The sequence below is a fragment of the Bubalus kerabau genome, chromosome 14, assembly GCF_029407905.1.
Source record: "Bubalus kerabau isolate K-KA32 ecotype Philippines breed swamp buffalo chromosome 14, PCC_UOA_SB_1v2, whole genome shotgun sequence".
Lineage (NCBI taxonomy): Eukaryota > Metazoa > Chordata > Mammalia > Artiodactyla > Bovidae > Bubalus > Bubalus kerabau.
In genome coordinates, this window is record NC_073637.1 from 15887600 (window position 1) to 15959688 (window position 72089).

Sequence of the window (72089 nt, forward strand, 5' to 3'; positions counted from 1 at the left end):
TTGCAGTTAGAGTCTTCTCCAACAGTACAGTTCAAAAGCATCAATTCTTCCGTGCTCAGCTTTCTTTAAAGTGCAACTCTCATATCTGTACATGACTACTGGAAAAATGTGGTGTAGGTGATGCTATTTCAGAGGTTAGATCATAAAAACTATATATCCTATGGCCCTCCACCCCTATTGTTCTGACTGGGGGATGACAGCCACCATACCAATAGGCTTTTCAAGCAGCCTTGCAAAGACACCCACGTGGAGAGGGAGTGATGCTCCCCATCAGTAGCCAGCACCTAGGTAAGAGGCCCATGTGAGACAACCACCTTCAAAGTGGATTATCTTGCCATAGTCAAGCCTTTACATGACTGCAGTTCCAGCCAGCATCATATTGCAACCTCATGAGAACAGCCAAGAACAGCCAAGCCAAAACAGCCCAGCCAAGCTGTCCCTGCATTCCTAAGAAATGGAAACGGTGAAGGATGATAATTATTGCTGCTCTAAGCCATGAAGTTACACAGCATTAGATAGCTAATACAAAGCCTATATGTGTCAGGCATCACATACATTATCTTATTTAATTCTCACAAAGTAGAACATCTCATTTTACAGATGAGGAACCTGCTGCCACGAATTATTGAAGAATTTATCGCATGGAGCTGGTTCACAGTCCAGCTGAGGTTGACACTCAGGACAAGTTATAATATGCTGCTGTAGGTCATAAGACTGGGTGTCAGGACCTGAGAACCCAGTCACGGAAACCGGGGAGTGGTGTGTGGATCAGAAGGTGAGGCTCTTGAACAGAAGGGGAAATATCATCAAATTCAGTTGGAAGAATGGAAGGAGCTAAAGTAGCAACTTCAGTAGAAAGTCTGAAGTTCAGGTCAAACTTCAGGGGAAGCCATGAGACCTTTGGCAAAGAGAAAAGCAAAGTGAGGTAAGGAAAAGGCAGAAATGAGGTGAGAAAAATGGCTGTATCTTTTTAACAGCAAATGAGAGGGTACCCTGGGACACAGTAGGAATCAGTCAATGTGGAGTAAGAGTCTCTATCAAAATGACACCGCTGCTTTTTATGTTACAGTTGCCCTGGCAATAGGATCCCCACCTTAGTGTAATGATATTTAAATGAGAAAAGTGCATGCAAATGAAGTAACTGGTGAATCTATGGGTGCTGATGTTCACATGTGTCTAGTTACCTTCACCTTATCAGGATAGCTGAGTAAAATGTGGGAGGGGTTTTGTCCCAGAAAAAGGATGATATATATTGTCTGGAGCTGCCAAGAAGATCTTTCAGATACCATTGATCTGTTTCTTTCCCTCATAACCCTGGATGGAGTCAGCGTTAAGTCATAAAGCTTGCAATTTCCCATCCCTGGTCCATTCTGGTTTTAATCTAAAGGAAACCCTTTAAATCAGGGCTCCAACCTGACCAGCTGCTTACTCCCTGGTTGATGTAAGGGATTAGAATACTGTAGGTTCTCTGCTGTTTTGACAGCTCTGTCAGCTTTGACCATTTCTGAGAGTTGGGCTGGCCATAAAGAGTACATTTGTTTCCCTAGGCTGCCATGACAAAGCACCAGACACTGGGTAACTTACAACAGCAGAAATATATTATCTCCTAGTTCTGGAGTCCAGAGTCTGAAATCAAGATGGTGGGAGGGCCGTGCTGTCTCTGAAGTCTCGTGTAGGGGGGAACCTTCCTCGACTCTTGCAAGCTTCTGGTGGTTTTCTGGCAACTTTGGGTGGTTCATGACTGCCTGCTGTAGCAATTCAACCCCTGCCTCCATTGTCACATGACCGTCTTCTCTATATGTGTTTGTGTGTCTTCTTATAAGGACACCTGTCATATTGGAGTACAGCCCACTTGGCACCTGCAATCTCACATCAAAAGTCAGAGGATTGGGTGATTCCTGTCCCCAGATGGTGACTGATGGGAGCTGCCACAGCTCAATGACCACAAGGCTCACACAGCACCATGCTCAGGCCTCAGTGGCAAAAGCCTTGGCTCAGAACAATACACCATCAGTCTCTCGGGATTTGCAGCAGTGACCAGTTTTGCTGTTAAATTGGCATACTGTCCCAGAGATAAAGTAGAAAGCGGGGGAAAAAAAAATTTCTAAAGGAAAAAGAAAACCCACCCCGAAGTATTATTTTGCTAACAGCCTCAACTTTGCAATAAATAAACACTGCAAATGGGAAGAAAATGCATAAAATGAAAATAAGCTGAGTGAATCATGGCACACGCTCTGCACAGTATATAAATATTCATGTTAAATTACTTTTTACTCCAACTCCATGGTTCTCCTGTGTACACTTAGGGCTGAGTGGTTTCAGGAGGCCTTGGTTACCGACACAAACGCCTGTGACTTTGAGGAGAGCGTTGAGTAACTAAGAATGATTAGCACAAGGCTGAGTAATGTCGAATCCCAGTGTAAGCGCCCCCAGAGCTCAAGTACCCTCTCCGCATTTGGCAAGGGAACAGTAATCCATCTCTTGGTCCTTCTCAGTCAACGGAAACTGAGCTGAGGGAGAAAACGAGGAGAAAATCCTTTATCTTAGCAACAGCAGGATCTGGTATTTTAGCTGTGGAGCTTAAAGGAAAAAAAAAAAAAACAAAAAAAAAACCACTAAATCAAAACAAAAAGCCTTGTTGAAAAGTTCAAATCTAGGTAACCGGTTGCTGAAAGAGTCTTTTGTGTGAGCGGGGAGATGGGCCTGTGTGGGCAAGAAGGAAGGAGGGCCAGCCAAGGAGGTGCCCTTCTTTCCTGCCTGGGGTTGTGTGGGGGGGTCCCCTTCCTGTGGGGAGAACGCGGCTGCTGAGCTGCTAAGGGCTGGTACAGACGGTCACAGCACTGACGGGCAGGCCTGCAGAGGGAGGCCAGTGTGCCCGGAGGCTCGGCTGGCTCAGGGGCCAACATTCTTGCCAGTCGTTCGGCTCTGGCCTCCCAGTGACCTTGGGGTTAAACTACAGTCAATCCCAAAGGCCTTGATAACATTCGTCTTTCTGTGCAGCCATGAGCTGCTTCCCACCAAAAGCAACATTCTGAAATGTGAGCTGTTGGAATTTTCTTACAAAGACACAAAGAAATCTGTTGGCATCTTATTCTCTTAAGTTATCCCAGCTTGTCACTATCTGGGAAAGGTATGGTGTGGGTAGTTTGTGTGTGAGTCTTTTTATACCATGTTAGGTAATAGCCCGTGAGCAAAAATGGACCCTATATAAACTAGATTATATATAAGAACAGTTTGACTTTAAACTGAAGGGAGAGTTAGGAAGTTTGGGGCGGACATGTACATACATACCACTACATAGCACAGGGAACGCTGATCAGTGTTATGTGGCAAGCTGGATGGGAGGGGAGTTTGGGGGAGGATGGACACATGCCTGAGTCCCTTTCCTGTCCACCTGAAACTATCACAGTGTTGTTAATCAGCTGTACTCCAATATAAAAGTTGTTTGTTTTTTTTAATGTGTTAAATCTGGCTTTTTCTGTGCCTCATGGATATAAATTCATTATGCTGGCCCTTCTTTCAAATAAGGGGCTATATAGTTCAAGGAGTTAAAACTTTTAAAGTATAGTTCAGTGTGTTTACTCCAATTAATTCAGTAAGCACTTCCTGAACGCATATTATGGAGCAGATGTTACACTCAGAGCTAGGAATGCCAACACAGCCAGGGTAGAGAAGAACAGAGACTCTGCAGTCAGACTGGATTCAAATTCTGGCTATGCCGTTTCGAACTTTGAGAACTATAGGTTAAAAAGTTGAAACTTTTGGTGCCTCAGTTTCTTCATCTGTAAAGTGGAGCTAACAAGGCCTCATAAGGCGGTTATGAGGATTTATTAAGATGCAAGTAGGATGCATAAAAAACAATATCTGGAATCTAGGAATTCTTTGCAAATGTTTGCTGGTATTAAATCTCGGATGCTACCTGCAGAGAAGATAGCCTAACTGGCAAATGGAGGCCCAATTTCCTGCCCCTCCAATAACCCAAAAAACTCTTTATTCTTTCAAGAACCATTATTAAAGTGACTAGTAGTTTAAATCACACTGTCTTCAAAATAGCATGTTCACATGCTACCAAAAATGTCAGAGAAAAGCTGATAGGGACAGGTTGCAAGAAGTATCTGAACATTCTTCAGGAAAGGAGAAACAAAACTTAATTCGCCTTTTATACCAAAGACTCATCATTCCCTAACCCCCCATTGCCTCTGACAGGCCCTACTTCATGGGCTCAGCCTGAAATCACTGACAACTCTCTCACTTTTGACCTAGAACAGAGAAATACTAATAATCTTAGCTAACTTTCATTAAAAACTTGGTGCCAGGAACTGTGTTAGCCCTTAATGCCATTTCATCATTCGATCAGCTCAGCCATACCGTGAATGTGTTCCTGCGGGATGTTTGCACCACACAGCCATCCCCACCCTCCTCCACTTTGCGCCCCGCCCTGGGAGGTTGGTCTGTACAGATTATGTTGCCTTCTCTCATGGCCTCCAACTTCTAGTTGGGTTGGGACAATGGGGAGCCTCAGAAGAGCAGGAATCTGGAGGCAGGAGGGAAAGTCAATTTGCCCCCTGCCTTCCGTAAAGTCATTTCTGGTGGACTAAGGTCATGACTTTTCTCAGAGACCTTTTTCAACAACCTCTTCCCCATTTTGGTTCCTGTTCCTTCTTTCTACTAACTTTCTTACTGGCTTAGGCGTGGCCTCAGCTCTGTACTTCTAACCTGGGTTCCCTTATGAGCCAGGGTGGTTTCCAAAACCTTTCACACACCTGTAATTTCTCCTTTTGTGAACACCGCCTGTTTGAATGATCCTCATCTGAATACAGCAGCACCTACTTCCTGTTGGGATCCTGAGGCACAGCTATTATTATACTCATTTTACAGAATGGTCGAGAGCGGTAAAGCAACTCATCCAAGCCTCACAGCTAGTCAGTGGCAGAACTGGATTTCATAACCAAAGCTGTCTAAATCCAGAGCCCACTTTCATAACTGCTGCACTGCAGCAGGGACAAATAGTTCTGGACAAGGCAGGTAAGCTGGGAAGCCTGGGCGGTGCAGCCTGGAGTAACTCCTGATAGAAACACGCAGTGGCTGGAATTACACAGTACAGGCAGTTTGCTTATCAGCCAACCTCTTTATCACGCAGGGAGCTAAGGCACGTGAATTTGGGGTGAAAGATGAAAATCCTCCTCGGGACTCCTCGACCTAGAATCACCCATTGATACTGGGCCGAAAACATCTCCTGGTGCAGAGAGGCTGGGAAGGGCTGTCAGATCTTACTTACATTCAAATTCTGGCTGGGAGTCCCACTCCAGGGCTCCTTTGGCCTTTCTTTAACCATCCCAGCTGAACCATGAAAGGCTTTCCGAGGGGCAGAAGCTTACTTAAAACAGCCAACCAGACCAGGATAGGCAATAATTGAGTCTTTATCCTAAAGGAAAAACAGGGCCCCTTTTGCCCCCTGAGCATCTGATTCATTCACTAGACCCCAGGAGAATGTGTGGGGGACTCACTGAGCATGACACTTGTATCTAAGCAGACAGCCCTCCGGGTGCTGGCTTCTGTCTTCCACCTAGGGAAGCGCAAAGGCCTTTATTCAGGGCTGCATCACCGAGACTTCTTCTGCAGGGGGAGTGATTCATCATCGCAGACTTCAGATTAAATGGAGAGAATTTTTAAACTTAGATAGTTATGTATACACATTTCCACAAATTGTTTTATGATAAAATAAGATGTCTAGTTCCTCTGCCTAAAGCAAAACAAACAAACAAAAAAGTTTAAGCGAAGACTCTCAAGTATGTTTTCTTCCAAGGGGTTCTGTACAATTACCTCTTGTCTGCATCTCAGCCCTCGCTGCACTGAGTTGTGTTTACAGGTCACCCCTGCACCAGAAAGTGAGGTCCCTGTAGGCAGACCATGTGCCTCTTTTATCTCTGTGTTCCTAGCCCACCACAACACCTGGAACACAGCAGGCACTCAATAAATATTGTGAGATGAAGAGACACATGGATGCCCCCCAAGCATCCTGCAAGGACTGTCATCAGAGTATTAGCCAATTACATATTGACTCATCAGCATCATACACAAAGGCAGACACCATATTTCATTCAATTTGTACCTCCTATGTTTGGAGCATCATGACTGCTCAAAACATGTTTTGCAGGGAAAAAATGATAATAGAGATGTAGCAAATAAGAAATAAAGCTTCATTAACTCTTGCCCTCCTGCACTATGAAAAATTTCTATTGTTCTAAGCAGTCATTTGAAGACTATCTCCTGTTTTTCCTACTGCCCCCAGCTCTCACTCTCACTCCTGGCACCATGAATGTGCACTGGACAGTTTAAACTAGCTCCTGGCTCTGCAGCCCAGCCTTGAAGTTGGAGTCTTCTTGCAGTTTCTCATGGACCTCTGCAGTTTCCCAGATTGAAGCTTTTCTCTTAATGGCTTGTCCACTACCTTCAGTGAGAAATCGCTGTTAGGGCCCAAGTATCTTTCATAAATTCCCATTCAGGACCAGTAGGGGAGATCAGACTAAGGAATGCAGAGAGAAAGGAGCATGAATTCTGAACTGGGTATACCTGATACCAGACTGTTTTCATATTCAAAGTCACAGCCCAGAGACTCCTTAGCAATCCTGCTGATAAACACACCCTCATTGCCAACAAAGAATCCAAAGAACTGAACACCCCCTTGAAGGCAAACCAGAGCGTGTTAATTACAAGTGCTGACACCACAATTACAGGCAAAGGTTTGCTGGGCAGAAGGGGGGCCTGTGAAACGCCGCAGGGCATCGACACGGTGAGGAGCAAGTTCCACCAATTAATGAAGTGCTTCTGAGCAGGAGTTCTGTCTAGAAGGTTTCTGAAAAAAGCCACAGCTGCACCAGCTAAGGCCCCTGGGAACTGGGAACAAACTCACTCTTTGGCAGCAGGGACACGAGAAACTCAGCATCACCATGGCTACCAGCAGATACTCTCTCAAAGCCTTTCAGGAATCTCTACTATTTGTGGGAGCACTCCCCCAAAGGCCAGCATCTGTCTGCTCTCCAACACTTCCAGTGGTCGCCTCTCTTAACTGTCCCTCACTCCGGTTAAAAAGCAAGAGGGCGCCCTTACACTCCACTCATGCTTGGGATCCTTGGTGACACTCATCAGGAATGCCTCCATCAGACACAGCCTGCTGGAGAGGTGATCCCAGCATTTTCACTTTGCCAGAAATGCCGTATATTCACAAATCCAGATATGGAACTTTGTCAGCATGCTCTAAATTCCTAACAGGATTGGAGGGAAAAAATAGACCCTCACTGATGTGACCGATACACCAATTAAGGGCGCAAGTCTTTCTTCTTTCACTTTTTGTGTTGTTTTCCCAACATAATCCCAGGGGGAGGTGAATGACAAGTAATGCAATCTCTGTTGTATGTTTGCCACAAAGAACACTCATAAATCTTCCCATGGGGGCGAGTGGTGGATGTTGATCTGCATTTTTTTTTTCAAAGAAAATAAAGAAAATATGTAGATTGGTTTAATAAGGTAATGTTTTGGAAAACAACAGAAATTAAGTTTTAAATTAGCTTAAGTTTTTACTAAATCCAGACTCTCTGAACCAACTAACAAAACAAATAAATATTAAAAAAAAAAAATCCTAAAAGAGAGTCTGTGAGGTTTTCTGTTCAATGGTTCCCAACACTGCACATCTATTTGTCTTTTCTGGTCAGTATATCTCCATTATTCCAGAAGGGATCTCAATTCACTTTTAGAATCATGTCTGTTACAATTGCCCCTTCTGCAACCTCTGGCCAAATATGAGTCTCCGTTGGGAATCACCAGTGATCATATCTCAATTGCTTAACCCTGGGGTTTGCATCTGACCCACAGCAGGCCAATCAAAGTTCTTTCCAGTGATTTTCAGAATACAGTTAAAGAGGAAACATCTGTTCCCTTTGGGTGGGAAGCTGAAGAAGGGATCCCTGGATTCCAGATATGGGCAAGTGTTTTGTGTAAAGGAATGAAGGTGACCTGCAGAGAAAGGCAAAGACATGATAAGAAGACATTCTGGTCCTTGGTCTCAGGTGGTTGGTGGATTGATACATAATGGGCCCCAATAAGCCATGCCTCCTGGGACACACAGCCTTGCACAGTCCCCGTCCACATGAACTTGGTCAGGTCTTGGCCAAGTGACTTCCTTTGGCCGTAGGACATCAGCAAACGCAATGCAAGCACAGGCTTGGAAAGCACTTGCACACTGGGACCTACACTTTCTCTTGCTGCTTTCAGAACTTGGTCCTCCGGCCTGCTGGAGATAGATGACCCAGCCAAAAGTCAGCAACAGTTGCCAGACATGAAAAAGGTCATCATAAACCATTTGGTCCCAGTCACGCCATGATGGAAGGTAAAAGAAAAGCCCAGGTGTCCCAAACATCCCAGCCATCTAGCTAAGGTCACAGCAGTAATACTATGCTCAGGTGACACCACATGGAGCAGAGATGAGTTTCCCAGATGAACCCAGCCCAAGTCATCAATCCACAGATTCATCATCAAGTAAAGATTTGTCTGAATTTAAACTAAAAGTCACTCGATTTTGAAGTGGCTTGTTATGAAGACGAAGCTGACTCATACAGCCTTCTTGAAGGCACTCTATCCTTGCTTTTCTCATAAAGGCAATATATTCCCCATTTTGTCCAATTTGCTGTGTAGGATTAAGTGCCTTCCTAATAGCCAATCACTCCTTTTCCTTTGACTATAAAATCCTCATTTTGTGTAGGGATGCAATGTATGCAACTAACTACTCACTCTGTCCATTTCTCTTGCAGCTATATATGGTCATGTGACACAGTTGAAACCTTAAAGAAAGATATGAATGATGAATAAGATGGACCATACCTCTTCTACTTTCTACCTTCTTTCTTACTAGAACACAGATGTAATGACTGGAGCCATAGCAGCCACTTTGAGTGAATAAGTAAAAAAAAAAAAAAAAAGTGTGAATGAGCCATGAGTAAAAACTAAAATAAAAAGAGATGTCAGGCCTTATACTATTGAGCTTCTAAAGCAATGCCAGTGACCATCTAACTCCAGAAGGGTTATTGTACAACAAAATCAGAAACTTGGTTCCAAGACACCTGTGTAAAGTGAGCTTCTATTACACACAGCCAAATAAAATCTTAAATGATTTAAGTTAGATTTTTGTCATTTGTGACCAGAAGAGTCCTGACTAGTGACTGGGCCTTTTCTCTGGGGAGTCCTCTGGCTACTTCTGAACTGTACACCTTAAGGTGCCTGATCCCCCTTACTCTCTGATTTGCCTGTAAACACAAAGTCATTTCTGTTTTCTCCCTGAAAATAAATGAGATAGTGGATGTTTCCAAAAAGTATTTTATCAAAATCTAAAAAACTAAAAATAAACATACTGGAAATAAATAGCTTGTAATTGCCTTGTTCCCATATTGGACCCTAAAAACACCAAATAAGATTTAAGAGCCCCTATTCTAATCTCTTTACTTTATTAGTTCTCAAAGTGGAGCCCACAGACCAGAGCATCAGCATCTTCTGAGAACTTGTTAGAAATGAAAATTCCCAGGTCCTAGCCCAAACCTACTGAATCCAAACCATGGGGGTAGGGTATTTTAACAAGCTTTGTAGGAGATTCTGATGTAGCTAGGGTCTGACAGCCACTACCTTAGGATAATTATTTGCCAGTTTCTTGTGGATAATTAAGCCCTGGCTCCTTTTCTTCCAGTCAGTGTTGGGAAGAGCCAAGGGTTTGGAGTCAGAGTCCTTAATGTCATACTGTGACCCTGCCATATTATCTGTGACATCTTGGGCCAGTTGATCAACTCCTAACTCTTTGGGGTCCTAATTTATGAACAGGTAAAATGGGATATTACTCGATATGATTCTTTAAAGGTTAAATGTGATGAGACCAGCAAAATGACTACTCCCTGTTCTACTACATGCAGGTACTGAACAAAGTCAGCTAGTCCTTTTAAAGTCTGCATCTCAGTTATGTGGCCATGGAAACAAATGTCTGGTGTACACAGTCATCTTATCTTTAAAAAAAAAATTCCCTAAATTCAGTTCAAATCTCCCAATACTCCTAGATATTCCAATTCAGCCAGGTGTCAAGATGGAGAGTCTAGCTTATTTCTTACCTGATTTACTGGAATTTACTGACACTCATCACTCCCTAGTGGTTAATCTGGCCTTTCCCGGCTGAGGCTAGAGAAATTTACCTCCCTTAGAGAATTTCCATCCTCCTCACCTCCAAGGGTCTTCCATCAATCTGCTTCTCTACATTGAACCATAAACAGCCTCCAGCCTATCATAAATGCTCTCAGAGTTAATCACATTCAGAAACAACCATTTACTCACAGAACTCAATTCAGAAACATCGGAGTGTAATATAGACATGGGAACGTAGTCTGTTTTTCTGTTTGTTTGTTTTTTTTTTGTTTTGAATAAAGAACCCACATCCATAATTAAAAAGTTTAAATATTAAAAAAAGAAGGTAATGCAAAGTGATTCTCTTTTCACCTCTAGCCCTTAGGTTCCCACTCAGAGCCAATCATGCTCATAAGCTTTTTAGGTACATTTACATAGTCTAAATGTGGAAAAATCAAAGGAAAAAACTGTGTGTGTGTGTGTGTGTGTATGTATCTCATCTTTTGTTTTCCACAAGAGGTAGTATACTATACACAGCTTGTACCAGGAATATGGAAAGCATGACTAATAAGACTAACAAGAAATCGTGATAATCTGCAAAGTTTGACTCAGGGAAGCCTGATAATCTGCGTGATGTTTTCTGCAATATAAAGGAACCCTGCCCTGTCCGTGCGTCTCTGACTGCACGCAGTTGCTCTCCTGATGGCTGTGTCTGTGTGTGTGCTCATGTACATGCATATATGTCTCCTTTACTCTGCACACAACTGTGGCTATACACGTCTTTGGGGATCAACTTGGCCTCTATCACACTAGCCTGGGCACTCACCAGTCCTGACTTCTGGTCCCTGGGTTGAACTGCCCCTGGAAGGCCTTGAGATGGTAACTGGCTCTCTGTTAATTTTTCTAATGCCCAAGTCTTGTGGCAACAACACAATTTCCTGGGGACTCACACTTGACACTGCTCAAGTTTTAAAGCCCAGTCTCCCTGCTGTCCACCTTCTTCTGCACTTCTCACACCCACTGGACAAGCGTCCTGTGGGGTCTTATTTCCATTCCTCCTGCAGTTTAACAAATGTGAAGAAACCAACAAAATTCTGTAAAGCAATTATCTTTCAATTTAAAAAATTAATATTTGTTTTAAAAAAGACTGATTTCTGCCCTCCCCCCCCCCCCCCCCCGCAAAAAAGACAAACCAAAAAAAGAAAAAAAAAAAGGCGGGGGGAGCGGAACATGGGGCCCAGGCCTAGGCTCGGGGAAATTCCCAAAGGAACACATCCCAGAGGACCTGGGATGGTGTCTCTAGAATCAGCTTGGACAAAGCAGGGTTGGATGTCTACATTAGTGGATTTGAATCCTGGCTTCATTACATGAGAGCTGTGTTTTCTTGGTTCTGGAGGCTGTTTCAATATCTGTAAAGTAGGATAATAATAATTACATATAGATTGATTAGAATTATTTTTTAAAAGACAGAACACCAAATATTAAATATTATATGCTGTTGTTGTTTAGTCGCTCAGTCGTGTCCAACTCTTTGTGACCCCATGGACTGTAGCCCGCCAGTCTCCTCTGTCCATGGGATTTCCCCAGGCAAGAATACTGGAGAGGGTAGCCATTTCCTTCTTCAGCAGCTCTTCCCCATCCAGGAATCAAACCCAAGTCTCCTGCATTCGCAAGCAGATTCTTTACCACTGAGCCACCTGGGAAGCCCAAATATTATAGGAGAATGATAAGTTTTCCAAAATTTTAAGTTACATTCCTGTATTTCTAAAAGAGATTCACCCTCAGCGCTCTGGCTTTCTTTCTTTTTCTGTAAACTTTACCAGCACATGTAGAAAGCTTACACATAAGGGATACAGAGATGATCAAGACACTGCCTTTGTCCTCTAGAGGCAGAAGATGTGGTGGAGACAGCCAGCCAGTTCCTACGGGTCAGTGTAGGCTTCCTTCTCTGGAGGTGAGATGAAAAACTGGAAACTTGAGAGCATTTATCTACCTGCTGTTGACAAAATAAAAGGCAGAGGTGGGTCTAGGGTGGGTATGACTGCTGGACCAAGGTCAAGAGTGGAAATACAGGTTTCCTGGCATATTTCCTCAATCAGGCCCAGGTTCACAGGGTCACTTGATTCCCCACCCAGTTCCTCTCCAGGATTTTTCAAATACTCTAGCCTCTGCCGCAGGTGCTTCCATTTCTGAGCTTCTAGCTGAGCAGGGACAGAGGATTCGCCCTCCTCTGCACCCAGGCATGTCCTTCCACCTTTCACTTGCGGGGCCCGATGTGACCTCCAGATGAAGTGTCCTAAAACAAGCCTCTGAGGATAACCTGTCAGGCACACAATTCAGCAACAGGGCAGGGAATCTTTCCTGGCTTCCACAGATAGGGACTTATATCACAGCATGAGATTTGTTTACCCTTATCTTAGCACACAAGAACAAGTGATGCCACCCCTATTATAAATCCAGCATTCCTGCATCTGTGGGTAGGTTTCTGTGTAAATCTTCAGGAAACACTGAGTGTTCACTTTTGTTTGCTGCCTTTTCCTAGCTCCAGGCTCACAGAGCATCCATCTCACTAGAGGACACACTGGCTTTCATCTGTAGAAGGAACAAAAGACGAAAGATGGGAGCAACCAGCATCCCTGCTGTCACAGAAACCCCACCACCCAGGGCATGCCTCCTCTCTCAGCTGAACTGCCCCTCCCCTCTCGACCAGGGCCTGAAATATCCACCAGGCCCTAGTGAGCTCTGTCCTCAACAGCCTGGAATATCAGAACTCATTGGCTTTCACCCCGTGACTCCTGTAGACTCACCTTGTTCAGGACGGTTAGTACCAATAGATGATGCTGAGCAGGGTGAGGAAACTGTCCAAGTGGGCCTAAGTAGCATCAGCAGGCCCAAGCCAAAAGACCCGGATGAGGAAGTGGGCGGGGAAACCCTCCATAAGGGCCTACAACTAACTAAACATCAAACATCCAAGTAAATGTCTTTAGCCTGAGTGCATCTGTCTCAAAGACAACAGGATGGCCTAAAAAAAAAAAAAAAAAAAGTTTTTAAAAAAATCATTAGCAATAACAACAGTAGCTTTGGCATCCTTACCTTATAGAGTGCTAGGCTCCACTGGGCACTCTTTCATTTGCCCTTTACCTGCCAGGCCCATTACCTTGCAGAGTTTACAATAGCCCAGAGAGGGGTGTACTGTTAAAACTAGAGAATGGAAGCACAGAGCTGTTAAGTAATTTGCCCGAGGTCACATAGATATGAGAGATAAAGATCTCAATTAGAACACTTCTAATTCTAGTGGTCAGACTTCTGAGTCTTTGTTCTAAATCACTACTTCCCAAGACTTAACACTCACCAGCATCATCTGTTGTTGTTGTTTAGGCACCAAGTTGTGTCTGACTCTTTGCCGCCCCATGGACTGTAATCTGCCAAGTTCCTCTGTCCACGGAATTTCCCCTGAAAAAATACTGGAGTGGTGATCTTGTTGAAATGCAGATCCTGGTTCAGCCAATCAGGGCAGGGTTGGGGAGGGCTTGAGATCCCACATTTCCCAGCATGCTCAGCTCCCAGGTGAGGCCCATACTGCCTATTGGTAACCACAATTGGAGAAGCAAAGGTCGGTCTGACCTAGCCCTGCAAAGTGAAAATGTGAGTACCTCTGTAGATCCACCAACTGCTGTCCACAGAGAAAGGAAAACAGAAATCGAGACTGAGCTGGTAGAAATTTTATAACTATTTGACTTTTATTTTATGTATGCTAAAGGTAATAATTATTTTACAAATTGGTCTTGAAGGTCATTTTATTATATTCTTACTTCATTCTTCTAATGATTTATATCTATGTTATTTTGCAAGGGTGTCAGTTCACAAAAAGCTGTAAGTTATAAAACAAACAACCTGGCCCATTTTTTTTTTTTTTTTGGCAGATTATTTAAAAATTGCATCTCTAAACTACTACACTGTCCTTGGGAGTCTAGGACCAGGGTGCTTGTGGGTCTGTGTGTGTGTATGTCTGTGGGTGTGGGTAGAGGTACCTGTGCATATCTGTCTGACCCACCTCAATTCTCATTTCATGTAGTTTCCATTTCCTTATGGTTTTAAGGTCATTTCTTTCTATATAGCTTCATATGCAGATGGAGACTACCATCCATAAAGCTCCTCAAGTAACGTGGATTCTAGTTTGCACTTTCCTAGTTTTGGAACCTTGGCCATGTCACTCAACTGCTCTGTGGCTTATCTGTAGGGTAAATAGCAACCCACTCCAGTATTCTTTCCTGGAAAATACCATGGACAGAGGAGCCTAGGGGGCTACCATTCATGGGGCCACCAGAGTTGGACACAACTGAATACCCACAGCACAAAGCCCACTCACTGTGTGGCAGGGATACAATGATATAAAGTGCTTAGCATAACACCTGGAACCATCTCTAGCGATTAATCGAGCAGATACAATTATTATTGGGGAAAAAAAACAAACAGCAATAAATAAATTCGTATCAGACATTCATCGACTTATCAGCATTTTTGAGGAAATGCCTTGATACTCTGCTAAGCACAGGGAAAGCAAGATGCTTCTCTCAACAAAATTAAATTAAAATTTCTTCTTCAACTTAGAACAGTTAAGGGCCCCATTTCTCACAAAAGTCGACAACTACAGTGAAATTTTAATCCAAACTGTTATGCAGAATAGTGCCCCAAGGCACTGCAAGATGTCTGATCATCAAGCAAAAATGTAATTATTTTCTTTCTGCTCCAGAAACTTAGGCAGGTGAGTGAACTAACACAGTTTAGAAAGATTTTCACTAACAAGGCCTGAAACAAGGAGGTTTTATTTAACCTTCAGTTAAGTAGAAATCCGGTTAACTAGAGATTGTCAAGGTGGGAGGGTTCCTGGTCGATGATTTTAGATTCTGCCTGTAAGTCATTTACATAATAACTCAGGAGGCAGAAGTCCGTGGGGCTTGAGGATGAGGAAGGAAAAGGACTGAGGGACTGAGGTCGGTATTGACAAGGGTTGATCTAGTCCTTCACCATGGGAACAGAAATTTGTAAATTGCTAGGTGAGGGAAAAATTCCCCTGGTGGGAAAGAAATCTTTTTGACCTTGCCAAAATGGCAGACATCATGCTCAGGTTAATGTCGTGTATAAGCGCCTGCAGGGATGTAGTGATTCAGTACAGCACGCTGAAATCCAATTTATTTATCTTAGTTGGCACATCCCCAAAGCTCTAATGACTCAGACCCTCCCATGGTAGTACATTCATTTGTCAAATTAGTCAGGGTCCCGAGGTTGTTTTTTTCCCCTCTCCCTGGGCCATCTTTATATGGAAAGTTCAGGCTCCTTTTCCTAGTGGGGCCATCTTCCATCAGTTTATTTCTACAATCAGTATGCATGTGCTAAATTCTCAGAAACCTGTCTGAAACCCTTGGACTTAACTGCTCTGGGGGAATCATGGCCCAGTTAAAGGAGGAGGAAGAGGAAAAGGAAACACTGAGTGAATGCTGCATTTTGCTTCAAATTGTGTGTGTTGATGGGACACGCAGTGGTTGGAGTACAAAGAGGACATGTCTAGTGGGGCTTGGATACAGACATGCCTGGGTCCATATTTGTAACCAAGTAGGACCTTACAGGGCCTTCCCAAGACAGGGCTTCCCCCATAGCCTCCATTAACTCCTCTCTTGAGTACCTTGATGATAATAGTGTGTATGTGTGTGTGCTCAATTATCTGTCTTTAACTCTTTGCGACTCTGTGGACTACAATAGTCCACCAGGCTCCTCTGTCTAGGGGATTTTCCAGGCATGAATACTGGAGTGGGTTGCCATTTCCTACCCCAGGGGATCTTCCTGACCCAGGGATCAAAACTGGATTCTTTACCACTGCACCACCTGGGAAACCCTGATAATAATAGTATTTGATGCAAATTTCCTGAGTTGTTTTGCACATTTTAAAACCCCCCACCAAATGGAAGATGTTAACTACTTGATAGCTCCGGGCCTCCTGTAGCCTAAGGACTGATAAAGTTCACCTTTGTGACACCACCCCATTTCCTTATTGGCCAATCAGAGAATTGTGTACAATCTTTTCTGGTACCCTGTGACCATCCACCCCTCACGTAGCTTTTGAAGATGTTTTGCCAAAACCCTTTGGGGGAGCTGGAGGCTTCTTAGGACATGAGCCATCTCCTTGCCTGGCCCTGCAATAAAACTTTCTCTGCTCCAATTTTGGTCATTTTGGTTTGTTTGAGCTCTTTGTGCATCAGACATATGAATTTGCATTAACATATCCAGTTGAATGACTTGCCAGCTCTGTGATAGGCACACGTCACCTGTGACATTTCACCTTCCCCAGCTCTAAAATGGGAGTTAGGGTGATAATAGAACCCACCCTCTGAAGTTGTGAGGAATGTTGACCAGGTAATGATTACAAGTAGTTAGCACAGTATCTGGCACGGAATAAATCCCCCTGCCATCTCAGAGAATAGGACCTCATCTTTTTGCTAGTTAATAATGAAGAGTGACAGAATATACTACCCTCAAAGAGGCCACTTTGGTACAAGGATTATTTTGAATTGAAGGCAGTCAAATAACTCCTTTAGTCAACTGGAATCAACCCCTCATGGAATGAACTTTAGCAGATTCTTTTCTTTGTTCTCTTTAATTGGCCCTTATTGCTTTCCTCTTCCTCTTCTTTTTTTTTTTAATTTATCTTCCTTGACCCACTTTACTCCATCAAGCTTCCTCCTGGTTCTACTTAACACCTTAGTTTTGCAAACCTGAGCACATCCCTGAAACTCAAAATCACTTTTTGAAGAAATATTTCTCATGACACATACAGGATGAGAGTATCAGGCAAATCAAAGAAGGATTCATTTATTCAGTACATATTTGTTAAGCCTCTACTGTGTGCAGGACATGACATTGGACACTGAGGGTGTGACAGTGACATGTCAAAGTCTGGGTTCCTGGAGAAACAGGGAATGACGAGCAAATAAGCAAATAGCATCACTACTGTGATGGGCTTCCTAGGTGGCACAAAGCGCTGAGGAACCCGCCTGCCAATGCAGGAGACACAAGAGACAGGGGTTTGATCCCTGGGTCGGAGGATCCTCTGGAGGAGGAAATGGCAACCCACTCCAGTATTCTTGCCTGGGAAATCCCACGGACAGAGGAGGCTGAAGGGCTACAGTCCACAGGGTCACACAGAGTTGGACACGACTGGGTGACTAAGCACTCGCTATTGGTACCGTAATAGGCATTTTAGGAAACAAGAAGAGGCTGAAGACGAGTGAGGTGGGTAGCAGGCTGGTTAGCAAAGCTCTCTCTAAAGGAAGGGTTCCCAAGCTCTAGGATCTAATGTCTGATGATCTGAGATGGAGCTGATGCGATAGTAATAATAAAGTGCACAATACATGTTATGTGCTTGAATCATTCTGAAACCATTCCCACCCCGAACTCTGGTCCGTGGAAAAATTTTTTTTCACAAAAGTGGTCCCCAGTGCTAAAAAGGCTGGGTACCACTGCTCTAAAGACTTGACTTAATTGGAAGCAGAAAGAAAGAGAGAAATTTAGCTTTGTGAAGAGTGAGATAAACCAAGGACTGGAGTGGCTGAGACATAGAGGGTGATTGGGAAACTGGCAGAAAATAAGGCCAGATGGATGATGAAAAGTCAGACTTGTGAGTGAATGCAAAGGCAATGGCTTCACCACCCACAGATGGGACCAAGAGAAGTGTGGAGTATGAAGAGAGGGGAGCTCAGCCATATGGGTTGCTATCTTGGGCAAGGTGGGTAGTGGGAGGTTACCCTCCACTCCAAGGCACTGTCCTGTACCTGAATCTTGGCTCTGCAAATCACTAGCGGTGTTGCCATCAACAAGATGCTTAAATAGACTATTCCTCTGCTTTTGATTCTGTAAAATGTTGCTCTTACAACCATTGAACTTCATCTTCTTCAGCATTAGCGGTTGGGGCATAGACTTGGATTACTGTGATGTTCAATGGTTTTCCTTGGAAACAAACTGAGATCATTCTGCTGTTTTTGAGGCTGCACCTAAGTACTGCATTTTGGACTCTCTTGTTGACTCTGAGGGCTACTCCATTTCTTCAAAGGGATTCTTGCCCAGAGTAGTAGATATAATGTCATCTGAATTAAATTTGCCCATTCTTGTCCATTTTAGTTCAGTGATTCTTAAAATACCAATGATTCCTAAAATGCCTACCTCATAGGTGAGGATAAGTGAATGCATATAAAGCTATTAGGGTGGTGCTAGATACAGTAACGGAGAAGGCAATGGCACCCCACTCCAGTACTCTTGCCTGGAAAGTCCCATGGACAGAGGAGCCTGGTAGGCTGCAGTCCCTGGGGTTGCTAAGAGTCAGACACGACTGAGCGACTTCACTTTCACTTTTCACTTTCATGCATTGGAGAAGGAAATGGCAACCCACTCCAGTGTTCTTGCCTGGAGAATCCCAGGGACGGGGGAGCCTGGTGGGCTGCCATCTATGGGGTCGCACAGAGTCAGACACGACTGAAGTGACATAGCAGCAGCAGCAGTAGCAGATATAGTAAGCACTCTAAATATTAGCTAGTTCTATCCTGTTTGTTTATAACACTCCCGTGAATTCTCTGACCTTGAGGCTAGATCCTCCAGCATGAAGGTTCAGAAACCCCAAAATATATAAAATACTAAAAGGTGATAAGTGAGTTGAATAAGTGAGAAAGAGAGAGAGCAGGAAAGGGGGAAAAGGGTATTGTGGATGAAAATATCTCCTGCCATATCAGTAAACAAACGATGCTGCAGAGATCAAGCCATCAGCCACTGCAGCTGCTCTGCTCAGCACCCTCAGGGGATTCAGGAAGGAAAACAAAAAACAAACAAACAAACAAAAAAGGGATATTGTCCCTACATAGTTAAGGTGCATATTAAAGGAAGGATCTCAATGGGCCCAGGCTTTTGCATCTTCCCATAAATAGAAAAATGTGAAATTCATTAACTTGAGATATTCCGTTTTTCTTTAATTAACAGTAATCTTTTGGTTTTTGACTACCTAGGTTGGCTTTTGTTGCTTTTGTTGCTTGGCTCCACTTCTATCATTTTTGTAACCGTCCTCAGAGCTACATGAGAGGTCACCTCCCGGGCTTAAGTCCTCAGCAAGTCTGTGGAATAAAACCTAATTCTCAACTTTTAGGTTGTACCTTATTTTTTTTTTTTCCCCCAAGGGACAGTATATATATATAAAAGGACATTTGAAATTTGAAATAGGGCTGTCAGGTAAAGCTCACCAAGAAGCTAACATCCAAGTCAAGACTGAAAAGCATGCCATGAAGTTTTCTGAGGGAAGACTGTTCCAGGCAGAAGGAACAGCGTATGCTGAGGACATGGGGGAAAGCATGCCAGCCACGGGGGAGGAACAGCAAGGGGACAGTGTGTCTGCAGGTGTGAGCGAGGGGGCATCAGAGAGGTAATGGGGGAGGCAGGCAGGGCTGTGGGGCTATTTTAGGGACTCAAACCAAGCAAGACCCTGTGGGGATCCTGGGCACAAAAACCTTTCTGTGTCCCCCATTTCTTTGATTACAGGAAATAGGCTTCATTCAGCCTCCATGCTCTTCACTGAGTTCCAATGGGAAGATTCAAGCAGAAGTTAATTAAGGAAGAGAGGAGATGCAGAAGTAAGGGAAGAACCACTGGTCAAGAGAAACAACGGTGCAGGGTCCTCATTCTCCATCAAGGGACACACACATCTTTGAGCTGTTTTGGAGACACTGAAGTGACAGTGTGCTGTCCGCAAGCACACAGAACCCAGGCTGGTTGGAACTAGAAGGTTGATGATGTTGACTCTCACTTACCTCCACCCCACCAATCAGAAGACTGCCCACCAGCTGATCATGTGCTCTCTGAACCATTGCTATAAATCTCCTTGCGACCCTGGGCATTAGTCTGCCATGGTCCCCTTTGCTTGGCAAAGCAATAAAGCCATTCTTTTCTCAGTTCAGTTCAGTTCAGTCACTCAGTCGTGTCCAACTCTTTGCAACCCCATGAATCGCAGCACGCCAGGCCTCCCTGTCCATCACCAACTCCTGGAGTTCACTCAGATTCACATCCATCAAGTCAGTGATGCCATCCAGCCATCTCATCCTCTGTCGTCCCCTTCTCCTCCTGCCCCCAATCCCTCCCAGCATCAGAGTTTTTCCAATGAGTCAACTCTTCTCATGAGGTGGCCAAAGTACTGGAGTTTCAGCTTTAGCTTCATTCCTTCCAAAGAAATCCAAGGGCTGATCTCCTTCAGAATGGACTGGTTGGATCTCCTTGCAGTCCAAGGGACTCTCAAGAGTCTTCTCCAACACCACAGTTCAAAAGCATCAATTATTTGGCACTCAGCTTTCTTCACAGTCCAACTCTCACATCCATACATGATCACAGGAAAAACCATAGCCTTGACTAGATGGACCTTTGTTGGCAAAGTAATGTCTCTGCTTTTGAATATGCTATCTAGGTTGGTCATAACTTTTCTTCCAAGGAGTAAGCGTCTTTTAATTTCATGGCTGCAGTCACCATCTGCAGTGATTTTGGAGCCCAAAAAAATAAAGTCTGACACTGTTTCCACTGTTTCCCCATCTATTTCCCACGAAGTGATGGGACCAGATGCCATGATCTTCGTTTTCTGAATGTTGAGCTTTAAGCCAACTGTTTTGCTCTCCACTTTCACTTTCATCAAGAGGCTTTTTAGTTCCTCTTCACTTTCTGCCATAAGGGTGGTGTCATTTGCATATCTGAGGTTATTGATATTTCTCCCGGCAATCTTGATTCCAGCTTGTGCTTCTTCCAGCCCAGCATTTCTCATGATGTACTCTGCATATAAGTTAAATAAACAGGGTGACAATATACAGCCTTGACGTACTCCTTTTCCTATTTGGAACCAGTCTGTTGTTCCATGTCTTTTCTGTTGTTCCATTCTTTTCTACTTCACCCCAAATCTGTCTCTGAGATTTAACTGGGTATTAAGAGTACAGAGGCCAGGTTCAGGTTGAGGACTTTGGCTTTCCTCCAAGGGAAATGGGGAGCCATGAGAGAGTTTTGAGCAGAAGAGTGACATGGCTAAGTTCCCAGTCTCACAGGATTGCTGGCGGCTGCTGTGTTGTGCACAGAGTATGGGGAGGTCAGTCCTCAATGGGAATCCCTTGGCCCCAGGCCTAGAAGTGATTTGAAGAAAGTAGACAGAAACAGACCAACCAGATTCGGTGAGCCCAACATCCCAGTTACTGGGTGGGGTGGTCTCTTTAGACGGTCCTGCAGAAAACTGTGCTGAACAAACACTGTCTTCCTCTCTCGTTGAGCCTCTTCTTCCCTGGACGCATGTGCTGTGCTAAGTTGCTCATTCTCAGTCGTGCCTGACTCTTTGTGACCCCACGGACTGTAGTCTGCCAGGCACCTCTGTCCATGGGGGTTTTCCAGGCAAAAATACTGGAGTGGGTTGCCATGCCCTCCTCCAGGGGATCTTCCTAACCCAGGGATTGAACCCAGGTCTCCCGCATTGCAGGCAGATTCTTTACTATCTGAGCCACCTGAAAAATGGCCGAAGAGAGAAAAGAAGGTGGGGTTTACTCTGCTGAAGCTTCTCTTGTTATTGACAGCCTTGTCTCTTCTCTGAATAGCTCATCCTTTCCTTCTTGCACAGGAAGTGCAAAATAAGATTCTTAGAATTTAGATTTTTTTTTTAATTCCCTACATTTGGATTTGCAGATATGCCAATATTTAGATTTGTAGAGCTGTAATTTAAGCTGTTCTCTCCCCTGGAACTGCCTGGTTGAAATGCATCTTTCATGAGGCTTCTGCAGGAGCCCAGCTACAAGCTCAGACTCCTGAGCACAAATCAAACTCCGGTTCATCATCAACCGGATGATATCAGGGGCATCCTAAAACAGCCAGCTTCCAGGAGGGACAAGCCTTGGTATTTTTCCAACTGGTGAACCCTCTTCCAGGAAAGGGTTAAAAGCTTTCTCACCATTTAGGCACAGGATTAATGCAGGGAGAGCTGATGGTTTGGGGTGGGTGACAGTCCCTGACCCCTTCTCAAGGCATCTCCTCCACACCCTAACCCACAGGGCAGACTAGCTCTGACCCAGCCTGCTAGAGACAGCCTGTCCTAGGGATACAAAGGGGGAAAGGCAATAAAATGCAGAAGTCAAGATAAAGGATGACACTCAGCAGCCTCTGTGCTCCCTTCTTTAAAGATGGAGGAATCATGCAGCCAATGCGCAAAACTCTTTCTGCAGGTTTTAAAGTCTAAGTCAGGCAGGCTGGGGGACGGGGGTGAAGAAAGAGGGAGCGGCTGCAGGCCAGTCCTCTTAAAGGGAAGACAGGCCCTGCCCTCACTCTTGGAAAGAATCCAAGTAAAAAAAAAAACAAGAAAAATAATGAATGCCCAAAGCAGATTGTCACATTTATCGTCTCTTTTATAGGATGCCCCAGTTTGCATAGCTGCTATATGTATAACCTTGTTGGGGATGGCGGCCCTTAGAGTGAGGTCTGGACTAAAACACCTGACTCTCCGTTCCCCCCTCTTCCTTCCTTGGTCCCCCTCAGCAACATTTCTGCCTCCCGTCTGGGGCAGAGAAAGCAATGACTAGGATAGGGAGCACTAAGGTAGAGCAGCCAAGCGGCCCAGTTTGCTGAGAATGTGGGGCTTTCAGTGCTAAACCAGGACAAACTAGGAAAGTTGGTCACTCTACACCTGGAAGATACATCAGCCCCCCTGGTCCTCAGACTGGCCAGCATCTGGATGAACAACACATACGCTCGTCGTCCTCCTTAGGCAACTTGGTGTGGTGTGAAAACTATGGGCTTGAAGCCAGCCAGATTTGGATTTGTATCCAGCTTCTCCCACTTACAATCCATAGTATTCCTAGCCCTGGCCTTTGTATTTCTATCTTCTGTGCTGTGTGTGCTCAGTCGTGTACGACTCCGCGACCCCATGGACAGTAGCCCACCAGGCTCATCTGTCCACAGGATTTTCCAGGCACGAATACTGGAGTGGGTTGCCATTTCCTTCTTCAGGGGGTCTTCCCAACCCAAGGATCCAATTTGTGTCTCTTGGTCTCCTGCATTGGCAGGTGGATTCTTTACCACTAGTGCCACCTGGGAAGCCCCTTCATTGACTTGCTATCTGTAGAAGGACAGGATTGGTAAAGGGCAGCATTGGTTTGGAGATTTAGTACTGGTATTGGAGATGTGGGCTTCCCTGGTGGCTCTGCCTTCTATGAGGGAGACCTGGGTTTGCTCCCTGGGTTGGGAAGATCCCCTGGAGGAAGGCATGGCAACCTACTCCAGTATTCTTGGCTGGAGAATCCCCATGGACAGAGGAGCCTGGTGGGCTACAATCCATGGGGTCACAAAGAGTCAGACACAATTGAGCAACTAAGCACACACTGGAGATTTAGTAAGTTGATACCCATAACAAATGGTTATCTATCCTTTGGCTCCCCATATTTAAATCATCTGGCCCTAACATGCCTCTAATCTAGGGCTTGGTGGCTTTAAATAACATGTGGCATCTACATGGCCTTTAGGATTTTCCAGACGCTTCCACATACACTGTCTCACATAAGGATTCCCAACTGAGGTAAAACAGTAACACGAGTCCCATTTTAGAGACCGGTAGAGGAGGCCGAGAGCAGGTGTGAGAACCTAGCAAACAGCACGTCAACCCAGGTCATATGTTTTTACTCTGCTACCACTCACCTCCTATGTCTCAACAAAACCCCAGCAGAGGGTCAGAGGCACAGGGAAGTCTGGATGTTTTCCAACTCAAGGAAGGTGTGGAGGAACCTGTTTTCCAGCAAACTCAGCTATCTGTGGCTGCCAGGAACCTGGGGCTCAGCCTTTGCAACAGAGTTCCAGACAGCCTCGTCAGATAACTGCCCTCCTGCTCTTGTTTTGTGTGTTCTTGGACCGGGCCATTTAAATCGATACCAACCACCACACTTGCAGCATCAGGGAGGCTGATGCCTTGTCAGGCTGTCGTTGTTTAGTTGCTTAGTCGTGTCTGACTCTTTGCGACCCCATGGACTGTTACCCACTCGGCTCCTCTGTCTATGGGATTTTCCAGGAAGGAATACTGGAGTAGGTTGCCATTTCCTACTCCAGGGAAACTTGTCAAGTAGAAACAATTCTCGATTGTTCCCCTTGGCTCAGGACAGGAATACTGTGAGAATGACTAACTGGCATTTGACACAGCTTGCTTTTATTGAGTGCCTCCTCCTCCTCCTCGGAAGTGTGTGGAATGTGATACTTGGGTCACTGGTGAGGGAAGATGAAGCCACAGGATGGCTGAGAATTGAAATCTAGCTCAAGTTACTTTATGGCTGCTCTTGAGGAAGGTGCCGTGGGGGCTTCACCCTTTGTTCACTAGGCTCCATCTGCTGGAAGGCCTTTCCTCCCCATATAGGACCTGCTTCCTCTCTCATTGCTGTACGGTCCACTTCCCATAGGGCAGCCAGTGACAACCCTAAACCCCCAAAGCTTTCCCACAGCTCTAACTGCACCCATCACAGACCTTCTCACTGACGGTGCTCTATTACTGTTGTTCAGGCTCCTCTGTCCATGGGATTTCCCAGGCAAGAATACTAGAGCGTGTTGCCATTTCCTTCTCTGGGGGATCCTCCTGACCCAGGGATTGAACCCAAGTCTCCTACACTGGCAGGTGACTACCACTGAGCCACATGGGAAGCCAACCATGCTCTAGCTGCAACCTTTTTTCCTCAACGCTCCAATTCCTCTGCTCTTGGTGCTCCTCATGGAGGAATGCCAAGGCCACCTCCTTCTCATCCTTTAGGTCCCAGCTCAAGTTTCACTTCTTCAGGAGTGTACCTCTGACCATTTTATCCAAAGGCCCTCCCACCTCCCCATCCCAACACCCACCCTCTCTGTAGCCACAGTTACTCAAACCCATCACCCTAGTCTATTTTTTGATGGCCTTTATCTCTCTCAGAAATGAATACATATTTACTTGAACTTGTCAATTGTCTCCTCCCATCAACATGGAAAAGCCATTAAGAGAAAGGACTTTGTCTACTGTGTCCATGGCTTTATCTCTGGAGCCCAGTAAAGCCAGGCACTCAGATATTTTTAAATATTGAATAATGTATTTGTCCCTATTTAAAACAAAGAGGTTATGAGCATGGGGCTTGAAATCAAGCAGGCTTGTGAGATGGTCCTACTTACCAGCTGGAAGAAGTCACTTAGCTTCTTTAAATTGAATTGTCCTTTATAACAGAATGAATAGGTCACTCAGTGGTAGATGCCATTGTTGATTTTAGGGCTGGTCACCCTCGCTAGCGCAAGCTCCTGATGGCAGGCACTAACATTCACCTTTGTATCTGCATGCCTTGAAACCTCCCCTGAGCATCCTCGACTTTCCTGTCCTGTAGTACATTTTATAATGTCCTAAGGAGTCTGTGTATCTCATGGGGACATGAATACCTGCAAAACCTAACGCAGTGCCTATTATACTTGTAGAATAAATGAATGGTGTTTAAGACTAACAGGTACCTAACAGATTTTCCAAAAATATAGTTTGAATTAAGCTCTTTTTAGAAAAGACATTTTAAATACATGAATTAAAGGATAACACCAGATGCTATGTGTTCAAGTGCTGAATTACATACAATCAAGTGACACAATGTACAGCATAAAACTGGACGGCAGTGCTGGCCAACAGAGGTTCCCAGGGCCAGTCAAGGCACCAGGAAGCGAGATGAACAGGACAGAGACTGGGGCCACCTGGAGGCTACATCTCCTCTCAAAGGCAATTTCTGCTCAGCTCTAGCTTTTTGTTGCTGTCCTGGAATGCGGGCCCAATGGTCTCATATCACTGACACTTTCCAGTGAATCTAGAACTCTGAATTTTTAGGTGAGATTTCACAAGTCTCCAAACTATCGATTAATTAAGTTTATTAAACAAGCATTTGAGATGAGCAAAGCAAGTCTGGGAGCCATTCTGCAACCTCTGACCAAGAGCCCTTGGGGATCAGATAGAGGTCCTAACCAGGCATTTATGGAAGAAGCTAAACAGGAAACAGGCTATTGATATGTCCAAGAATTCCCCTCAAGCATCCGTCAAGCATTTACCGAGCGCTTACTGAGTGCCAGGTATCGGGATATAAAGATAACTCAGAACCTGTTCCCTCTGAGACTTTATAGCTGATCAATTCAAGAACTGTTGTTGAGGGGTGGGATGGGAGGGGTGGGAGAGAGGAAGGAGTATATGTATCTATCTAATTCACTTTGTTTTACAGCAGAAACTAGCACAACATTTTAAAGCAATTATACTCAAATAAAAAATAAACTAGAAATGCATGGTTGAAATACAGTAATATCAGTTCATTACTTTGGGATGGTTCTATGTACTTTGGAATTTATTGAATATCTATTTTGATGATAAAACCATCTATCAGTACTTTTTAAAAAATCGATTGAAGTTTTCAAGTTTTTATTCAAGATGATTGTATCTTAAAACGCAAATAATGTTTTATACTCAGGTTATGTCAAGAATATTGTTTTGCTTCCCTTAAGGTTTAAACAATGCTTTATGTAAAGTCCAGTAATTGGACCCCTTATTATTTAAAAAAACAAAACAGAAGAACTGTTGTTGAGTCACTGTTGTGAACAGAGCTCATCAAGGTAATAGGCTAGACACCTGGACAACTAGGTGTTGCTTAGTGACTCATTAGATCTGTGCCCTGGGGTGCTGGTAGCAAACCACCATACTACTGTGTCCTTCTGTGGATTCTCCCACCATCAGGGAGCCTACCTAGTACCAGGGACAAAGTGGCCTACCATAGCTGATGGCAGCAGAGGTTTCACGGTCTAACAGACATGAGACGACTGGCCATTGGTTCTCATTGTCTAACACTCCCTCTCCCTCCTCCCTTGTAAAATAGGTATTTACATGAGCTCTTATGGTGGTGGCAAATACTATTCAGGTAAAACAGCACCTCCCAGAGCATGTGTTATCAAAAAGTCCAGGGAGGGGACTCACCTGGTCACACATGCCTGAGGCTGGTCAGAAAAAACTTAATCTACACAGCAGACGCACAGAAGTCTGGTTTTGGTCTAACTTATACTGTGATCTCAGACTTGCTGAAGGACTAACTCCCATCACCGCCCTGCCAATACTGATTGTTGGTGTTCAAAAAAGTACATAAGTCGACTGATTTCTCCTCCTCCACACTCCAAACTAAAAAAGATCGCAGCAGTGTTAGTATACTCCTGTTTCCACTGGTCGGAATACACACTGAATAAATAATTGTGTTACCTGGAAAAACTGAGTCAAAATAAACAGTGATGGAAAGCAAAGAGGAGGTCTTGAGTTGCATTCTTAATTCCACCAAGAATTACTCTGGGTGTTTCAGTGAAAGTCTGTTTAGTGTCAACCCTCCACCACCCAATCTGATCCATTATTAAAAAAACAAAACACTCTGGTAACTTTCATCTTAGATATAAGAAACAAAACCAACCTGGAGGGGAGAGAGAGGAAGTATCCTCCTAATTTAGGTTAATAGGCAGTACTGGCCTCCTGTCACTTCCTTCTGTAAGTTAGCAGGAAGGAAATACATTCACTGAGGGCCTCTGCTAATATGTCCTTAAAGACAATTAGGCAATTCCTACATCCTCTACCCCCAAGATAAACCACCAGAGCTGAATGCCCTCTTTCACTATCCGCTGGATGAACCGGTAATTCTCAAAACAACAATGGAGGTTATGAAAAATCTACTTTGTACTAACTTAGAAGGACATTAGTAACAGCCTAGGTCTTGGAATTAAGTCCCTAGCCAAGTCTTCTTTCTGCTTTGTTTCCTTTCTGAGATTTTTTTTTTTTCCTACCTGCAAGTTTCATAGGACTTATTCTGGAAATATCTCTAAACAGAAATACTTCTCCAGTTGTCCTAGTAAAAATTATTTTGTGACCTTTGGCAAGAAATTGATTCTAGGGAATAAAAGAAAGAAGCAAAAGTCTGTGTTTGCTTTCTAGTGGCTTGACTGTTCCTCCCTCTTCAGGTACTCTGGGGATGAAGAGGCAGAACAAACACCAAACTCTTCTCTCTAAACTGGCAGGTGGCCATTGCTTTCCAACTTCATTTTAAAGCTCACAGATCCGAAAAACATGACCGGAGTAAGCAGCGCGGACTCCACTACAGGTCTTACTCTAAGAAGGTAAGAAAGGTCCCCATTACTTAGGTGCACACAAGCGCGCGAAGACCGCCAGCCCACTCAAGCCTTTCGGTTAGTTACCAGCGGGATTTAAACCCGCTCGGACGCGGGGGCGTGGCCTGGGCGGAGCCCCGCGGCCTGGGTGGGCGGGGCGGAGGCGGGGATGCCGGAGGCTTAGCGCCGTGCGAGAAAGACCCGAGCTCTGGGAGCGAGCGCCTGTCTCTTTAAATGCTAGGGGCTGCGCTCCCGCTCTGGGAGCCCGGAGCCGGATCTACAATCCCGTCCCTCCCGCTCCGGCGCTTGTTGCTCGCCCGGCCCGAGCGGGAGCTGCCGCCGCCGGGCACCGAGGCTGCTTCCTTCTCCTTCTTCTAGAGAACCCCACCTCCTCCCCCCCCGCGAGATCCGGTTGAGAGGGTGAAGCAGCCCCAGCAGGAGGGAAGGGGTGCGGCGTGAAGAGGCGTCGCTCCCCGCCTTCAAGTCTTGAGGCTCTACGTAGCCGCGGGGGGCAAGACATGCTCTGCTCCCTCCCGCCCAGCCTCGCAGTCGCCGGCGCCGGGAGAGGAGAGACTGCGGAGCCCACACCTGCAAACTCGCCCTAGAAGTCTCAGGGTGCGGCGGGGTAGGGGGCGGGGGGCTCCCAATTCCCCACGGCCTCCACTTCTAGGCGGGTGAGTTTGCGCAAGTAACCCGAGCCGGAGGGCGGGTGCGCGGGGGAGGGGCGGGCAAGACGGTAGCAGGAAGCGCCGCAGGTGAGCCAGGTAGGGCGGCTCACCTGTCCGGGCTGCGCTGCGGGATCCTCGCCGGTTTCCTTAGCGATGGAGGGGGGGCGGGGACGTCTCTGGAACCGACTTAGGACCCTGAGATGAAGGGGTGGGGGGCGGGGGGAGGATAGGAAAGGGGATTTGGAGTAAAGTTTCTTTTCCCCCTTCCTGCTTGATATTGGCAGGCAGGGCCTTGGCGGAAACAGTAGGAGTCGCTGATGCAATGGGCTTCTGCCCGGGCGAGGTCAAGGGCTGGGGGCAGGGGCGAGCTGGAGTTGCCCGGCCTCCTGTGACTGTCGCCCTGAAGGCAGAAAAGTGAGAGAGAAAGCTCGCTGCATCTGACATTTCCCCGTAAAATGACTCCAGGTGCCCGGCCCCCAGTTTTTCTTTCTCGTCTTTAAGAACAGATCGCCCATATCACGGAGGAGCGCCTCCTACACGGCTTCCTTGCCTTCCTCTCCCAACAGGTGGTCTCAACCCCTGTCCGGGGACCGGTGCCAATGACCCTAGTGGTGGTTTCACTTTCTCCTCTGCCGGCGGCGTGAACGTGTGCCCGCAGCGTGATGGGCAACCAGGTGGAGAAACTGACCCACCTAAGTTACAAGGAAGTGCCCACCGCCGACCCGACGGGCGTGGATCGGGACGATGGGCCCCGCATCGGGGTCTCCTACATCTTCTCCAATGACGACGAGGACATGGAGCCGCAGCCGCCGCCCCAGGGGCCGGACGGCGGGGACGGGCCGTCGCTGCCCCCGCCGCAACCCTATGACCCGCGGCTGCACGAAGTGGAGTGCTCCGTGTTCTACCGCGATGAATGCATCTACCAGAAAAGCTTCTCGCCGGGTTCTGCGGCCCTGAGCACCTACACGCCCGAGAACCTGCTCAACAAGTGCAGGCCTGGCGATCTGGTGGAGTTCGTGTCGCAGGCGCAGTACCCACACTGGGCAGTCTACGTGGGCAACTTCCAGGTAGTGCATTTGCACCGACTAGAGGTGAGCAACAGCTTCCTGACGGACGCGAGCCAGGGTCGGCGCGGCCGCGTGGTGAACGATTTGTACCGCTACAAACCGCTGAGCCCCAGCGCTGTGGTGCGCAACGCGCTAGCCCACGTGGGCGCCAAGGAACGCGAGCTGAGCTGGCGCAACTCGGAGAGCTTCGCCGCCTGGTGCCGCTACGGCAAGCGCGAGTTCAAGATCGGCGGCGAGCTGCGCATCGGCAAGCAGCCCTATCGGCTGCAAATCCAGCTCTCTGCGCAGCGCAGCCACACGCTCGAGTTCCAGAGCCTGGAGGACCTGATCATGGAGAAGCGGCGCAACGACCAGATCGGGCGCACCGCGGTCCTGCAGGAGCTGGCCACGCACCTGCACCCCGTCGAGCCGGACGAGGGCGACAGCGACGCTGCGCGGACTACGCCGCCTCCCGGGCGCCTCCCCGCGCCCGGCCGGGAGGAGGAGGAGGACCGAGAAACGGTGGTGCACTGAGGGGGGAGCTGAGGAGCTGTTTGCAGCAGCCGCCGCCCGTGCCCGCTCCCGCCTCTCCCTCCTTCCTCCACCACCTTCTGGGCCCCATCTGGGCTCCTGGGCCATTTGGAAAACGGAGAGTTGGCGCAAAGCGCAGCCAGCTGTGGCTTGAGTTTGTTATCTTGGACGGAGGAGGAAGAGGGAGCAGGTAGGAGCACTTTGGCCGGGGGCGCTTCTCGGCCTTTTGCCCACTGGCTCAATCCGCCTTCTTTTCCCGAGGTGAGGCAAACTGTGGACTTGCCAGACACTTGAATCCCTGCTGGACTTGGGTCTAAAAATCAGCTCTTCTGAATTTGGGGATAGAGACAAGTTCGGAATGCCAATGCCTGCCGCTGCCTTCTGCCCGCTTCCCCTCCTACCCTGAGTTTGGAGGATGCCCTGTATAGTAAGGCCAGAGCAGGTTTGTGGTGTGCTTCCACCCCCGCCACTCCCCGAGGAGCAATTTTATGGTTTTCCTGGGGTGCAAGGCTGGTGAAACCTGGACCAGGTCTGGGATCTGCAGACTGAAACCAAACAACCCCCTGTGAAGTGTAACAAATAGTTGAGTAATCTTGGGCTGCAAAACAAAGACTTGGCTACCTCAGCCCGCCCCATCCCCCAGCGATTTGTCTTTTGGAGCTGGCTTCTGGCTGAATCTCCTGAGCGGCCCACCGGTTCCCAGGTTTCAAGTAAATCGTTGTCACAGGCCAGCTAAGGGAAGGATTCTAGTCTGGTTCTGTTTTGCCGCCTTTGTTTATAGCCTGCTATTGTAGGCACTTAAGAGCTGCTGTGTTTGTCATCAAAGGAGGGAAAAGCCCTTTGTGTCTCTGATCTAATTAAACCTGCGTGGCCATGTTCATCCTCAGGTCAATTTCGTGTCAATCCCCACGCCGACCCCCTTCTGGTATAGTGAAGGTAACTTGTTTTCTTAATTTAAGGCTTTGGTGGTGGTCCTGTGAATTTTTTTTACCCTTTATCTTTTGTCTCACCCCCTTTATTCCTGTTTTGCCTGAGGTCAAATTTTTGGCTTGAGGCATATTTCAATGATAAGGTATTGCTAGCCACACTTGATACAATATGTAAGTGAAAGTCGCTCAGTCATGTCACTGAGCTCAGTTGCTCAGTCACTTTGTGATCCCGTGGACTATACAGTTATTTTGTGACTCAGTTTTTACCGTTAGCGTAGGGTCATATTTGAATGATCCATATTTAAGTGATACAGCCATGGCCATCCTCAGGCATCCTGCCTGGAGATCTTTAAATCAAGGCAGCAAAACTTGAAGGATTTCCTTGTACTCTTACATTTTTTTTCAAACTTAGGAAGTCGAGGCCATAAGTTTTAAAAGCCTAGACCTTCATAGCACCACAACATGAATTCATTTAATTACAAGGGCGTAGGCTATGTTGCCTGTTTTCACAGGAATCCCCAGACATGTCCTATCACTTTGACTGTTAAAGATGAACCACACTCAGCTCTGGTCCAGGACTTGGGAGAAACATCCGTGTCCTGTTGAAAATGTTAATCCAGTTTCCTTCTTTAATAATCTCACAGCTTTGTGTTTGTTTTCTTTTGCTTGTGGAAAAGCGGAGCAAGGTAAAATGGGTAAAGACATTTAGGAGAGCCTATTAGATTTGAACTGTCTTTTGTGTTGAACACAGTCAAGGGAAAGTTGAACGTAATGACCATTGTGTAGGCAGCAGGAGGGAAGAACAGAACAGCACTGGTCTAGCAGCTCTGGGCCAGCTCGCATCCACTCTCGGATCTCTGTCTCCCTCTTTCAACCCTCAGTGGAAAGTGAATGTCATCAGGCACAGGGATCGCAATGACTCTTTGTTGCAGCTTTGTGAGAAATCTCAACTTGAAGGAAGAACTCCTATATAATCCACATCTGTAGTAGCAATTCTGCCTCTCAGGAAGAGGTTTTTGATAACAGGACTTGAAAATGAGCTAGAAGAGTTAAGAGATCTTCGGATGCGGCTTTTTCATGTGTTTTTACAGAGCAACAGAGATGTGAAGTACGTACATAATGCTTTTGGAACTGTGATTCTGTTGGAAGTTTAATTAGGGTTGTCATAGTTAAAGTAAAGCATCAACCAGCCAGTGGAAGTTGCAAAGAAAGGGGATCGAATCAACTGTTGGCATCTTTCTTGAAGATGTGGATAAGAGTTTTGAATGTCCAGACAATGGCTACATCTGGCACTTTAAAATATATATATATATATTTAATTTTTGTTTCTCCTTAGGACTAAGACTCTAGAACTGTTCTGTACTGTGAATTACAGATGCTCTTTGAAGGCAAGGAATATTGATTCTCATGTTCTTCAGAAGCTCTGGCAGGGATAAGCAAGACACTCAACTGGAACGGATGCTAAATGTAATCAGACAAATTCTATTTTCTTACTTAAGCAAATATTTTATTGAGACTGCTTATGTATAGCAAAGGAGCCCACAACTTCAGCTACACAACTTTTTATATTGAAAGAACTCATACTTTTTGTAGCTTTTATTCCACATTTAATTTAAAATGACTTTATAGCACTAACACACGTAGCAGAAGACTTTACTCCAGACCTTTATGGAAATTTTTAATTTTTATGAAAAAATAATACTTCAGTGGTTACATTTCTCATGTCTTTGGTGCTTCTGTCCCTAATAGCACCAGTCAACAACACGGAAACATATTTTTGGAAGCAAAACTTTAATTTTCTACAACATATAATATGGATAATGAAAAAAATTTAAGGACTACTTGTTTCCTCTATTTTTTTTTCCCCTTAGAATGGAATCCACTGTGTTGAAGACTTGATATTATGTGATTATCTAACTTTTTTTTTTTTTTTTGAAATTAGAATAAAATCTGTTGTGTCATGATCATTGAAAGGGTTTGTTTGGGAAGTTATGTTTTATTTGTGAGTTTTTTTTTTTTTAATCAAGGTATCTAAACAATTGGTTTATTCGACTTTTCATTATATTGTCTTGTTCTTACTGATAATACCTGTAACCCATGGAGAATTATATCAGTTAACTTGATAAATTCCACATGCATTTTATTTCCTAGAGAATTGTGTAAACTTCATTTTTGTTGACAATTATATGTTAAATCAATGTTATGTTCTCAAACCACTTCTTGAGAAGGAGGTTCCGATTTGAAACTGTATCATTTCCTTCAAAATGAAGGGCAAGTGCTTAGTTAAATAAAAGATTGATGACATCTTTTAAACCATTTCTTCCTCACTATGTCTCATTACAATAAAATCTGTCAAATCCTTTTGAAAAATGCTCTGAGGGTTTCCAATAAACCACCTATTAGTATTAACTACATTTATTTCTATTTTTTTCTTTTTGTGTACTTTTTTCCTGCCCCCCCCCCCTTTTTTTTTTGGTCCAAAGCCAAGCTCCTCAGCTTAACTGCAATTTTTGCATTGCTCAGTAAATATTTTGATGAATTCATTTAATGACTGAAAACCCTCCCTGCATTTACCATGTGAGAATTAATCACCCATTGCTTCTAGGCTCCTTGTTCATGAGCCTCCTCGTAAACGTAAATTTTCAATACACATTGATTTTTCAGAATCAGTGCAAACTTTGCTGGAAACCACACTCACATTTTGGAATCTATGTTGGGGAAGGTTCAGTAATAAAATCAGTGACCATGTTGTGTCTTAGGTGGTTTCAGAATCCCAGAGAATGGGTTCGCTGAGTGATTTTAATTACAGAAAACAGGCAGATGTGCCCTGTTGACATGATAAAGGATGCAGGTGTCAGCAGTAGATAGGGAGCAGATGTGGCCTCTGGGACTGGCGTGCAGGAGACCAGAAGTGATCTTTAGGCCAGCACCTGAAGCCCCTACCACAGTCCTGTGAGGCTCAAAAATCTGGGCTCTATCAATGAGCTTCCATGAGGGTTTTAGATAGGAAGATTATTGAGTGGTGAAAGTTATCGAAAGCTCAAGCAGTAGTGGGACCGTTTTTCCTTGGAGCAGTAGTCCTTAATTGATCAAAGTTCTTATTGCACGAGAAAGTGAAGGGAGGGGAGCCTGATGTGGAGTGTGCATCAGTTTTGGGGTATTTTTGGTGGAGGCTGCTGTTCATGTTTCCCTTAAGTGGATTTAGTTTGCTTAATGTAGGAAAATGACATGTTTGAAAGTGTTTTAAAGGACCTCCGAAATGAACAGGCCCTTAAAGTGTGCAAAAGGGCTTTTATTTCCTTTTATTGAATTTCCTGGAAAAACTACTTATTAAACATATATAGCACTTTTATCTGCAGAGTAGATGCAAAAAAGATTAGTGTCTGTATTTGCAATCACAGCAAGGCACTGAGTATGCAGGTCTCCGTGATGCTGAGCCTTAGATGAGATACTGGAACATAAAAAGTTTACAGACAAAACCTTAGATAATCCCCTGATCTTGTTTCTAGTAATTTTGTATGCTGAGTCGTGTCTGACTCTTTTTGACCTCATAGACTAGCTCGCCAGGCTTCTCTTTCCTGGAACTTCCCAGGCAAGAATACTGGAGTGGGTTGCCATTTCCTCCTTCCCCATTCGGGGATTGAACCTGTCTCTCCTGCATCTCCTGTCGACAGGCAGATTCTTTACCGCTGTGCCATCTAGCTTGTTTCTAAGGGGAAATAAAATTTCATACATACAGAGCAAATATAATGAAATGTGGCCCTGTGATCACGGACAGTTGGTCAGTATTCAAGTAAAGCAGATGTGTGTAGGTGTTAACTCGAGTGCTCAAAGAAATTGGAGAAGTCAGATTAAAGCCCTGAAAGTACAATGATGATAGAGGAAAGGATGTAACTAATACAACTAATATTCATGAAGCACTTAACTGGCAACAGAGGATGAGATGGTTGGATGGCATCCCTGACTCAATGGACATGAGTTTGAGCAAACTGGGAGATTGTGGAGGACAGGGAGGCCTGGTGTGCTATACAGCATGGGGTCACAAAGAATGGGACGTGACTTAGCAACTGAACCATGACAACAGCATTTAAGTGGGAGCCTCCTAAATTCCATTGCCTAACATATAAACCAGATCCATGATGTCTGTCCTCACGTAATTTACTTTCTAAAACTACTTACTACCAAAAAAAAAAAAACCACTTTACAAGAGGGAATTTAGAAATGTGATAGGTGGAGTGAAAAATGTGCTGGGTGTTCGAAGAGGATCTCTCTCCATCAAGTCAGGAAGGCTTCCTGAAGGTGAATTTATGCTGAACTTTGGAAGAGGTGGAGGAGAAAGCCAGGTGCTTTGGAGTGCACACAGATTATATTATTTCAGGGAAGAAGAATGGGGAATGAATAAATGAACATTGAGTGCTCTCAAAATGTCTTTGCTTCATGCTCCAGTGACAGCCATTTCTTCTTGGGGTTCCCTTCTGTAAACTGTTGTCTAATTCAGTGTATCTGACACTTAACACAGGAACAGGCAGAGAAACTGTGTTTTGAGTGAATGAATGAATTTGGAGGTTGGGATTTGCTAGACTGGAAAACTTAGTTGCTCAGTCGTGTCTAACTCTGTGATCCCATGGACTATAGCCCGCTAGGCTCCTCTGTCCATGGGATTTCCCAGGTGAGAATACTAGAGTGGGTTGCCATTTCCTTCTCCAGGGGACCTTCCCAACTCAAGGATCAAACCCCAGTCTCCTGCATTGCAGGCAGATTCTTTACCATCTGAGCCACTAGGGAAGTACTAGACTAGAAAGCCTTGTTATCTCGAGGTGATGTCAGGACTGTGGTTTTGGAGAGGTTAAAGTAGCAGAGGCTTTTAGGATGGATTAAACAGGGAGAGCAAATGTGACTCTCCTCCCACCTCCCAGAACTAGAGGCTGTGCTGCTCATACTACTGATGGCTCATACTGCCAGGTAGGTAATGATGTGGAATTTGAATTCGGGTCTTTGCATAGTGCAAATGAAAGAAGTGGCCAGGCCAGGCTAGCTGGAAGCAGAGGTAAGTGGGCGCAAGAGGCTTTACATCCTGCATGTCGAAGCCTTGGTGCCGTGATTGAGAAAGAGGTTCTTCTGTATAGTGAACCAACACAAGCCACCACTATAATACAGTCTCTCCTGCCTTGTCTAGTGTGGCCATAATAACTCAAAAGATGACCTCTCTGCTCTTTTCTTTTAGGAGACTTGTGCAGCAATGTAATTAACTCCCAAGGTTGGAGTATCAATTTTCTGTGCATTCTTTTTAACCTGAGAACTTTGAGCCTTCTCAGTTGTTAGGCTAAGGAGGCAGAAGGTTTGATCTTAGGCCCAGGGGATCAAATGGTGGTTAAGGCTTAATAGTCAAGCTACCGGAGTTTCTCTATTTATGGCTCTGCTGGTAGTCTTGGCAGAAATTAGGCATCCCCTTGGAAACAGTTTCTTCCTATTGGCAGTATGGCTTTATTTTATTTTCTTGGACTCCAAAACTACTGTGGACGATGACTACAACCATGAAATTAAAAGACACTTGCTCCTTGGAAGGAAAGAAAGTTATGACAAACCTAGGCAGCATATTAAGCACAGATATCACTTTGTCTACAAAGGTATGGTCAAAGCTGTGGTTTTCCAGTAGTCATGCACAGATGTGAGAGTTGGACTATAAAGAATGCTGAGCTCCAAAAAAATGATGTTTTGGAATTGTAGTGCTGAAGAAGACTCTTGAGAGTTCCTAGAACTGCAAGGAGATCAAAGTAGTCAATCCTAAAGGCAATCAACCCTGAAAATTCACTGGAAGGACTGCTGCTGAAGCTGAAGCTCCAATACTTGGCCACCTAATGCAAACAGCCAACTCATTAGAAAAGACCCTCATGCTGGGAAAGATCAAAGGCAACAGGAGAAGGGGTCAACAGAAGATAAGATGGTTAGATACCATCACTGACTTAATGAACATGAATTTGAGCAAACTCTGGAGATCGTGAAGGATAGAGAAGCCTGGGGTGCTGCAGTCCATGGGGTCGCAAAGAGTCAGACACAACTTAACAACTGAACACCAGCAACAGTGTGATTTATCGCTTTGGTCAATTCACCTACCTCTCTGAATATCAATTTTACTTTTAAAATAACAATTAATATATGATAAATATAATATGGGCACATAATATGTGCTCAGTTGTGTCCAACTCTTTGTGACCCCATGGACTGTATGTAGCCTACCAGGCTCCTCTGCCCATGGAATTTTACAGGCAAGAATGCTGGAGTGGGTTGCTATTTCCTACTTGTATAATATAAGTTAACAGTGCACATAAAGCCCAGATCAGAAGCTACTGAGATTAACTAGAGAAAATCTGGGATATTATAGGTATCCAAAAGTTTATTCAAAATAAAATTACTGTCTAGAGGAGAGAAGTCTTCCCTTTACTCTTGGAGAATTTCTTAACTAAATACAAAGAAACTGGTAAGAGAAAGAAATGACTCTAGTTAAGCCATTAGTCGTTTAGCTACTGCTATAGTGTTTGAAGTATTTCTTGAGCTTTGATCTTTAGTAAATGAACCATTTAACATGTTTCTACATGTTATATGTTTACTCATTAATTCAACAAGTATTTTCTGAGAATTTTTAAGGTGCTGGAGAGCCAAGAGGAGATAAGAAGAGAGATTGCAGTAATAATATGGACAATGGTGAGGTCACCCTGCCTGCTCGGCTCTATTTTAATAATCACAATAGCCTTTCTGGACAGATGCTAATATCTTCATTTAACAGTTGAAACAAGTTTAGGAAAATGAGGTGATTTGTACATGGACACATGGCTAATAAATGACTGCTGGTGGCCGGGAAGATTTCCTTGGTGGCCCAGCAGTAAAGAATCCACGTGCAATGCAGGAGACACAGGTTTAATCCCTGGGTCAGGAATATCCGTTGGAGAAGGAAGTGGCGGCCCGCTCTAGGATTCTTGCCTGGAGAATCCCATGGACTGAGGAGCCTGACGGGCTACAGTCCATAGAGTCAGACACGACCTACTTACAGTTGTGGCCTGGGAACAGGAATGCTGGTCTTCAAAGCCCCAGGCTGCGGCTCCTCCACCAAGAGATCATCTGATCACTCCCACCCCTGGGCCACTCCTCCGTCCTTACCCCGGAGGAACGCAAGGCACCTTCTTCTGCTGCAGCTTTTAGCATGCAGCAGAATCTGAATAGCACATAAATTTTCACTCTTGTTGTAGCAGCTCGGGAGGCGGTGACACTGGAGGCAAAAAGAGGCAGGAAAAAGAGGAGAGGCAACTCTCAGCCAAGAGGAAGTTTCCATTCCTGTCCTGCATCACAGTGACAAGGCTATGGTGAATGTTGGCCAGCCCATCATTTCGCCTCCCTCCTTGTGGCTGGGCACTGTGAAAACTCCTCAAACTGCCCCTCTTCTCTCTGCCCATCTGTGTGACTCCCTTTGACTGAAGCACTCCCTTTGATGTAAGCTAATGAAAAAGCTCTATGTTGGAGGCACTAATTTTTAAATAAGTCAAGGTGGCTTAAAGAAGAACCTAACTTGGCAAGGCCACGCAGCAGTTCAGCCAGAAACAGGCCTGTGTGACTTGACCTCAGTCTGAAACATGAGGCCAAGTAAATCAAGTCCATATAGAACACTTAGTTGGCTCTGCCATGGATAGCTCTGTTAAGAATAAGTGACCTTGAGGAAGTTTTTCTGCCCTCTAGGACCCTGGATCCATGTTTCTGTGTGTGAGGTACCAAACTCCAGCAGGAGTCTATGACAAGATTCCAAGTACAACTTTATCCTTGGAGATGGTTATAGTAGTTGTTAGTTGATCTACTTAATTAATTGTAATTAATACTAATTAATACTGCTTCTTGGGGATAACCCTAAACCTCATTCATAGAAAAAATTAATATATATATGTAAAAAAGTTAATAATGATAAAGTGAAAGTCAAAGTCACTCAGTTGTGTCTGACTGTTTGCAACCCCATGAACTATACAGTCCATGAAATTCTCCAGACCAGAATACTAGAGTGGGTAGCCTTTCCCTTCTCCAGGGAATCTTCCCAACCCAGGGATCGAACCCAGGTCTCCTGCATTGAATGTGGATTCTTTACCAGCTGAGCCACAAGGGAATCCCTAATAATGATAAGATGGGAGAATTTCAAGGAGTGCTTTTATTGTGAAAAGCAGGAACTGTACACAAAACTTTTGCTTGAGAATTGGCAAATTTTGTTACGATCTTTAACACTGGAAATTCAAATCTGGGTCATGGATAAGGAAAAAGATGGTGATAGAAATAAATTAATCCATATCTCCTTTATTTTGGAACAAGTGTTTAGAATTTTTGTTTTTGCTTTATGAACACTGATTTCCCCCAACCCCCACCCAAACACACACACACACACACACACACACACACACTTGAATACATTTCTGTTTGCTACCTGGCTCTACTCTTGGCCAATACATCATACTTGTGAGAAAATACTGTATTTCTATGGATAGGCATGATTTATTCTATTTATTTTAATGGGGTCTATTTCTTTTTATATTTCAGAAAGAGCAAGGTTGTTCACAAAGCCATAAAGCATCACAGGTTGGCAGTTCTTTGTGCTGACATCTATTTCACTACTTAAAAAAATGCTAATAGACTTTTTTTTTGAGTTGTTTTAGATTCATGGAAAAATTCAGTGGAAAGCATAGAGTTCCGATATAACCTCTCTCCTAACCACACAGCCTCCCCTTCTATCAACAAGGGTATCAGAGTGGTGCCTCTGTTACAATGGATGAACCAACATTGACTCATCACTATCAACCACAGTTTAACTAGTTTTCACTCTTCGTGTTGTACATTCATTGGTTTTGACAAATGCATCCACCATCATAGTATCATACAAAGGAGTTTTACACAAGACATATTTGTTATTTCTTTCCTCTCAAGCTAAGAATTGGACTATTTTCCGCTGCTCTTTTCAAACCTTTAGAGACACTTCTCTGCTGGGCCCTTCTACTTTCTTTGCCCTTCCAAATGACATTCCTGGCTGGAACTGTGCTCACTTTAAGTATTTTGGGGGGACTACCAGGCAATGCACTGCTCTCGAGGACTAGAAAGAGGAATGTAGTGACAGCCCTATGCTACAGGTGCCTGCCCACGTTCTGCTGAGGAAAACGGACCAGCCAGCAATGAATGCAATATTTTGTGCTTAAAGTGTGACGTAGGACCAGCTGGGATCAGGAATTATAGCCCTGGAGGGCAGGGGCTCTGGCAGCTAATCCCACATGGCAGAGTGGAGAAGGTCCATGATAGGTTTCCTGGGGAGACTTAAGCAGGTAGGAGGAGGTATTATCAGAGAAAAATTTCTGGCATCATCCTCCCATCTCATCAATCCTTTATTTTAGGAGTAAAACACACATCTGTCGGTCTGTGGCTAGAGTGAGGGTAGGGGGAGGTGTTTTGAGAACAAAATGCCTTTTTTTCTTTTGCATAGTGCTAATATAGATTTCAGTCAACTAGGGAACATTATCAAAACCTCTGGAAGCATATTCAGTTCACTGTAGTAAAAGTATCCCCTTATCTTTAGCACTGCCATCCAGCTGAAGTCAGGCGTAGCCCAGCAGTTCCAACATGGTCAACACTGAGCCTCCTCTTTCTCTGTTTCAAGGGAGCTGAGAAGCACTCAGGAAAACATTGAACGTGGTTGGAGTTAAGCCTGGGCTGACACCCCAGCACCTCCCTTGCTATACCACCTGTGCAGATGACCTCCTCCAGATTGGGAAGCTGCACTGTATTCATTTGTAAAGTGGGCATAATATGTCACCTACCCAGCAGGGTTATGGAGTTAGCAGTAATATACATAAATCACCCAGAAGTGGTCCTGGTAGGAACATCAATGCCCAGGGATTGGTCACTGCCATTATCCATTTTCCCATTTCCTATTTTGTCCAGTGTTCATGACTCAATTCCAACATCTCACAGATGAATTTCACTCTGAAGCAGGTTCAGCCAAACAAATATAATCAGAGTTAAGATGGTCAGAGGCACTGTAGCATTTGGTTTTATAATAGTTAAAACCATCTGGCCCAGGTGTTTGGGAGAATATTATAAATATACGTGTACACACACACACACACCAAGCCAAGTTCATCTGACTCTGGTTTCTACCCAACCTGACAACCGCTCTGGGCATTGCCATCATCACAAAGCTATGGCACTTTCTACCTCCCTAGTTAATGCCTCTCTCTGCCTGCCCTTTAAAGCCTGTGAATATTTTTGTTAATGTAATTTTTTTACTTTACATTTTAAAATGTATGTGCTTAATATAAAAGAAGTTTAAATACCAGAGCATATAAAGTAGAAGTGAAGGATAACCCCCATTGTGTTTTCTCACCCTATTCCACCTCTAACCAAGGATTATTAATATAAAGTATATTCTGTGTTTCTTGTAGACTTTTTTCTGTGAACATTCAGACATGCTTATCTTCATATATTTCCCCAGTTTCCCAGTTTTTAAAAAATCAGATCATCTCTCTGAATGTGTCATGCTGCTGCTGATGCTGCTGCTAAGGGGCTTCAGTCGTGTCCGACTCTGTGTGACCCCATAGACAGCAGCCCACCAGGCTCCTCTGTCCCTGGTATTCTCCAGGCAAGAATACTGGAGTGGGTTGCCATTTCCTGCCCATTAATACCCGTGTTTTTCCTATTTTTAAATGGTCTGAAAACATCTTGCTACACTTGTTTTTGGCATATATGTGAATATTTCTAAAGGATATAATTATTGAAGGGAAATTTCTGGCTTAAACATCATGCAAAATTTAAATTTTGATAGGAACAACCATGTAGAACTCTATAAAAGATAGTGCCAATTTACAGTAATACCAACAACTCTCAAGTGTTTGAAAATATTTGCTTACTCAAAGGTAAAAATTAATAGATTGTGTTTGAGTTTCTATGAGTGTTTTATTTTTTTCACCACCTGAGCTAGTCTCATTGGTATCTCCAAGAATTTATTTCAGTGGTTTACCAGTCTTATTCTGTTATAAATATTCTTTCTTTTTTTTTTTTTTGGCTCTGCCATGCAGCATGCAGGATCTTAGTTCCCTGACTAGAAACTAACTGCCCCATGATCCATGCCCCCTACAGTCGAAGCTTATGGAATCTTAACTACTGGACCATCAGGGAAGTCCCTATTACAAACATTCTAATTCCTTGCAAAGCACTTGGTTATTGGATTAGCTTGGCAAATTCTAGAATCCAGTCTATGAACTTGAACAAACAGTAGAAAGGTAGTAGTGAAAGGTATCCAAAATTATCCTTCTTTTAAAAATGTAAATCAGGGACTTCCCTGGTTGTCCAGTGGTTAAGACTCTGTGTTGTCAATGCCGGGGGCACAGATTTGATCCCTGGTCAGGAAACTAATATTCTGCATGCCGTGTGAGGCAGCCAAAAGATTTTTTAAAAAATAAATAAAAATGTATATCAGACTGTGCAGCTGATTTGCATCCGTTAGTTCTTAGAATGAGATCTAACTTCCTTGCATTGCCTGTTGGCCTATACAACCTGGCCTCTGCTTATGTTGTTGACTTCTCTTCTTTATCACTGCCCCTCCACTTCAAGGTATATTCTAACCTCATCAGACTATATTTATTTTCTTAAACTCACCAAGGTTTTTCTTCCTTGCTTTAGAACAGTATTTTTCAGCCTTTCTGGCTATTGACCTGCAATAAGACATGCCCTGTGTGTCATAACTAACTAAATATCAACATATATGTTTGTGTGGGTATGTATGTATGCACATATAAGAAACTAAAATTTATAAACAGATAAACTAACATTTTAGCAAATAACTAACTGTCCCGTGATGCCACATGCTAAGATGATGTGCTAGGCAAAATAATGGCTCTTGCCTCCCACAAATATGTCTGCACCCAAGTCTTCAGACCTAGGATTATGTTTCCTGACCAGCCTAAGTCCCCAAATTGAGGATTCATTTCAGTAGGGAGCAAATACCCTGAGCCCCTCATGTTTTTATCAATTTATAGCATCATTTTGGACAAGCCTCTCATTATATTGCCTATTATATCCTTAGTCTTCGCTTTGGAAATGCAAATGTTTTTGTGTTTACAGTGTCCACAGGCCTGGATTAAGCACTTCAGGGAGATGTGAATTGTGTTCAGAGGTATAAGTAAATTCCATAGAAATCCAGATTAAAGAATCAGAAAAAGCTTGAAAGTAATAAAGATGGAATGAAATACTCCACTTGAGAAGCAAGAGGACACTTGGGTTATGTTGGTCATCTGTAGCAATAACAACACTCATTTGTAATAGGTTGCCTTTTCAAAGCATGTTTCACAGATTATCATATTTGATTTTTGCAGTCCCTCCTTAAGGTATGATTACTGTTTTTTCTTGAAAAGGTGTGGAAATTGAGCCTCAGAGAATGAGAACTAAAATGTTTATTCAGCACATACTATATGCCAGAAAGAGTTAGTTGCTCAGTCGTGTCCGATCCTTTGCAACTCCATGGACTGTAGTAGCCTTCCAGGCTCCCCCGTGCATGGGATTCTCCAGGCAAGATTACTGGAGTGGGTTGCCATTCCCTTCTCCAGGGAATCTTCCCAACCCAGGGATTGAACCCTAGTCTACTGCATCACAAGCAGATTCTTTACCATCTGAGCCACCAGGGAAGCCCCACTATATGCCAGAGCCCATGATTAAAACCTTACAAGTGGCATTTCATTGAATCCCTAGCATAAACTGGGAGTTCACCACTATGATTCTCATTTTACAGTTGAAGTTATGACTTGTGCAGACTCGCTGAGCTGAAAAATGTACCAAACAAAATTCAGTCCACGATCATCTGACTCCTGGGTCAATGCTCTCCCTGCCACGTTGCATGTTGCACTCATTCTCATTGGCAAGCATTTCCAAATCACATAATCACAATGGCTTCTCTTCAGATTTCTGCAGTACTGCTAAAAGTTGCGGAGGTGGAATATTAGACTTGGATTTTCCTTGGTGGCCCCTGTTGCCCTGAAAAATGAGTTGATGAAGGCAAGAAACTGAATAATCCAACTGAGAGATGACAAAGAGCTAATGGTAGATAAAGTCCCGTGTGCAAAGGACTTTGCTTTTTTACTTTAACTTCTTATTTGGGCACAATTTCAAAATAACTTGAATAAAAGCAAAGTGCAAAAGAACTTCTGCCTACCTTTCCTCAGATTCATCTATAGTTAACATTTTATTCCATTCATAAGTGCAAGGGGCATAAATGTTTTTAATCTCATTCTCGCCCAAGGACTCTGGGTGTCTCGCAGCCTTTTTATCCCTTATTTGAATTGTCCTACAGCCCAGCTTTCTTCTTCCTCCTTTCCTACCCCTTTTCTCAAATTCAGCTGTGCATTACAACCCAGGATTCCCTTTGCTCTCCCATTGTGCATACAAGTCTGGCTCTGCCGCAAGTCAGCTTGAATTCGGATCACTGTTTTACCACTTACCAGCCATTGTCACTTTTATAGAGTGTTAGAACTTCCTTATCTGATCAAAGGGACCTGAAGTAGCACTTCCCAGGATGTTTGTGAAGATGATATGGAATCATCGGTAAGATAGCTGTACTACCAAACACAGAGTAAATTCCCCTAGAAATGCATATTCACATTGCAAAAGACACATATTCACATTGCAAAGGACCCATATTCATTTACCAGCTGTACCTGTTGTTAAAATATGGAAACACTTACGTATCAGTTGATAAATAACTGCTTCCCTGAAACCCTCCCCTCACTACCATAGCACTCTCATCTTCCTGATCACCTGGCCACTGCCCTGGGGCCACTGGATATCCCCACAGTCCAGTGACAGGTACCTGCCTGTGGAGCTGGGGCATCCAGCACCCTGCTACGGCTCTATGTGCAGCATTTTGATGAGTTGTTGACTTCTGAAAAGTGTTAATTTGATTGCAGAATGTTAGCTTAGTGCCTATAAGTCCTGTAACCCATGTTTGCAAACGACAAGGAAAACTGAGGGAGAGACTGAGTAATCTTGTCTAAGGTCACACATAATGACTTAATCTGAAACTATTTAATTTCCAAAACCATGTGCGGTCCCCGTGGAGTCAATTCACAGTCACCAAGTGTGGTTCAGCCCCTGTGACCTTGAGCTGAGGACTTCATCTCTTAGAGGGCAGAGAGAGTGAGAAGATTCTTCTGGCTTCCCTTCCTCTCCAGGCATTGAAAAGTGCCAATACAGGGGAAATTTTCTTGTCTTTTTGTTCAGAGCAAATAATCAAGTTGAACGGTCAATTTTAGGCCAGAGATCAAACTCACCTCGTTAATTATTCACAGAGTTGATCGTCTGCTCTGTTCTTGAAACTGTAAACCAACTGAGACAAACCAGAATTACGAAGCTGGTAAAATAAACTTTTCGAAAAGAACTCGTTGAAGCAGAGCAGACAAATATTTTTAGAGAGGGCCTGTGAGCCAATGAAAGCAAACACACTGAAAGGATCACGGCTTTGGGAACCAGAGAGACGCCACTTATGAGCTGTGCACTGCTGGGCAGATCATGTAATAAGTAACCTTGGTTTTGTCATTTGGAAAATAGGAATAAGTACCTTGAAGAGTTATTTAGAGGCAGATACAGTAGGTGCACAGCCCCAAACTTGGTGCCTGGCACCAGGAGTGGGAATCAAAATATTTGCTGGACCTAGACTACAGAACTGTAAAGAAACCAGAATTACTGTGAATCAACATCCCAGGGGCTCCTGGAGGGTTTCAGGGGTTAGGACACCATGCTTTCACTACCATGGCCCCAGGTTCAATACCTGGTTGGGGAACTAAGATCCCACAAGCCTCCTGGCATGGCCTAAATAAATAAATACATTTCTGTGGTTTAAACCACCAGCCTATGGTATTTCATTCGGTTAGCCTGAGCAGAACAACATACCTACCTTATAACAATTTTTTAAAGATTAACAGAAACAAGGTAAAAACATCTAGACTAATTTCTTGCATGAATTATGGAGTGATCACATGTCAGGTGTTGTTCTAAGAGCTTCACATGTGTATTAGTTTCATGCTGCTCCTGCTGCTAAGTCGCTTCAGTCGTGTCCAACTCTGTGCAACCACACAGACGGCAGCCCACCAGGCTCCCCCATCCCTGGGATTCTCCAGGCAAGAACACTGGAGTGGGTTGCCATTTCCTTCTCCAATGCATGAAAGTGAAAAGTCAAAGTGAAGTTGCTCAGTCATGTCCGACTCTTAGCGACCTCATGGACTAAGGCCCACCAGGCTCCTCTGTCCATGGGATTTTCCAGGCAAGAGTACTACAGTGGGGTGCCATTGCCTTCTCCAATTAGTTTCATAGTGTTGCCATAACAAAATTCCACAAACTGGGTGACTTAAAACAATGGAAATGTATTCTTTCACAGTTTTGAGGCTAGATGTCTGAAGTCAAGTTGTTGACAGGACAAAACTCCCTTGAAAGCCTCTGGAAGGGGATCCTTCCTTGCTACTTCTTAGTTTCTGGTAGCCCATGCGTTCCTCGGCTTGTGGTAGCATCACTCCAGTCTCTGCCTCCATTGTTACATGGCATTTTCCCTGTGTGTCTGTGTCTTCACATGGCCATCTTCTTATATGGACATCAATCCTATTGAAGGGAGATCCTACCTTACTCCACTATGACCTCATCTTAGCTAATTATATCTATTGTTGTAAGTTGCTAAGTCATGTCTGACTCTTTGCAACCCCATGGACTATAGCATAACAGGCTTTTCTGGCCTTCACTATCTCCTGGAGTTTGCTCGAATTCATGTCCTAACCTTATTTCCAAATAAAATCCCATTCTGAGATATTGAGGTTTAGGACTTCAGCATCTCTTCTGAAGGGAACAATTCATGGAAGACATCTTACCTCAGTTAATCTTTTTCCATGGCAACCCAATGAAGCAGATATTATTATATTGATTTTAGAGATGAGGAAACCAAGACTCAGAGTGTTGACATAACTTGTTCAAGGTTACAGAGTGACTAAGCAACTATACGCTTTACTACTTCTTGTCTAGTAGAGTTTAGGGGCATAGTAAGTGAGAGGGATATGTGAGATCATTGTTCTTTTTGTTTGTTTTCATTTTGAAATGCCTTATGAATGACCATGTACCCTAGATTATGGGTAAGTAAATTTTTCTCTGTAAAGGGCCAGACAGTAAGTGTCTTAGTTTTTACAGGTGATATGGTCAGTCTCTGTTGCAACTACTGAGCTCTGCTCTTGTAGCATGAAACTAGTCAAAGATAATATGTAAACAAATGAACATGACTGTGTTCCAGTAAAACATTATTTGCAAAAATAGACAGGACTTATATATCCATCAATCCTAAAGGAAATTAGTCCTGAATATTCATTGGGAGGACGGATGATGAAGCTGAAGCTCCAATACTTTGGCCACCTGATGAACTGACTGATTGGAAAAGACCCTGATGCTGGGAAAGATTGAAGGCAGGAGGAGAAGGGGATGACAGAGGATGAGATGGTTGGATGGCATCACCTATTTGATGGACATGAGTTTGAGCAAGCTCCGGGAGTTGGTGATGGACAGGGAAGCCTGGCATGCTGCAGTCCATGGGGTTGCAAAGAGTCAGACACGACTGAGCTGAACCGATGTATCCATCAGTTGATGGACATTTGGGTTTCTTCCACATTTGGCAATTATGGTGAATATTGCTACTATTTGATAGCATCTTTTGAAGCACAAAGCTTTTTTAATTTTGATGAAGTTCAATTTACCTTTTCTTTTATTTCTTATGTTTTGGTGTCCTATTTAAGAATGCATTGCTTGATCCAAGACCATGAAGACTTACTCTTATGTTTTCTTCTAAGAGTCGTATAGTTTTAGTCTGATATTTAATTTTCCCATCCATTTTGAGATAACTTTTGTATATGATATTAAGTACTTTCATTCTTTTTTCATGTGGATATCTGGTTGTCCTAGCCTTATTTTTTGAAAACAGTATTCTTTTCCCAAGTGTGTTTTCTTGGTACTCTTGTCAAGAGTCAATTGACCATAAATGAAGGGGTTTATTTCTGAACTCTCAATTCTATCCCATTGATTTGTATGTCTATCAGTAAGCCAGTTCCTCACTGTCTTCATTACTGTTGCTGTGTTATAAGTTTTGAAATCAAGAAGTGTGACTCCTCCAACTGTGTTCTTTCATTTCAAGACTGTTTCAGCTCCTGGGTCCCTGTATTTCCATATACATTTTACGATCAGTTTGTCAATTTCTTCAAAAAAGCCAGCTGGGGTTTTGACAGGGATTGCAATGAATCTTCAGATAAAATTTGGGAGTATTACCTTAACAACATTAATTTTTCTAATCCATGAGCATGAGGTATTTTTCCATTTATTTATGTCTTCATTAATTTCTTTCCATAGTGTTTAATAGCCTTTAGTGTACAAGTATAGTACTTCTTTTCTTATATTTATTATTTTGTTCTTCTTGATGCTATTGTAAATTGAACTTTTCCTTAATTTTATTTTCAGATTGTAAGTGATAGAAATATATTTGATTTTTATATACTGATTTTGTGTCTTATAATCTTGATGAATTCATTTATTTGTTTTACTATCTTTTTAGTCCACTCCTTTTTTCTATAGACAAAGTTATGCCATCTGCAAATAGAGATAGTTTTCTTCTTCCTTTTCAGTCTGGATGTCTTTTATCTCTTCCTTGTTTAAACTTTCTGGCAAGAACCTCCAGAACAATATTAAATAGAAATGGGAAGAGCAGATATCTTGTCTTATTCCTAATCTTAGGGGAAAAAAGTTTCAGTGTTTCATCATTTTGTAAGATGTTAGCAGTGTTTTTTTCACAGATGTCCTTTATCGATCGAGGAAATTTCTTTCTATTCTGAGCTGGAGTGTTTTTATCATGAGAATGTTGGATTTTGTCAAATTATTTTTTCGGCTACTGAGATGACATTGTGATTTTTAAACTTTATTCTATTGATATAATGGGTTATATTAATTGCTTTCTGTATGTTGAACAATCTTTCTTTGATGAGATGCTCTTATTCATGGTATATAATCATTTTTATATGCTGGTGAATTCCGTTTGCTAGTAATTTTTGAGAATTTTTTGTCTATGTTCATATGGGATATTGATATGTAGTCTTCTTTTACGCATCATTTACGTTACCTGCAGTGATGCAAACTGCAAGCCTTACGGAACGGTGTCTTGAAGGTTTCTGTTTATTTTCTTTTATTACTTTTTAATTTTAGTCTTTATATTTAGTAACCCCAATTGATCTGTTTTAAAGTTTACTAATTCTTCAACCTGCTCAAGTCTGTAGTTGGGCAGACTTTTTTTTTAATTTATGGTCTTTGATGACACATTTTTCTTATACTTTCTTTTAACCCTTTAGAAATGGTTTCTTTGAGTTCTTTTAATATATTTATGATTACTGATTTGTATTTATCTAGTAAGCCTAATGCCTGGGCTTTCTCAGGGACAATTTCTGTTAACTAATTTTTTTCCTTTATGTGGGCCATATGTCCCTGTTTCTTTGCATCTCTTATATTTTTTGCTATTGTTATTGAAAACTGGACTTTTTCCCAAAGCAAAAATCATTGTATTGAAATATAGTTGATTTATAATGTGTTCGTTTCAGGTAGCCAGCAAAGTGAATCAGTTACATAGCTATCTATCTGTCTCTCTCTATTCTTTTTCAGATTCTTTTCCATTATAGGTTATTACACCATATTGAATATAGTTCCCATATACTGCCATATAGTAGGTCCTTGTTTATTTGTTTTATGTATAGTACTGTGTGTCTGTTAATCCCAAACTTTTAATTCATCTCTCCTCTTCCTTTCCCCTTTGGTAACCATAAGTTTGTTTTCTATGTCTTTGAGTCTATTTCTGCTTGTAAATCAGTTCATTTGTATATTTTTTAAAAGATTATACTTATAAGTGATATCCTATGATATTTGTGTTTTTCTATCAGACTTAGTTCACTTAGTATGGTAATCTCTAGGTCCATATGATAATCTCTAGGCTCACCCATGTTATTGCAAATGGAATTATTTCATTCTTTTTGTGGCTAAGTAATATTCCACCAGGCTCCTCTGTCCATGGGGATTCTCCAGGCAAGAATACTGGAGTGGGTTGCCATGCCCTCCTCCAGGGAATCTTCCCAATCCAGGGATCAAACTCAGGTGGATTCATTAACATATGAGCCATCAGGAAAGCCCAAGAATACTCGGGTGGGTAGCCTAGCCCTTCTCCAGGGGATCTTCCTGACCCAGGAATCGAACCAGGGTCTTCTGCATTGCAGGCAGATTCTTTACCAGCTGAGCTACCAGGGAAGCCCGGAGGGAGTATGTAAGGTAAATTTACAAGGTGGTGAGATTCTTGGGGGCCATCTTGGAATTCTGCCTACCATAGGCTTAATTGTGGGTTTTTAAGGATTTGGCTAAAATATATCATTTCCAGCTATACTTCCTTTATGTGGAACTGTATCATATAAATTAATTAATAAAATATTTACAACAACTCTGTGAGATAGGAAGGGACAGTGTTCCTAAATACATTTTAGAGAACTGAACCAAAAGTCTCAGAGAGATGATATGATTTGCTCATAGGCACACCACTAGTGAGAGGTAAATTAATTCCTCTGACTCTAGGTAGGACACTCTCTGCCCTAACCCACACCTGCCTACCATGGTAGAGGTCAGTTCTTTGAGTTTTGTTACATGGTGGTGAGGATGTTTTACCTAAGGCTTCTTTAAGGGACTTTGGAACAGTCTTCCTTTGGGCTTCTGCATCTCCCATATGTGTATTTGGGGAGAATACCTGAGCATGCAAAATAATATTAACCAGGAGGTTTGATAAAATGGAGTTTTCAGGTGTGAATTGCAATTTAAATAGCAGAGAAAATTTCAATTACTTCCAGCAATGTATTTTGAATACTCCCTCTGGCCCAGCCAGAAGGGAGCAGACAGTCATCTTCTGCAGAAAGTAAATGGAATTTTTATTTTATTTTTTTGAAGTGACTTGAAATCATCAGTCTCAAAGCTGGCAATGGGATCTCAGTGAAGACATCATCAGAAGGAATATCAGAAGGTTCTCTAGGTAGTCGGGCATTGACCAAACACACTTGCATATGAATTTGATGGTTTTGCAAGTGGGAGAAGAAATTAACCATTTAAGACTAGCTTTCCAACTTTCCTGTACTTAATCTACTGGTTCAGGGTGTCCAATCATTTAAACGATAGTGGGTTCTCATTAGTTCCAATTCAACCCTTTAAATTATTCTGTCTTTCTACAGTAGTGCAGATGGCTGTCTGTAGCCCTCATCAATCAATCCTCCAAATGTCTGAGGGCAGCAGAGATAGGATATTGGTTTTCTCTCCAGTTTCTCTTTACCTGGGCCCTGTACCAATTCTCCAGCTGCTGGAAGAAGATTGTTTGCACCTTCTACAAAGGCCAGCCCCCTTGCCTCAAGATGGCAATAACTTGCATGACTTTCATGTTCCAGAGCTCCCTATGTGGTCAGGCTGAGGCTCCATCCAGCTGAGAACCATGTACTTGTTTGGCTGCCTTCCCTGCCCATCCTGCTTCCTGCATTTCCTTTTTCCTGAGAGACCTCCCCATCAGTGAATCACATTCATCCTATCACTGTCTCAGATGCTGCTTCGATGGCAGTCACCTCAGACAAATAGTAAAGAAGTTCTGGTTTGCCATTTCTCTAAATTAAAAAAAAAAAAAAATGATCCAGGAATTAAAGACTTTGCTTAATCTAAAGAAACAACCATTTGAATAATATGGAGGTCATTTACCTCTCAACCTCAGTTATCTGCAATATGGCCGTGAATATAGAACAGGCCAAAATGGAACCAAGTTAGATATTGTAAGATGAAAGGCAGTCTGTACATTCATCATTGAAAACAAGTGCAGGCTTTGATGCCTGATAGATAAACAAATGAATGACCCCTGTTACGTGTGCTGGACAAATGAGCCTGGATAAACTTGTGACTTCTCCAGCTCATTTTCCTGTCTGTGATACAAATCTCAATCTACACACTAACAGTGTTTCTGGGAAAATAAAAGGTACAATACGTTAAATGGGTTAATACATATCACCGCTTCAAAACCCAGAGCTTTCTCTTCTTGTGTGTGTATGCGCAGTCGTATCTGACTCTTTGCAACCCCATGGGCTGTAGCCTTCCAGGCTTCTCTGTCCATGGGATTCTCCAGGCAAGAATACTGGAGTGGGTTACCATTTCCTACTCAAGGGGATCTTCCTGACCCAAGGATCGAACCTGCATCTCTTGCATCTCCTGCATTAGCAGGGAGATTTTTTACCACTGCCTAGGAAGCCCATTTCTTTTATTATAAGGTCTTTATGTAACAGAGAACATGGTATTTTAGTTCGGTTACAGGCCAATTTCTGTTCAAAGCTGAAGCTGAAAGCAGACCCTTTTTCATGCACAAAACAAACAAAACTCACCAGCTGCAAGCAAAACGAAATTGAACTTGGATGCTGCCTTTTCTTCCTGTCAGGACAGGACTCTGACTAGTCCCAACTTGAAGGAATTAGATACTAAAAGGCAGGACCAAACAAGGTAAGGCTACCTGTCAGGTGAGTAGAACATGTGGTGGACAGACAGAGCCAGGAAATCAACAAAGAGGGGACCAGCTGAAAGGAACCTAGAGACCAGAGGCAAACATTTCACCTGCAGCCTGGAGGTCAGCCCAAGGGAAGAAAGATAAGAGATGCAAAGTTCGGAGGTGAGGTTGGCACAGCTGCTTAAGAAATGGGTGAAAGATGAAAGTGACTTGGCTTTAAACCAACAAAAGCGGCTAATGTTTACACCGTGCTTTAGTGGTTAAAGCAAATTCCCAAATATTTCACTAGACTGTGGGCTTCCTGAAGGCAGTGACTTTCCATTTTGCTATCCCAACCACCATGCAGGGTGCCAGGCACCTAATAGCCAATATCAACAATCATTTGTTAACTAAATGATTGCAAATAGAGTGAAAATGGAGCTATGAGGGGTTTGGGAGCCAATAACATCGGGGACATAATTCTGGTTTTATTGATTATTGAGTGAGAGTCCTTATGGTGATCTAGTCTTTTTTGAGCTTTAGTGTGTTGATACATGAAATGAAAATTTAAAATTCATGTATTTACAGGGTTGTTGGGAAGTTACACACACATACTATACACAAAATGTTGCTATACTCTTTGTTTTATATATATATATATATGTCATATAGATATTTATATCTACATACACACACACGCAAACACACACTCATATACATTCAACACCACCTTTGCATCCAGCAAGGTGACCATGATGATATGATGACAGTGACCATGATAATGAAGGAGTAACTTCCCATGAGGGGTTCCTACATTTTTTTGCTACCTCCATTGTTTCAGCAAGTTAATTTCCAGGCAGCTCCACCCAAGTAACAAATAGGTCTTAAGCTTCCCACTTGAGACAAGAGCAGATAAGAAAGCTGTGTATGTGGCAAGGTGACCTCTGTTATTAAATCAACACAATAGTTCCAGCTCATTCTCCTCTACTTATAAACTGTTCTAAAGGAAAGTCTAAAAGCTCTGCCATCTCATCCTCTCAGAAGTAAAAGCTCTCACTGCAGGGGTTTGCTGAGCCTTCCTAAGTCTGGGTAATGCTGGGCCATGAGCTGGGTGCTTAAACAGTTCATCTCTAGGTTAGATGTGATTTTTCTTTTTTTAAAATCTTCCCAGTTAACCTTTCTCAGTCCATAAAAATCAGAATCTTTTTGCCTTCATCCTGTTCATCATTAGAGGTCCATACCTTTGCTCTCATCTCCCCAACTCTCAGCCTTCATTCCACCAAAATCTGTTTGTGTATACACCCACTCAGTCGTGTCTGACTCTTTACGACCCCATGGACTATGGCCCACCAGGCTCCTCTGTCCATGGGATTCTCCAGGCAAGGATACTGGAGTGGGTTGCCATTCCCTTCTCCAGGGGATCTTCCCGACCCAGGGACTGAACCCACGTCTCTTACATCTCCTGCATTGGTAGGCAAGTTCTTTACCACTAGTGCCACCTGGGAAGCTGAAATCTGTTTAGTGATATAATAGAATTGGTTAAGATGGCATTTAATAGAAAGAATGACAGTTGACTCCCCCTCACTCTCAGTACCAGCAATCTTGCTGAAAAAAGCACACCCACCTATGGTCTGACAAGAGGCTGCAGACAAGAGCTCTCCTTGCAGTCACTGTGTTTCCAGCCTGAGCTTGTCATCTCCTATGCAACCTGGAGGGCAGGGGAAGAAAGAGCATGCTGAAATCAAAGGCCATGAAATATGATAGTGAAGGAGGAAACAGACAGAGCTGGAATCCATCTTAGGCCAGGCTGTGAACATTAGGCTACACGCATGGTCACCCTCCCAATGGACTCTGAACTTTGTGCCCGGCGTCTATAGAAATGGCATACCAATGGGAAACCAGACCCCCCAGATAAAAGAGCCTCAGGACTTGTACTTGGACTCTCCATTGCCTAAAAGAATGTACTAATTATCTCTGTAACAGAACAATGTCATAAATTCCATTATGTTTATCGGGATATGACCACAGTCCTATTGATAAATGTCCACTGTTTATCTAGTCTTGTGACACATGAATCATGGGCTAACTTTGATCGTATCTCTCTTTCACCTTGTCCAGACTAGTTTCAAGGAATTTGGGGAGGTGGGTTTGAGCAAGTACACTTAGGGTTTATAAGGTTTTCACAAAAACTCGTCAGGGTCCTTGGCTAAGAGGAGACTCTGTCTTGGGCCCGCCGGTGTAATAAACTGCACTCCACTATCTGCACTGTCCTTCTGAGTGAGTTTGTTTCCCGGAACGCATGGCTACAACAATAGATGGCAGCTTTCCTTAAAGGAGTTAGCCAAACATGATTTTGAAATATTTATATAAAATTCATCAGCTGACAAAAGTACTTGGTCCATGTGCGCTGTGGTGGTCTATATTAACATGAGTTCTTTGGACTGCAAGGAGATCCAACCAGTCAATCCTAAAGGAAATCAGTCCTAAATATTCATTGGAAGGACTGATGCTGAAGCTGAAGTTCCAATACTTTGGCCACCTGATGCAAAGAGTTGACTCATTGAAAAGACCCTGATGCTGGGAAAGATTGAAGGCAAAGGGTGAAGGGGCAGGCAGAGGAGAAGATGGTTAGATACCATCACTGGCTCAGTGGACATGAATCTAAGTAAACTCTGGGAGCCAGTGGAGGACAGAGGAGTCTGGTGTGCTGCAGTCCATGGGATTGCAGGGAGCTGGACAGGACTTAGCAACTGAACAACTGCAACATATTAACATGAACCACAATCATGTATCCAAGCTGGACTTGAAGCAAACTTCAAGTTTGAAGCAAATGCTCAGCATCAGTTTGCCATGGGTGAATGGAAGTAAACCATTACAGTAAACCAGTACTATAAGACTCTGCTGCTGCTAAGTCGCTTCAGTGGTGTCCGACTCTGTGCGACCCCATAGATGGCAGCCCACCAGGCTCCGCCGTCCCTGGGGTTCTCCAGGCAAGAACACTGGAGTGGGTTGCCATTTCCTTCTCCAATGCATGAAAGTGAAAAGTGAAAGTGAAGTCGCTCAGTCGTGTCCGACTCTTCGCGACCCCATGGACTGCAGCCCACCAGGCTCCTCCGTCCATGGGATTTTCCAGGCAAGAGTACTGCAGTGGGGTGCCATTGCCTTCTCCAACTATAAGACTCTGGAAGAATCCTATTCTGTCTAAGGAAGCTTCTAGCCTGTCTGTAAACAAGCTGTTGGGAGTATAAGAGTTGGTCTCCAACTAGCAGTTCTCATGTGGAGGGGTCTAGTTCCTCTCTTCAGAATTCAGGCTACTTAGCTTTTCCCCTTTTTTGGGGTCTCAGCCAAAACTCTAAAGTTTTTTTTTTTTTAATTGTTAACTATTTGTGTGTTTATTTTTGGCTGTGTTAGGTCTCCGTTGCTGTGCATGGTTTTCTCTAGTTGGGACAAGCAGAGGCTACTCTTCATTGTGGAACACTGACTTTTCTTGTGGTGGTTTCTTTTTCTTTTCTTTTAAAATTTTATTTTTAATAGAGGATAAATTTCATTACAATGTTGTGTTGGTTTCTGTCATACATCAACATGAATCAGCCATAAGTGTACATATGTACTCTGCCTCCTGAACCTCCCTCCAACCCCACTCATCCTGTCCATCTAGGTTGTCACAGATCACCAAGCTGGGCTCCCTGTGTTATACAGCAGCTTTCCACTGGCTATTTCACAGACAGCTGTGTATATATGTCAATACTACTTTTTCAATCCGTCCCACCCTCTCCTTCCCCCGTTGTGTAAAGTCCTTTCTTTACATCTGTGTCTCTATTCCCGCCCTGCAAATAGGTCCTTGCGGTGGTTTCCTTTGTTGTGGAGCGCCAGCTCTAGGCTGTGTGGGCTTCAGTAGTTGTGGTGCATGGGTTTAGTTGCCCCAAGGCATGTGGAATCTTCCCAGACCAAGGATCGAACCCCTGTTAAGCATTGGCAGGCCAATGCTTAACCACTGGATCACCAGGGAAGTCCCAAAACTGTTAAGTCCTTTAAGACGTTTGTTGTAATCCTTTTACCCACAAAGAACTGTATCACAAAGAAATTTATTGAAAATGCTGGAGATTACTCAATTTGTAAGAGCAAAAGTTGGATTTAAACCCTGACCCATTCTTCTCCCATGCTAATAGTCTTTCCCATCTTCCAAGTATCCTCTTTAAAGTTGCCTAGGACCAGAAAGAAGGAACTGCACTTAATCCCATTTTACAGATGAGATAATGAAAGCTTAAAAAGTTAAAAACAAACAAACAAACAAAACAAACAAAAAAAACACTGCTTAAGATTACCCCTATGGACTGCTTAGAGTCCCAACAGAAAACAGATGGCTATGCAGGGGAGATTACTTTAAAAACAATTTAATAAAAAATTATTTGAAAAGGTGAGAGTGGTATTAGGAAGCCACAGGGATTAGTGTGGTACTTCAGGACTAGTTAGCAACAGGGTTGTTATCCGTAGGACTAAAGGGAGGAGAAAAGAGGATTGTGTCCCAAGGGACACTTTGAGAGGAGCAGGGACCTCAGGTGGTAGGAGACAGGTAGTCCTAATTCACACTTCAGGAGGAAGCTGGCCCACCTGCATCTCCTCTCAACTTCCAACCTCCTCTGGGGGATAAACCCAGTGAGGAGCCAGAGGGCACCGAAACTTGTTGAAATGGTCCCTGGAGGTTGGTCTCCCAGAGCAGGGAGCCCATGAAGGATGGAGAGTGGATCTGGCCCATTCAGTTAGTTATGCCAGAACTGGGAGTTGAACCCACATTTGCCTGCATCAAACCCTGTGCCATCTCTCGTTGCATCTGCCCTTAGTTCCTCACCTGGCTGTGGCACTTTGTATTGTAAGCATTCTCAGGGAGGGGACCTTTATTTATTTATTTTTTTAACCATTTTTATAAATGGTGCCATCCTGAGCACACAAAGACTTCCAGTTTGTTGACTGAATGAATTAATGGATGGAGGGACAGGTTACAGATAAACTTGAAACACATGGGGACAATATAAGCAAAGTGAAAGAAATAGTATGTATTGCAATAACTCCCTCATTTAAACCTGACATATATCAGCACTTGAATTCCTTGATGAGTCACCCAAGTTCATTTGTGTAATGACAATAGCTTAAGCCAGATATGAGCTCAGATCACTAGCTCCAAAGTCAGTCTTTCTCTTTATTAAGTCCAGTAGGGAAAATCTCAGGGAAGGACTCTGATTGGCTAGACTTGGACCAATCACTACAATCAGAGAAGAAGGGCCCTGTTATTGGTCCACTTGGGTCACAAGTCTCTCCTATGACAAAGATGGCAGGACCCATTACTATAAGAAAGAAATTAATCACATAGGTGAGACCATGGGGGGATTGTGATCTGGGTAGTCACCTCCATCTCCATTTTCCATAAATTCTTATTAGGAGCAAGTTACAACAGGTGATATTTGGAGGCAGACTCTGGGGTGACTGAAAAAAAAAAAAAGAAATGTAGGGGGAAGGAAACTGAAGTTTATTAAACACCCTCATGTGCTATGTAATATTCCAAGTGCTACATACTAGCTCGTTTCATTTTTACAACAGTACCACAAATTATATATTTTATTCTCATTTTTTAAAAAGAATAAACTGAAGCTCACAGAAATGCAGTGATCTGCCTGAGATTGAAGTTAGTAAATATAGACTAAGATTGAATCCAGGTTTTTATAGTTCTAATATCTATGCCCTTTCCTTTGGACCCAACATCTCTTAGTCCTGGAGGCATTGAGGATAGAGGAACAATACCCATCTGCAGAAATTCTGTGTATCAAGCAGATGTTTCTTCACAAAAATGAAACAGAACCCTATTTATGTATGGGTCACTTGGTCAGAGCAGAATCAAAATCCCGGCATGTATTGCAGAATAAATACTGTTTTTCATCAGACAAATCCCAATAGAGAGACATTCTAAAAAATATCTGACCCATACTCCTCAAAACTGTAAAGGTCTTCAGAAACAAGGAAAGACCGAGACACTGTTACGAACCAGAAGAGACTAAAGAGACATGACAACTACTTGCAATGTGTTAGCCTACATTTGGTCTTGGAACAGAAAAGAGGTGTTAATGGAGAAATTGGTGAAATCCAAATAAAGCCTGGAGTTTGGTTAAAAATAGTGTACCAATGTTTGTTCCTTACTTTTGATGAACATCCCATGGTAACATAAGATGATAGTGTTGGTGGACGCTGGATGAAGAATATATGGGTATTCTTTGTACCATATTTACAATTGTTCTATCAGTTTAAAATTATTCCAAAATTTAAAGTTTATTGAAACAAAGTTGTGTTTTGTTTTTCTCCCTCAAGTAAAACCACGAACACTTGCAGAGCCCTGGGGCAACCTGTTGGTGGAAGCTCATTACTGCCTCTGATGAAGGGGTCTCTGGAGCTCCTGACATAGGGTGTTATGGACTGAATGTTTGTGTCCCACCAAAATTCCTTTATTGAAGCCTTCATCCCCGACGTGATGGTATTTTGGGATGGTGCATTTGTGAGTTGGTTTGATTTAGATGAGGTCATGAAGATGAAGCCCCATGATGGGATTCATGTCTCTATATGAGGAAGAGAACCAGAGCTGGTTCACTGTCCATTATGTAAAGATACCTGCAAAGGTGACCATCTGCATGTCAGGAAGAGAGCTCTCACCAGGACCAAATCTACCAGCACCTTGATCATGAACTTCCCCATCACCAGAACTGTGAGAAATTAATGTCTCTTGTTTAAGACACCTAGTCTGTGTTATAGTGTTATAGTAGATTGGTCTAACTAAGACACGGGGGGTGACATATGTCATTATGGGTCTCAAGCTAAAGGAATAACACCATAAATAAGATTGCAGCCACATGATGGAGTTGATAATGGTTTAATTTTGCTTAAGTCTCAGGTTCCACCCAAGCACATTTTTCCCTACACATGCCCTGCTAACATGCCTTCAGTTCAGACAATGGCATCTCTAAATCTCACTTACTTCTGTGACACGTTTGAGTCACCCATCTAGGATGATACCTAAACCATGCTGATAGACGAACAACCCTTGATGAAGGTGTCCAAGCATCCCCCTCCCCAGATGCTTCTCATCTCCACTCCTGTCAATGGCTTCTCTTGTTTCTTTTAGTTTAGAAACACCACAGACCAGAGAGAGGCTTACTAATACGCCTTACTAATGATTCCTGGCCTCAAATGCACCACTTAGACGACTTACTGAAAATGAAGAATGTCCCTCCATTACAGTTTTTACAGATAATAAAACTGCACAACCCCCTGATTATATTATGGCTCCTCACTCCTGTTAATGATGTCTAATTTTTTATCCAGTGGAACATGGAAAGAAATGACATGTACCACTTCCTGATAGTCTGGCCCATAAAAACCTCCCACGGACAATCCTCTCTCACTTAACCCTCTTCCTGGCTTGATGTTGCAGTCCAGGGACTGTTTATGGCATTGCAACCTCCATCAATCTGGCTCTGTGTGAGGCAGAACTAACTGGAACTCTAACCCACAGCCCTACCCCTTGCCATCAGGATCATCTTATGGGGGTTTACAGGAGTGAAAAACTTTATATACCTGGGAATTAAACTTTATGTAAGTGAGAAATAAACTTTCATTGTATTGAGTCAAGGATATTTCAAGGTTTATTTGTTATAATCACTGGCTTTACATCAATTAACATAACCATCTCCCTGAGGATTCCTTTTCCACTCTTTCTGATCTCGTCTTCCTCCAAATCTCTCTCCTAACTATAATTAACAATGTAGATTTCAGCTGTTCACACACTTACAGCCAATGTATTAATAATACTCAGCAAAGAAACTTTTGATTACAAAGAATCACCTCTTTAAAGGGAGGAGTATATTAAATAATGGGCTTCCCTGGTGTCTCAGTGGTAAAGAATGCCCCTGTCAATGCAGGAGAGGCAGATTTGACCCCTGGGTTGGGAAGATTCCCCAGAGAAGGAAATGGCAGCACATTTCAATATTCTTGCCTGGGAAATCCCATGGACAGAGGAGACTGGTGGGCTATAGTCCATGTGGTCGCAAAGAGTCAGACACAACTTACCAACTGATTACACACAATATTAAATAATATTTATTTTCTATGGCATACCATCTTTCATTCAAGCCACAATTATAAGACCCCTGCTATGTTATCTGGCCTACTGTAGACTCTAGAGAGAGAGCAATGAAAGTCAACTGCTGCCATCAGCACCTCTTGGTTTAGTGCTAAAAGAGATAACAGTAGTTTGAAAGTCATAGGATTTCAAAGGAGGGACATCTAATTCAACTTGGACTTGAACCAGATAAGTCTCCCTAAGGAAGGATCTGATTTGAATCTTAAAGAATGAGTATGAACCAAACAAAGTTTCCTTGGAAACTTCATTTTACATCAGGCCAGAATAAAAAGCATATGACTGGGGTATGGGTATGGGGGAAATAAACTGGACATTGTAGCTGGGACCAAATCCTGAAGGTGCGTCAAGTTGAAGGTTAACATGCATCTAACACTATTTGTTCTTGTCTTTTAGTTAGATACCATGTCATGATTGATTTCCCAATCCCTACATCAAAGATAATTCCTGTTCCCTGTACAGAGGTCTTCCTGTGTGCTAAGCACAGTCCCTCAGGTCGAGTCATGCCAATGGGATGACGGAGCCTCTCACAATTGCTCTGAATTGTCACTGTCTTGTGTGTTTCTAGGGTCAGACTCATTCTATGTGGATTTGCTGGGGAGCTTTCATGAAGGAAAAAACCATGGGACTTAGGAGACCTCAATATGAAACACTAAAAATCTTATTTCTGTGTGTAAAGAGCCTTTTTATCTTAAGCCACATTATCATCACTGTTGCATTTTGTCCTTTGTACTTATAAAGCTCTTTACTGTTCGTAATGGCTTTTACCTAAATGACTTCATTTGTTCTTCCCTGCCGTCCTCTACCATTTGCAGGATGGATTCCATGATTTCATCATATAGGGAAAGAGCCTGAGGCCTAGAGAGTTGAGATAATTTGCCTCTCCTCTTCTGTTGGAAGTTAAGCCTCAGGAATAGAGTTGCAACTGAACTCATATTTTCTAGGCCTTGATTTCCCTGAGACCAAGCATCACATCTTCTAAATATTGTCACTTTACCAGTGCCTTATATAGCTCCGACTTCACTTTCACTTTTCACTTTCACACATTGGAGAAGGAAATGGCAACTCACTCCAGTGTTCTTGCCTGGAGAATCCGAGGGACGGGGGAGCCTGGTGGGCTGCCGTCTATGGGGTCGCACAGAGTCGGACCCAACTGAAGCGACTTAGCAGCAGCAGCCTAAATTTGCTGTTTAACATCAAATAGTGATTAAAAACATAGGCTTTGAAATCAAAGGAAACCTGTGTTCAGCACCTGGTTCTTGGTACAGTGGGCAAGCCATTTAACCATTTAAGCATCAGGTTACTCATTTGTAAGTGGGCCTATTAATGTTTTTCCCATAGGGCTGTTTTAGGAATCAAATGAGCTGATGTAAATGAGGCATTTAGCATAGTGCCTGACACATAGAATTGATCAATTCATGCTATCTTCTGGTCTAAGTTATTTTGATTTTTGCATGCATGCTAAGTCACTTCTGCTATTGCTACTGCTAAGTCACTTCAGTCGTGTCCGACTCTGTGTGACCCCATAGACGGCAGCCCACCAGGCTCCCCCGTCCCTGGGATTCTCCAGACAAGAACACTGCAGTGGGTTGCCATTTCCTTCTCCAATGCATGAAAGTGAAAAGTGAAAGTAAAGTTGCTCAGTCATGTCTGACTCTTAGCGACCCCATGGACTGCAGTCTACCAGGCTCTTCCATCCATGGGATTTTCCAGGCAAGAGTACTGGAGTGGGGTGCCATTGCCTTCTCCGCTAAGTCACTTTATTCACATCCAACTCTTTGCAACCCCACGGACTGTAGCCCACCAGCCTCCTCTGTCCATGGGATTCTCTAGGCAAGAATACTGGAATGGGTTGCCATGCCCTTCTCCAGTTTTGTTATTTAGTTTATAAACATTTTCAATATATTCAAAAGTAGGTAGAATGGCATAGTGTAGTGAACCATACATATCCAACTCACAGATTCAGAAATTTCCCAGTGGTTCCGTGATTAGGACTCATTGCTTTCACTGCTGTGGCCAAGGTTCAGTCCCTGGTTGGAGAACTAAGGTCCCATGAGCCACGAGGTACAGCCAAAACAAAAAAAATAATCTCCTACATCTTCAACAATTATTAGTTTATGGCCAGTTTTGCTTAATTTCTCTCCATCTTCTTTCCTTTTGTATTATTTTGAAGGAAATTTCAAACACTTATCTTTTCATCTGTAAATTGTACAATATGCATCTTTGAAACATAAGTTTGAAAAATAGTAATCAGTTCAGTTCAGTTCAGTCGCTCAGTCGTGTCTGACTCTTTGTGACCCCATGAATTGCAGCATGCCAAGCCTCCCTGTCCATCACCAACTCCTGGAGTTCACTCAAACTCACGTCCATCGAGTCAGCCATCTCATCCTCTGTTGTCCCCTTCTCCTCCTGCCCCCAATCCCTCCCAGCATCAGAGTCTTTTCCAATGAGTCAACTCTTTGCATGAGGTGCCCAAAGTACTGGAGTTTCAGCTTTAGCATCATTCCTTCCAAAGAAATCCCAGGGCTGATCTCCTTCAGAATGGACTGGTTGGATCTCCTTGCAGTCCAAGGGACTCTCAAGAGTCTTCTCCAACACCACAGTTCAAAAGCATCAATTCTTCGGTGCTCAGCCTTCTTCACAGTCCAACTCTCACATCCATACATGACCACAGGAAAAACCATAGCCTTGACTACACGGACCTTTGTTGGCAAAGTAATGTCTCTGCTTTTGAATATGCTATCTAGGTTGGTCATAACTTTCCTTCCAAGGAGTAAGCATCTTTTAATTTCATGGCTGCAGTCACCATCTGCAGTGATTTTGGAGCCCAGAAAAATAAAGCCTGACACTGTTTCCACTGTTTCCCCATCTATTTCCCATGGAGTGATGGGTCCAGATGCCATGATCTTTGTTTTCTGAATTTTGAGCTTTAAGCCAACTTTTTTGCTCTCCACTTTCACTTTCATCAAGAGGCTTTTTAGTTCCTCTTCAGTTTCTGCCATAAGGGTGGTGTCATCTGCATATCTGAGGTTATTGATATTTCACTTCCTCCTGCAAAAACACAAACAGAAACAAAAACCTAAACCAAGATTTGTAGCAAGCAAAATAATAGCTCCCAAAGATGTTCACATCCTGATCCCCTGAACCTGTGAATGTGTTACATGCAGTGGAGAATTAACATGGCATATGAAGTTATGGTTGCTAATGGGCAGACCTTAAAATAGGGCGATTATCCTGGATTATCCAGGAGAACCCAGTGTAATCACGAGGATCCTTAAAGAGGAAGAGGGAAACAGTGGGAGAACCAGAGAGAGGGCAGCATAGGAATTCAGCCAGATGCTTTTGGTCTTGAAGATGGAAGAAGGGGGCCCTGAGCCAAGGAATAAAGGTGACCTATAAAAGCTGGAAAAATCAAGGAGAGAGGTTGTCCCTTTGGGTCTCCAGAAAGAAGGCAGCTCTGATGATTCAATGCCCTTTCAAATCTCAGAACTGTAAGATAATTAATCCGTGTTGTTTTAAGCTACTACATGTGTGTGTCCTAAGTCGCCTCTCTGTGACCCTGTGGACTGTAGCCCATCAGGCTCCTCTGTTCTTGGGATTCTCCAGACAAGAATGCTGGAGTGGATTGCCATGCCCTTTTCCAGGGGATCTTCCTGACCCAGGGATTGAACCCAGGTCTCTTACATCTCCTGAATTGGCAGGTAGGTTCTTTACCACTGGCGCCATGCGGGAAGCCCTTTAAGCTAAGTTTGTAGTAATTTGTTACAGCAATAATAGGCAACTAATACAACAATAATCACTTAGCGTCATTAAATATTCAGTCAGTTAGCTTACTATTTGAACTAACCAGCTTATAATTCTGGTCATTATACTTCTATATTTGGGCTAGAAGTCTGAAATACTGCTTAAAGTCTGCATTTGACCAGCGATTTCAGTCGAAGCACATTGCTTCTTAAATGGAAGTTTATTCTTGATGAAAGGTCTTTTATTTATTCATTTCCTCATTCTTCTTTTTTTCTTATGCCCTTTCTTTAGATAGCACATAGTAGTGAGGACCTACTACGAGTTATTGATTGTGCTAGCTCTTGGGAAGGTAGACCTACTAAGACCCATCCTTTCGTCCTGAAGACAGTAGCAACAGGATAGTACAAAGATAAAAAATACACATTCTGGGAACATACTTTTGGGGTTAATTTCAGCTCTGCTCACTACCAGCTGCATGGTTTAATTCAAGGCTAGTTAACTAACATCTCTGACTCTCAGCCTTTTCATATATAAAATGGAGTCAAAAGCGTTACCTATCTGCTAGAAGTAATATGAAAATGAAATGACTCCATTAATATAGATAGAACCCACAGAACACTTCTTAGAACACGTTAAGCATTCTGTAAGATTTTTGCTTATTATTCTATACCAAGGATTGATGGTCTTGGGTCAGACAGATTTTTCTCAAGTTCTAAATTCTCACTTTCTCATTTACAAAATGGGGATTAATAATAGGAACCTATAATATTTAATGAAATAAATATTTGTTACAGTGCACAGAACCCAGTAAATAATAGATATGTGGTATTAACTTTTATTGTTCATTTGGTTTCTCATTTTACTTAAGAATTTCCAAGATGAGTGATGTGATATAAAATTTTTTCAACTAAATGGAGAAAAGCCAAGCAGTGCTCCTTTATTCCACGAAGTCAGTCACCCAATTTTGCTTCTGTGCTATGGAAGGAGGAAGCAGAATAATACTAGGGGTTCAAAATAGTTATAAGAAGCATGGTGTGGAGAAAAACCCTAAGGTAATTCACGTTAGTAGTTGCCCTTTATGCAATCCCCTGTGTGCACAAAACCTGTGACTTGATTCTAAGCAACAGAATATGGCAAAGGTGATGGGTGTCATTTTATTGAGTAAGTTAAGTTATATGGCAAAGAGTGTCCCTCCTCTCCAAGGCCTAAGACTAGAAGCATTTTTTTTTTTTTTTAAGGAAAATTCCAAGTTAGCTGGAAAGTCATCCTTTGCTCTCACTATGTCATAGTCCTCTTCTGGCATGACCTGACTTTTCAGTGATGCACTTTAAGTCTCCTTACAATCTGCTGAATTTGACTAATGGGACTGATCAAGAAGAGGGCGTGCCCACCCATCCCCCCCCACCACCCCCGCCATGTTCTTTGCAGCACTATCCAGAATAGCCACGTCATCAGTTCAGTTCAGTTGCTCAGTCACGTCCAACTCTTTGTGACCCCATGGACTGCAGCATGCCAGACTTCCCTGTCCATCACCAACTCCCTGAGTTTACTCAAACTCATGTCCATCGAATTGGTGATGCCATCCAACCATCTCATCCTCAGTCATCCCCTTCTCCTCCTGCCTTCAATCTTTCCCAGCATCAAGGTCTTTTCCACTGAGTCAGTTCTTTGCATCAGGTGGCCAAAGTATTGGAGCTTCAGCTTCAGCATCAGTCCTTCCAATGAATAGTCAGGACTGATTTCCTTTAGGATTGACTGGTTGGATCTCCTTGCAGTCCAAGAGACTCTCAAGAGCCTTCTCCAACACCACAGTTCAAAAGCATCAATTCTTTAGTGCTCTGCTTTATTTATAGTCCAACTCTTACATCCATACATGACCACTGGAAAAACCATAGCTTCAACTAGATGGACTTTGGTTGCAAAGTAATGTCTCTGCTTTTTAATATGCTGTCTAGGTTGGTCAAAGCTTTTCTTCCAAGGAGCAAGCATCTTTTAATTTCATGGCTGCAGTCACCATCTGTGGTGATTTTGGAGCCCAAGAAATAAAGTCTGTCACTGTTTCCATTGTTTCCCCATCTATTTGCCATGAAGTGATGGGACCAGATGTCATGATCTTAGTTTTTTGAATGTTGAATTTTAAGCCAACTTTTTCACTCTCCTCTTTCATTTTCATCAAGAGGCTCTTTAGTTCCTCTTTGCTTTCTGCCATAAGAGTGGTGTCATCTGCATATCTGAGGTTATTGATATTCCTCCCAGCAATTTTGATTCCAGCTTGTGCTTCATCCAGCCCGGCATTTCGCATGATGTACTCTGCATATAAGTTAAATAAGCAGGGTAACATAATACAGCCTTGACGTACTCCTTTTCCAATTTGGAACCAGTTTGTAGTTCTATTTCTGGTTCTAACTGTTGCTTCTTGACCTGCATACAGGTTTCTCAGGAAGAGGTAAGGTGGTCTGGTATTCCCATCTCTTAAAGAATTTTCCACAATTCGTTGTGATCTCCACAGTCAAAGGCTTTGGTGTAGTCAATAGAGCAGAAGCCAGAACATAGAAGCAACCTAAATGTCCATCAGCAGAGGAATGGATAAAGAAGATATAGTACATATAAACAATGGAATATTGCTCCGCCATAAAGAAGAACAAAATAATATCATTTGCAGCAACATGAATGGACCTAGAGATTGTCATTGAGTGAAGTAAGTCAAAGACAAATATCATATGATATCATTTGTATGTGAAATCTAAAAAAAGGCTATCAATGGACTTATCTAAAAAACCAAAATAGCATTACAGATGTAGAAAATAAACTTCTGGTTATGGAGGGGTATGGAGGGCAGGGAAAATTGGAAGGATTGGGATCGACATAAACACACTGCTAATATATAAATAGATAACTAATAAGGACCTATTGTATAGGACACGGAACTCTAGTCAACACTCTGTAATGATCTAGTTGGGAAAAGAATCTAAAAAAGATTGAATATATGTATTTCTATAAAAGATTCACTTTGGGGGCTTCCCTGGTGGCTCAGTGGTAGAGAATCTGCCTTTACAGGGATTCGAGTATGCAGGAGACACGAGTTCAATCCCTGTTCCAGGAAGATCCCACGTGCTGCAGAGGAATTGAGCCCATGTGCCACAACTACGAAGCCTGTGCTCTAGAGAAGCCACCGCAATAGGAAACCTGCACACCACAGCTAGAGAGTAACCCCCGCGCACTGCAACTAGAGAAAAGCCCGCACAGGAAGGAAGACCCAGCACAGCCGAAAATAATAAATAAATACAATTAAAAAGAAAAGATTCACTTTGCTATAAACCTGAAACTAACAGCATTGTAAAGCCATCATATCCCAGTTTAAACAAATAAAATAAAGGTAAATAAATTGAGGTGGGGTGGCGGGGGGTGGTGGCGGGGGGAAGAGAAGGCCTGGAGAGACGTAGGTCAACTTACCCAATTTCTTTCCAAGTTTTGACAAAGAATTCCTCTTAGGTGAATGTTCCTTTTGAATGGATTAGGGTGAAGCTATCAGTTGTAGCAGAAAGACTTTCAATTAGGGGTGAGGGCTGTAGAGAAGATCTTGGTACTAAGTAAAGTGACACCAAATTATACTCTTACCAATAATAGAAATGAATAGGCCACCCTTAGCATAGACAATACAAAGGAGTCCTGAAGCACCCGCTTTTCAAGGCTTAGTTACACCAAAGAAAGACAGAAAACTTGCTTGGGATACTAGGGAAACTGAGGCACAGGCACACACATACGTAAGAGACCTACAGAATCACAGAAGCTTCAATGAATAATCAAATATTTTTTATAGGCAAAAAATCTTTTATCTTTAGCATACATGGAATTTTTATGCCTTATCATTTACAGAAGAGGGTAAGGAACAGACACTACAAATCTTTCTTTGTTGAGGGTCTCTAAAGGACTGTAGAGAACCTGGTTGGGCTGCACAGCTAACACCACTTGGAGGTACTCACATGACTTCCAAGACCCCTCCTGGCCCTGACAATGACCATGGCACAGACAAAAGCTCAATTCCTGCAGTCATCTGTGGTTAAGCTCTATTTGGCTCCCTATAGCCTCCAGAAGGCATGGCACCCCACTCCAGTACTCTTGCCTGGAAAATCCCATGGATGGAGGAGCCTGGTAGGCTGCAGTCCATGGGGTCGCTAGGAGTCAGACACGACTGAGCGACTTCACTCTCACTTTTCACTGTCATGCATTGGAGAAGGCAATGGCAACCCACTCCAGTGTTCTTGCCTGGAGAATCCCAGGGACGGGGGAGCCTGGTGGGCTGCCGTCTATGGGGTTGCACAGAGTTGGACACAACTGAAGCGACTTAGCAGCAGCAGCAGCAGCCTCTATATATGCACAGACTTGTGAATACTTTGAACTGGGGAAATCTTAAAGAACACCTAGGGCATCGTTTTTGCAGAGGAAGTCACTGAGCCCCAGAGGAGTGAAGAGATGTGTCAAGGTCATATGACCAGTCTGGAGCAGGGAAGGATAAGCAGTCCTAGCCTGGCTGTCTTTCCAGCTCTCTGCGTCTGGCCTTTCCCTATTGCCATTCTGCACATGCTGTAGGAAAGAGGTGGGTGGACGTTCAGGGAATGCAAACTCATACTAATGTTTGAATATTAAAATTTAATATTGTAATTTTAGCCTAAAACAAAACCAAATTAAAAAGGTACATCTGCTGCAAAAAATTAAATAATGCATTTCTGGCTCCAGTACACATGATTCTGAATAATGTGGCTTGTGGATTTATTGCTGGTAGCAGGGCTGCCAAGGGGAACATGGGTAGAAAGTTAGCAGGGCTTTGTGGGACCTTTATTCTATTGGACATTTCTTCTCTTTCTTCCATTCCACTCTTCAAAGCCTTCTGTTTCCATATGGTGGCCCCAAATTTTCCTGCAGTCTTAAGAACACTCTTTCCACCATCAAAACTGACATCTCGTGTGCTTCATTGGTGACCACTTGTATTCATCTGCTATGGTTGCCATCACAAAGTACCACCGAGTGGGTGGCTTAAACAGAAATTTATTATCTCACAGTTCTGGAACTCAGAGATCCAAAATCAAGGTGTCAGCAGAGTTGGTTACTTGTGAGAGCTGTGAGGGAAGGACCTGTTCTAGTCCTCTCTCCTTGGCTTGTGGATATTTTTCATGTTCATATGGTGTTCTTCCTGTGACTTCACATGGTCTTCCGTCTGTACTTGCCTGTGTTCAAGTTTCCCCTTTATATAAGGACAGCAGTCATATTGGATTAAAGACAATCAGAATTGTTACTGAATGCAAGTTCATGTGCCCGATGCACAGTGAAGCCAAACAATTCCAAAACGTCGGAGTTTGGAGCAGAGAAAGGTTAATTTCAGGACTATGCAAGGAGATGCGGAGAAGGCAATGGCACCCCACTCCAGTACTCTTGCCTGGAAAATCCCATGGATGGAGGAGCCTGGAAGGCTGCAGTCCACGGGGTTGCTGAGGGTCAGACACGACTGAGCGACTTCCCTTTCACTTTTCACTTTCATGCATTGGAGAAGGAAATGGCAACCCACTCCAGTGTTCTTGCCTGGAGAATCCCAGGGATGGGGAAGCCTGGTGGGCTGCCGTCTATGGGGTCACACAGAGTCGGACACGACTGAAGTGACTTAGCATGCAAGGAGATGAGTGGCTTGTGCAAAAAAAAAAAAAAAAAAAAAAAAAAGTCCAAATTCCTCAAACGATTTCAGCTAAGTCTTAAAGGCAGGGTGAGGGAAAGGTGTGGTTAGCTGTTGCAAACTTCTGGCTATCAGAATCTTTTGTTCTTTAGCTATCCAGTATGTCAGGCCCCAATGTTCCTATACCTCTAACAAGATAAGTGTTATTCTCTGTTCTGCAACTCTATATCTCTCTATGAATGGATTCTTAAAGGTCAGAAGCAGTGTGAATAAGCACAGGCAACAGAGCACAAAGATTAAAGTGAAAAAGGAACAGATCCAATGGAGACAGCTTGTTCTTCCCTATTACACAAGGTTTTCATAGCTGCTGAGTCTCCAGTCTCATCTCTTGCCATTTTCCCTCTGCATCCTCATACATCTGTACCACACTGCTTGGACTCACTCTTAGATTCATCTCTCTGACAATTCTAGCACCTTTACCTATGCTCCCTTAGCCAGGAACACCCCTTCCCTCTTCACTTTCTAGCCAACACTCTATTCTCCCTTCTATTCTCTACAGAAGCAGTAACAAAAGTGTCCCACATTGTGAAGCCCTCTCCTGACTCCCAAGCCACTCTAAAGCCACTTTCCCTATGTCCCAATGACATAGAAAGTTGTCAGACATTAGAAAGTTGCTGCCATTAAATGATGACAGAGGGCTATAATTATTTGTTTGCATTCCTGTTTCCTCCCTAAGACTGTGTGCTCTTGGAGGACAGAAATAGATTTTTCACTCTCAGTTCCTTTTATCATAGAACCTGAGAGTTTTCCTTGCATTCAAACAATAGAAGAAGCTTAAATAACATCAACTCTGGAACTTCCCTGGTGGCTAAGCCTCTGCACCTCCAATGCAGGGGACCCAGTTTGACCCTGGGTATGAGAACTACATTCCATCATTGTTATCATTCAGTTGCTCAGTCATGTCTGACTCTTTGTGACTCCATGACTGCAGCACGTCAGGTTTGTCTGTCCTCCACTACGTCCCAGAATTTGTTCCAATTCGCGTCCATTTTGTCGGTGATGCTATCTAACCATCTCATCCTCTGCCGCCCCCTTCTCCTCCCGCCCTCTATCTTTCCCAGCATCAGTGTCTTCTCCAAAGCGTCAGCTCCTGTCATCAGGTGGTCAAAATATCACAGCTTCAGTAACAGTCCTTTCAATGAATATTCAAGGTTGATTTCGTTTAGGATTTACTGGTCTGATTTCCTTGCAGTCCAAGGAACTCTCGTCTTATTCCCATATGCTACAACTAAAGATACCACATGCCACAAGGAAGACCCTGTGTACCCTAAGACCCAGTTCAGCCATATAAATAAATAAATAGTAAA

General features: G+C 43.3%; 1 protein-coding gene and 1 long non-coding RNA gene across 16 annotated transcripts; one reads left to right on the plus strand and one right to left on the minus strand.

The window, feature by feature from the left end:
* Positions 1 to 7334: 7334 nt before the first annotated feature.
* Positions 7335 to 13647, minus strand: LOC129626606 (uncharacterized). Of its 11 annotated transcripts, none has more exons than XR_008702077.1 (6): positions 13508 to 13647; positions 12963 to 13177; positions 11997 to 12151; positions 11106 to 11213; positions 8788 to 8837; positions 7335 to 8013 (listed from the first exon to the last, which is right to left on the minus strand). It is a non-coding gene; the product is annotated as an uncharacterized LOC129626606 (long non-coding RNA). The 11 variants fall into 11 exon arrangements; XR_008702075.1 differs by having other exon boundaries at positions 10982 to 11213; XR_008702078.1 differs by lacking the exon at positions 8788 to 8837.
* Positions 13648 to 13664: 17 nt separating this feature from the next.
* On the plus strand, positions 13665 to 33932 carry LRATD2 (LRAT domain containing 2). 5 transcript variants are annotated; one of them, XM_055545791.1, is made up of 4 exons: positions 13714 to 13800; positions 28207 to 28362; positions 28732 to 29027; positions 29588 to 33932. In XM_055545791.1, the coding sequence occupies exon 4, from the start codon at positions 29684 to 29686 to the stop codon at positions 30599 to 30601; it is 918 nt and encodes a 305-aa protein (XP_055401766.1). In that variant the 5' UTR covers positions 13714 to 13800; positions 28207 to 28362; positions 28732 to 29027; positions 29588 to 29683; the 3' UTR covers positions 30602 to 33932. The 5 variants fall into 5 exon arrangements, 3 of the variants coding, with proteins under 3 accessions (XP_055401766.1, XP_055401767.1, XP_055401768.1); XM_055545792.1 differs by lacking the exon at positions 28732 to 29027; XR_008702066.1 differs by lacking the exons at positions 28207 to 28362; positions 28732 to 29027; positions 29588 to 33932 and adding an exon at positions 19729 to 20143 and having other exon boundaries at positions 13665 to 13800.
* The last annotated feature ends 38157 nt before the right edge of the window (positions 33933 to 72089 follow it).

Excerpts from the sequence above, each read along its gene's own strand:
- LRATD2 (XM_055545791.1), top strand. The coding sequence starts at position 29,684 with ATGGGCAACCAGGTGGAGAAACTGACCCACCTAAGTTACAAGGAAGTG.